This window comes from Miscanthus floridulus, chromosome 5, assembly GCF_019320115.1.
Source record: "Miscanthus floridulus cultivar M001 chromosome 5, ASM1932011v1, whole genome shotgun sequence".
In the NCBI taxonomy this organism is placed as follows: Eukaryota; Viridiplantae; Streptophyta; class Magnoliopsida; order Poales; family Poaceae; genus Miscanthus; species Miscanthus floridulus.
Genome location: NC_089584.1, coordinates 17296869 through 17368957, shown reverse-complemented (window position 1 = coordinate 17368957; position 72089 = coordinate 17296869). Strand labels below are relative to the sequence as shown.

The 72089-nt window shown below is 44.7% G+C and overlaps 4 protein-coding genes and 2 pseudogenes across 4 annotated transcripts; 2 read left to right on the top strand and 4 right to left on the bottom strand.

Annotated features, from left to right (window-relative positions):
* The first annotated feature begins 13027 nt into the window (after positions 1–13027).
* LOC136454337 (uncharacterized) lies at positions 13028–14201 on the top strand (annotated as a pseudogene).
* A 5633-nt stretch (positions 14202–19834) lies between these two features.
* Positions 19835–21833, bottom strand: LOC136451658 (thylakoid lumenal 15 kDa protein 1, chloroplastic-like). The gene is made up of 7 exons (XM_066452346.1): positions 21592–21833; positions 21399–21494; positions 21118–21190; positions 20937–20998; positions 20536–20617; positions 20223–20283; positions 19835–20137 (listed from the first exon to the last, which is right to left on the bottom strand). Exons 1-7 carry the CDS (start codon positions 21766–21768, stop codon positions 20086–20088), a joined length of 603 nt encoding a protein of 200 aa, XP_066308443.1. The 5' UTR covers positions 21769–21833; the 3' UTR covers positions 19835–20085.
* A 13040-nt stretch (positions 21834–34873) lies between these two features.
* Positions 34874–36537, bottom strand: LOC136451657 (lecithin-cholesterol acyltransferase-like 1). The gene has a single exon (XM_066452345.1). The coding sequence runs from the start codon at positions 36405–36407 to the stop codon at positions 35061–35063; it is 1347 nt and encodes a 448-aa protein (XP_066308442.1). The 5' UTR covers positions 36408–36537; the 3' UTR covers positions 34874–35060.
* A 5781-nt stretch (positions 36538–42318) lies between these two features.
* LOC136454336 (thylakoid lumenal 15 kDa protein 1, chloroplastic-like) lies at positions 42319–44324 on the bottom strand (the record flags this gene model as incomplete). Its single annotated transcript, XM_066454789.1, has 6 exons — positions 42319–42842; positions 42928–42988; positions 43241–43322; positions 43642–43688; positions 43808–43880; positions 44076–44324. Coding segments are annotated over 6 exons (564 nt in total), but the record flags the coding sequence as incomplete, so codon positions are not given.
* A 1008-nt stretch (positions 44325–45332) lies between these two features.
* Positions 45333–46847, bottom strand: LOC136451656 (lecithin-cholesterol acyltransferase-like 1). The gene has a single exon (XM_066452344.1). It carries the CDS (start codon positions 46743–46745, stop codon positions 45399–45401), a length of 1347 nt encoding a protein of 448 aa, XP_066308441.1. The 5' UTR covers positions 46746–46847; the 3' UTR covers positions 45333–45398.
* Positions 46848–70778: 23931 nt separating this feature from the next.
* The window catches only part of LOC136451655 (uncharacterized), a 1418-nt pseudogene continuing 107 nt past the window's right edge, over positions 70779–72089 (top strand).

Sequence of the window (72089 nt, the reverse complement as noted above, 5' to 3'; positions counted from 1 at the left end):
TAGCTGACAAGATCCACTCCAAAACCGAAGCATTTCTTATCCAATTTTCATGAAATTTCTACAGCATCTTATACCATAAGTCTAGAGTATGTATACCAATTTTCATGCCAATCCAATAAGTTTTGATCACTCAAACATGGCTAAGATCACAGCTAGCTCAGATTTTGCAATATAGGACAGATTTCAACACTTGAGCTATACTTCATCAAATATGAATCAAACTTAAAGCTAACTTGTTTGAATACTTCCATAAGACATATATCCATTAAAATCACTTACTAAATGTTATCTCATGAATTTATCCAACACAAATCAATCCAAACTTGATTACTAAGCAATTATCCATTCAATCAACTTATAGCAAGCAACTTTGCATATTTATCTAATTCAATCAACTCATATGCACCCAAATGAAATGATCAACAAGAGATATACCTTGGTTAGCTCATGATCATTCAACTAGCAAGTTTCAACTCAATTATTTGTAAGTAATCAAATATATCCAATGAATCACCACTAACTTGAAATTTACACTTGTATATTGTAGCACATTTGGACTTCATTCAATTTGTCATGGCATTGGGATAATGATCATCACTTAGCAATACTTGGCTCAACTACATGATCAACAAGATGAATATGATTTGAACCAAGCCTCCAATGCCGTTGGTACCTACAAACAATCATCCACTTTTTGATGGTACCCAAACAAGTTTGGGTCCTCTCAAGTTAGGAGCAACATACTTAGGCGTAGCCTTAGTATGAATAGCGGGATGTTTTGCAATTGCAACCAATGAGGTACCATTGCCATCCTTTCTAAGCACATTATTATCAACAATTGAAATAGGCTTAGAAATATCACCTAGAGGACATGAATGTGCCATGTGTCCCCTTTCCCGGCATGAGTAGCACTTTCTCTTTGATTGAGCCTTCTCTTCTTTGCTCATGTGGTGCTTCTCGTTGCCTTGCCTCTCATGGATTGCTTGAGCCTTCTTCTCAAGCTTGGTAGGATACTTAGAGGCAAAGTGTCCCACACTTCCACACTTGAAGCACTTGATGTGAGCATGATCTTTCTTCTCATCTTCATTCTTGCTCATCATCTTGGTATCTTGAGTTTGCATTGGATGCCTTGCCTTTCCACCCCTTCTAGTTTTCTTCTTCTTTATCATCAAATCACCACCATCTTCATGGTTGATCTTGATTTGAACTTGGGGTGTCTTCTCTTGCTCAACTTGTGGCTTTGGTTGAGGCTTCACTTGTTGCTTCACCAATTGCTTGGTTGGGCACATTGAGGTAAGATGATCCCAAGTGTGGCACTTGAAGCACTTGACATGTTTTAGCCTCTCTTCTTCTTTTATATTCTTGAGCTTCTCAATGTTTGGGCAACCATTTGCAAGGTGTCCCGCTTCATGACACCGGTAGCACATGGTATGAGAGAGCTTTCTTTGTTGTAGCTTCTTCATCTTCCTTTCTCTCTTTCTTTCGCCCTTTGTCATCTTCTTCTTGAAGCCAAGGCCACACTTGTCACCATAGTTTCTTTGAGTCTTCAATATGTGCTCAAAGGTGACTTTTGAGTTGTAGCACCTCTCTAACTTATTGCTCAATTTCTTCACTTCACTTTTGAGCTCATTGTTCTCCTTCAAAAGGTTAGTCTCATAAGACATTGAAGTAGAACAAACATCTAATTATGAAGAGCATGGCATATCTAATAAATCATCACAAGAGGTGGATACATGCTTCTTTTCTACATCACAAGCATTAGCAACATTTTGCAATTGATCATTTGATCCATGTGATGAGCTCTCATTATTTTTAAGTTTCTTTGTAAACATTTTAATGAGAGAAGCATGTTGTTCTAATAATTCATCATGAGATGCAAGTAGTGTCTCATGATTCAATTTAAGCTCATCAAGTGAAGATTTATAAGCATCAAGTAATTTCTTATGTTCTTCACAAGAGTTCTTTAGAAATGAGTTTTCATTTTCTAAGTTCAATGTTTTAGATTTCTCATTTTCTAAAGACATGGTCATGCTAGCAAGTCTACTAACAAGCTCATCATATGACTCAACATGATCAACCACATTATCAATTGATATCTTGGTGTCACCTTGTGACATGAAGCAATGTGGTGATGTAGTTGGAGAGCTTGTAGTAGCATCTTTATCATGGCTTGAGCATGAACCATCATCACCATCAAGTGTGCATGGGGTAGTATCATCACTTGCAACACTTGTGGCATCATCATCAACCTTGTCAAGTGAACTTGTAGTGGATCGATCATCATCACTTGACCATGAGGTGGAGCAATCTTCCACAATCACCAAATTGTGGTTATGCTCAACACACTCATGTGCCTCCTCTTTGGGCTCATCCTCCTTGAATTTTCCATCATCCCATGTGGAGGAATCACCGAAGGTTTCCTTGATGGACTCCCATATCTCACGAGCGGTTCCCTTGATGTTTTCTTGTTTCATCAAATCAAAGCTTAAAGCATCAATTAGAAAACAACAAGCATGTGCATCAAATTCATAGAGAACTCTTTGAGCTTTGGTGAGATTTCTATGGTCCAATACATGGGTGAGACCACTTGTGACAACCCACCAAAATTTAGGTCCCTTTGCACGAAAATAATCAAGCATGTGATTTTTCCAAAGTGCAAAGTTTGTGCCATCAAAAATGTGTGCCTCACAAACATCTAGCCCACTAGACGCCATCCTCTCGGGTCGGTGAAGACCACAAATGAGAGACCAGGCTCCGATACCAATTGAAGGGTCGAGATGACGGACTAGAGGGGGTAAATAGTCTTTTCTAAAATTAATCGCGTCGGCTAACCGATATAAATGCGGAATTAAAACAATCGGTCTAGCCAAGACTACACCCTTCTATATATGTTCACTAGCACCTAGCAAAGATACTAATTATGCAACTAAGGTGCCAGGCTAGCTAGAGCTCTCCTAAACAATTCTAGGAGCAAGGTCACACAAACCTATGCCACTAGTACTTTAAGCAACAAGGGAGCTCCTACACATGCTAGTAAGCAAAAGCACAAAGCTAACTAAGCTCACTAGCAATGCTCAATAACAAGGCAACCAATGCCTAATTAGAGAGCGCAAATACTTAGCTACACAAACTAAGCAATGTGACTAATAAGGTTACTAAAACCAAATTAGCCACGCAAGGGAGCTACTTCTATGCTACACAAGCAAGAAGGTAATTAGCAAGCTACACAAGCTATCTAATTACAAGAGCAACTACACAAGCTTAATATGTATAAAAGTAATTGCAAGCTTGTGTAATGGGGATGCAAACCAACGGGAAGAACAAGGTTGACACGATGATTTTTCTCCCGAGGTTCATGTGTTTGCCAACACGCTAGTCCTCGATGTGTCGACCGCTCACTTGGTGGTTCGGCGGCTAATTAGCATCACCCGCTAAGCCCGCACGTCAGGCGCCGCAAGAACCTACCCCTTGAGTGAGGGTAGCTCAATGACACGCTTTACTAAAGTTGCTCTTCGCGACTCCCATGGGGCGAGCACAAGTGCCCCTCACAAAGCACTTCTCCAGAGCGCCGCACAAGCTTCTTGCGGGCTTCCACGGAGACCACCACCAAGCCATCTAGGAGGTGGCAACCTCCAAGAGTAACAAGCACCACCAGCTTGCAACTTGATCATCTAGTGCCACTCGATGCAACCTCACGATGCAACCACACTAGAATCGCTCACTCACACAATCGGATGATTACTATTAAGTTTGTGTGAGATGGAGGGCTCCCAAGCACTCTCAATCATGGACACAAAGTCCCCCAAGGTGCTCAGCACTAGCCATGGCTGAAGGCCACTTCTATTTATAGCCCCAAGGGCTAAACTAGCCGTTACCCCTTCACTGGGCAACTGTCGAGTCGACCGGACGCTCTGGTTGTGTTGACCGGACGCTAGACCTCAGCGTCTGGTCGCCCGCAGACGGCCACGTGTCCCGATTCCAACGGTCACTTGACCTAACCGAACGCAGCAACTTCAATTGACTGGACGTTGGATCCTCAACGTCCAGTCATTTACAGTAAGGTACCGACCTTGACCGGACGCGTCTAGTCGCATGTGATCGGATGCAGCCTAGTGTCCGGTCACACTCCAGCTCCTGCGTCACCATGCATCATCCTGACCAGACGCGCCCTGCCAGCATCCGGTCACCTCTAGTGCCAGCATTCGATGCACCCGGTGACTCTGTCTTTTCTGTGTAGGGCGCCAGTGGCACCGTCGGACTATCCGCACTCTACGGGCGGACACTCCGTCGGTGGAGTTTCTTCACCAAGTTGATCCACATCAACTCCAACTCCATCTCCTTTGTAAATGTGCCAACACCACCAAGTGTATGTGTGTTAGCTTTTCACAATCATTTCCCAAAGGATGTTAGCCACTCAACTTGCCACGCCACTCGATCCTAGCGATGATGCAAAGTTAGATCACTCGAGTGGCACTAGATGACCGATAGGCAAACAAGTTTGCTCCTCTTGATAGTACGACCATCTATCCTAAACTCAGTCATAAACTTCTCTACACACCTATGACCGATGAAATGAAATGCCCTAGGTTATACCTTTGCCTTGCGCATTCCATTCCATCTCCTCCAATGTCGATGCAACACATGCACCAACACGATCAACAACGATATGATCCACTTCATATCATCACGTGATCATATTGGTTCATCGATCTTGACTTTACTTGCTCTTCACCGTTGCCATCGTCCATCGGCGCCAAGTCTTGCTCAAGCTTCACCGCCACGCAGTCCATTGCTCCAAAGCCTTAAACTTGCCCTTCACGCTTGCAACCGGTCCATCAAGCCAAGTCTTGTCTTGATCTTCTCCACCTTGATCACATGACTCAATGTCATGTCTCATGTGCAATGAGCTCCTTCATCTTCACATGTGTGAGCTTCACAGCATTTCCAAGCCATTTTCACCTTCATGGCATATGTTGCTCACACACATGTACCTGTGGACTAATCACCTGTGTATCTCACATAAACACAATTAGTCCACCTAGGTTGTCACTCAATTACCAAAACCAAACAAGGACCTTTCACTAACCTTGTCAGAAGTTGCTGGGCTTGAGGGTCTGTGGTATAAGAATTAAGAATTTCCTGTATACAAGCAGGTTGCATTGAAGACACAACTTGTAATGACAAAAGATCTGCTACTCTAGAGAGGGCATCGGCAGCCACATTTTCTTTGCCTTGTCTGTAGACAATTTTGAAATGCAGTCCCATTAGCCTTGTCATTGCTTTCCTCTGCATCTCAGAGTGTAGATTTTGTTCATTGAGATAGGCTAGGGATTTGTGATCTGTCACTATGATAAACTCTTGTCTTTATAAATAAGCTCTCCACCTTTCCACTACCATGATCAAGGCCAAGAACTCCTTTTCATATATGGATAATGCTTTATGTTTCTCTCCCAAACAGTGTTCGCCTAAACGGGTTAAACGACCGTTTAAATGGCCACTAAACGGTAAATGGTATTAAACTATTTTGTTTAGGGGGTAAACAGAAATTAAACAGTTGACCGTTTAAACGGTCAAAAAATAAGAACTAAATGGCCTAAATGGAACGGAGATAAACAGTATTAAACGAGCTAAACAGGTTGTTTAGGCGAACACGAGGTAAATCTAGTTCAGTTTTGTATGGGTAAATTTGTATACTTAAGTTTATTATATTTATAAATGTGTACAGTTGATATGTTACATGCATAAATATCTATATTTGGTTCTTTTCACATGCATAAATATATATACATACTAAAATAATTGATTTTTACTCAGATAAATATGTATAAATGCTAGAATACTTGATTTTTTACATGCACATATATAATTATTTGTATTTTTTTAAGTACAAAACCATTTAGACCATTTAACTTCGTTTAAACACCATGTAAACAGCCTAAATGCTAAACGAATGGCGACCGTGTAAAGACCGTTTACTGTTTAGGAAAACATTGCTCCTAAGGCTTTGCTAAGATAAGTAATGGGTTGACCTTGCTGCATCAACACAACTCCAATGCCATCATGACAAGCATCTGTTTCAATTGTAAAGGGTTCTTGAAAGTTGGGCAAAGCCAGGCCAGGTGTTCTTGTCATTGCCACTTTAACACTGTCAAATGCTGATTGGGCTTCAGGAGGCCAAGTGAACTATTTTAGTCTCAGCAAGTTGGTCAGTGGTTTGGTGAGGACTCCGTAACCTTTTACAAAGCGTCTGTAGTAGCCTGTAAGACCCAGGAATGCCCTCAACTCTGTGAAAGAAGTAGGAGTTGGCTAGTGGAGCATAGCTGAGATCTTGTTTGGATCTGTGGACACTCCTGCTACTGAGATAATGTGTCCAAAATATTCCAAACTTGACTGTGCAAAAGAACATTTGCTCTCTTTGAGGAAAAGTTTGTGTTTCTCAATTCAGCTAAAACCTGCTGCAAATGATGTTTGTGGTCTTCCATAGTGGCACTAAAAATTAGGATGTCATCTAAGGAGACCAATACAAATTTCCTGAGAAATGGCTGCAAAATTTGATTCATGATGCACTGAAAAGTAGCAGGTGCATTTGTGAGTCCAAATGGCATCACCTTGAACTGATAGTGACCGTGATGAGTTTTAAATGCAGTTTTGTACTCATCCTCTGGATGCATTCTCACTTGATGATATCCTGACCTCATATCAAGCTTGGTGAAGAACTTAGCTCCATGTAATTCATCTAAGATTTCTTCAATGACTGGCATAGGAAACCTGTTTTTGATTGTGATGTCATTCAATTTTCTACAGTCTACACAAAATCTCCAGGTGCCATCCTTCTTTTTGACCAAAAGGACTGGTGAAGCAAAAGGACTATGGCTATGAGCTATCAAGCCAGCTTGCAAAAGCTCCTAGACTTGTCTCTCTATCTTAGTTTTGTGTATTGGTGAATAGTGGTAAGGTTTAGAATTGATTGGAATAGATCCAGGCAAAAGTGGGATGGTATGGTCATAGGCTCTTTGGGGTGGTAAGGTTTTGGGATCAGTGAACACACCACTATAGGTTGAAAGAATGGCAAGAATTTTAGATGGTGGGGAAGTGTCACTAGGTGTGGTTGGATTGGTTGCTGGTACATAGTCTAGAAAAACAAAAGCCTAGATGTCATTGCCCTTGGTGGAGTTAAACACCTTAGTGGCTGAGATAGACTGAAGTTGTAGAGGGGGTTCTGTGATTCCTTTTAGCTTGACAGGTTTGCCCTCGACCCATAATTCCAACAGCAGCAGCACTTTCTAAACAACCAATTGCTTTAGAGTTGATTGGATCATTCACATACAAATCCAAGACCTACTTAAGGTATTATCAACTAAGGAAAACTAAAGGCATGGAAGCATAAGGCATATCTGTGAAAACAACTGTGAGTCTGCCTCGTACAGTCGCACCAAATGATCTACACAGACCAACTTTTGCACTCTGCATTTAAGGCCTCTACATTAATATATTTTACATATAACACAAACCTAAATCAGAGGCATTAAAAGGGACAGATTGATAATGTTACAAGGGTACATTATCACGGCCTATATCATCTAAATTGGTTGGGAACTACACATTAAAGATAGCTTGGCGGGGTAGCTGATCTGACATGTACCTTTTCATACTTTTCACTCCTTTCTTAAAGGTGCAGAGATCCTACTTCATTCTCGCATAACAGTTCATCATCAGCCCATCACCGAAGATTAAAATCCTAAGTAACACAAGAATGAAATACTGCCAGGTGAATTGGGATAGAGGTGCAGCAATGTATAGCTGTTTTATTTAGTAGCCCTTGAAGCTCTGTAGGGACAATTTCAAAGACGCAATGTAGAAATACTTGTGCAAAATTGATCTTATAATGACCTGTGTTAGGTTGTAACTGCTCCAACATAAACACTTGCTGCAAGGTGCCCACATCTACCAATTTTCTGCCCTGAAATTGAATTAAATTAGATCATATACTTGCTTGAACATGTTTGCAAATAGTGAGACCAAATATAGACAAGTTAAAGTTAGCAGTCATTTGCCATGTGCATGCATGAAGATATAGACTGGGAAAGCAAAGAATAAGTTTGTCACTTACAATGGACTGCCGTCTGTAGACAGTATGCCAGTTGTCACAAAATTATTTCTCACATAGACTTCTAACCCAAATGGTTCATCTCAGTATCTAAAATTTTCTATATTGAAAGGAAATACCAAATTGCCAAAATTTTCTATATTGATGCACTCGTATTTTCCAAATAGTAGAAAGATCATTTTCTCTTGTGCAAATAAACATGAATGGAACTAATGGACATAAGTAACCAGTAGACAGTAGTAGTAATGGAAACAATAATAGATATGGTCCACGACAAATGTAAAACAGAAGCAATCAGACTCTTTTTTTTTAAAAAAAAATTCCATACACAGCATGTCAATGAAACTAAAGGACAAGTCATGCTTCATTTTTTTTCTCACTAAGTGATTTCTCCTGTGGCCCAGGAAAGTAAATCTACAAGTGACCTAAAAACTAAGCCACACCTCACTAATAGACATGGAGCAACTAAACTAATGTTCAGAGTAAAAACTGCACAGGTTAGTGTGGAATCTACTCTCTTTTTTCCTGCACAAAAGATCGCAGCACAAGAGATTTTTCCTTGATAATATTAGCAGTCATTTTTACTTTTTAACAACAGTCACACAAGAGATCTTTGCTGCATAAAAGGTCAGTTACAACTATGAACCAAATACCACATTTCTATTAAATTTGGACTATGTATACACACAGACAAAAAAAATAGGCAACACGTGTATCAGAAAGATGAGGAAGAACGAACTCGGAAGTGAATAAAGCATCATAGATCAAATCCATAGAAGAAACTCTATCTAGCCTGCCATTTTGTGTCATACCGAAAGATCCAACCTAAAGCCACCCTATCAAAAATCCCCGGAAGTTGAAAGACAATTATTATTGAGTAAAAATCAGTACATGTGAGTGATTACATGAGCAAGGAAGTAATGGGAACTAAACAAAACCTAACAAATCACATGGTCACAAGCACCGGTGCTCCACCACGCCGGATCAACAGTCTGTCGGATCCTGCAGAGGAAGAAGAAAGGCTCCCACTAGAGACAGAGATTCGACATCCTTCTCCAAGGGCGACCGTGGATCTGGCTGACCCTACATGGATTCGACCCTCACTTGTTAGATTCGAGGCAAAGGGGAGGGGAGGAGAGGGAAGGGGCCGGGATGACTGCTGACCTACCGTTGCCGTAGGTGGATCTACCGAGATGCGAACTCGAGGAAGAGCAGGGGGCTGGGTGGCTGCCTCAGCCGCCGGTGTATGCCGCCATGGCTCCAACCGACTTCAGTAAGAATAGGGGCATGTGGTGTTTCCCCGCGGCGGTCGCCCCATCGGGAGGAGATCGGCCATGGCACTGGCGAAGCTCGGCTTGGGACTAGAGGAGCTTGACGATGGGGGCTTCGGTGGAATTTGGGAAGGCATCGATGGGAGGACGGCGGCAGAGTGAGAACTGAGAGAACCGATGGTGGACAAAGTATATGGTTTTTATTTTATTTTTTGTTATTGTTAGGGTTGGCGGATTTGCAACCTGTTCGTTTCGTCGTAAACGATCGTGGGTTATTTACTGCTGGCTGGTTTGGTGTGAGAGAAAAATATTGTTCCAGCTTATAATCCACGATCGTATATGATCGTATAAGCCCAGCCGAACAGGCTATTGGTGTGGCAAGAGCGCAGAGGAAATTTTGGCGCCAAGGGAGGGGAAAACATCAGCAGGAAAAGGGTGGAAAAAAATTTGGCGCCGGTTGAAATACCTGGAGATGGGTATTATAAAAAAATCTGAGTGACAACTTTCAATAGACTTTTGGAACTATAAATATTTTATAACAAAAAAGTCATTGATTACAAAGTTATAGATCTAATTAAGATCTATAACCTTGCTTCTATTTGTTTTTCCATTTGAGGTAATTTAAAAAATTTAAATTTCAAAATATAAGAACTTCGTATATAATTTTAGGACCAAAAATAATTTGAAATTAAAAAGTCATCAACTACAACATTGTTGGTCACATCGAGATCTAGAACATTGGTTTTCTTTTTTTCATCCGAGGTAGTTTGGGCAGTTCAAAATTTTGAATTCAACATATGACACGTGGAGTTGAGCTTAGCAAGTTAAAATTTAAATAATAAGACGATTGTTTGTTGGCATGTCATGAAGAACTGTAGTTCCTCATAACATGGAAATCCTTCTGTTTATGATGACTTCTATAAGATCTTAGCGATGCACATATAATTTTTGTCGTAAAGTCATGAACCCACTGAGAAACGTCATAAAGCAGAATGACTTAGCGACAAATTTAGCTGTTGTCACAAGAAAATCATCGTAGAAGGTCATATCTCTTGTAGTGTCGGTCAAGATCATTAATGACCAATGCATTGGCTTGAGGCTTGTTTCTCTTAGGACACTTCTAGGTGGCCAGGTACAGATTTTTCACAACAATTGAAACAAAGGCCATTTGCCTTCCTAGTCCCTTAATTGCCTATCTTTCCACAGAGAAGTGGGTTGAGGTGCTGGCTTGGTGTCAACTCTTGGTGGCATGTATGGTTTTGGTTGAGTGACATTTCATTGGTATCTAGCCTTGCTTCTGTCATGCACTCCCTGCTGAATCTTAGCAATGGTTGAAGCCTTATGCACCGTTGGTGGCATTTGACTCTCTACTGTCCCTCTGATTTCTTCCTTGAGTCCTCTGATGTAATGAGGTGTGAAAAACATGTCATCATAATTAGGATTGTGCATGGTTACAGTGAATTGCAAGGCTTGGGACTAGGTGGTGTATTCTACCACTGTCCCAGTCTGCTTGAGGTCCAATAAGTCATTCATTGCTGTTCGATAGTCATCGGCTCCAAACTCCTCTTCTACCACAACACAAAAATGATCCCAATCCCTAAAAGTATGGTTTAGTTTGTAAGCTTGGTACCACTTAGCAGCATTACCCTCAAAATGCAAATGAGCAGCTGTAATCCACATGCCCTCTGGCAGCTGGTAAAGCTCAAAGTAGCTCTGACAATTGTCCTTCCATATCTTGGGGTCTATACCATCAAATTTGGGGAACTGCATTTTGGGCATAACTTGGCTGGGCAATGTGTCTCTTTTCCCAATTCTTGGTGCGAGTCTCCTGATCTTGGAAGTTTCTACCTTAACAGTTCCTTTATCCTTAGCAAAGACATTTTGAAATGATGCCTTCTCTTCAAACAACATGGATACCCCATCATCATCATCATATGCAGCCTCATTGTCAAACTGTCTCATCGTCAACTGTGCCACTGCTGCCTATTGGCTTTGACTTGTTGAGCTATCATGTGTTGTTCAACAGAGTAGTTATCCATGGCTGCTCCCCTGATATCCATCTAGGCTTTCATTTGCTGTTGAAGTTCTCCAATATCATTGACTCTGGTGAACAACAGACCGAATTGCTCCATGACCTGGTCCATGAACTGCTTCTCATCGTCAGCACTTCTGGCCATGGTGTCCAATAGAATCTAGGTCTGTTTCGATGGTTTAAGTGGAGCCATGGTGACTGATGGGCAGGATCCGAACCAACTCGGTATAATCGGAGGAAGGGTAGGGTTTGGTGGAAGTGATTGGGGTTGCTGGAGTAGTGGAGATGGGGAGGACCAGGTAGCTAACACCAAAATCGTCACTGACCCAACTCAACCCAAAGGAGGGACCTCTAGGACCTCTCGCCGAACACCACACGGGTGTGACCAAGATCAACCTGCCCACCAGAATTATGAGCTGTAGATCAAAGTGACAGGATCGAGACGGTACCTGAGAGTGAAGAGCAGACTGCGAGCACGAACGGCTGACTGCGGTGATGGTGGAGGTGGGGTGGTGGTAGGGCGTTGGACCACTGGATCCGCCGCTGGATTCGTCGGAGTTGCGGGTAGGAAGCGTTGAGGAAGAGCGTTGCACTCGCCACCCACGCCGAGGATAGATTGTCTCTGATACCACTTATCACACCCTTGGCTGTCGACGATCGCCGTCGACGTGAGCACGCAAGAAGAATTAGTGATGAGGACGTCGGCAGGGTAAACCCCTCTGCCTTGGCTGTGTTTTGATTTCTGATGAATGTCTCCCTCGGTAAAGTAAACGGTGCGGCACTTATGTGCTCTTACAGAGACTGGCAATCAGGGCCCACACGACAGTGTCTCACTGGAAAACGTAAATAGACTTTTACGCTAATGGCTTCCTTGCTCACTGTATGTCGCCCGGTACGACAGGGCTCCGCCTCCTCAAGCGCCGCCTCTGGACGCATCACCGGTGTCGGCGACGAGCCTCGGCCTCGGGGTTTCCTCTACGAGACCGACAACCACGTTAGCTCTGTGCTCGTCTTCCACCTCCCGCGGTCGCCGACGTCTCCATCCCGCCCACTCTAACCTACCGGCCTCTCTTGCACCCGCCGCCATACCCGCCCACCACCCTCCCCGGCGCCGCCACTGCCGTTCCATCTGGACCATCAAAGATCTGTGATTCGGGACGCGGCTGATGGGTCGCGGATCCTGCTCGGGATCACGACCTTATTACCTTACATTGTTTATTACAATGCTAGCATGATCGAATCGTTGGGTCACGATTCTACATCTTCTCTGTTTAGCATTTGATAATCGCTTATTGTAAGTAGTGATCTATACGAATTATTCATTGGACAAAGTTGCAGCGTATATTACTCGCAAAAAAAAAGTTGCAGCTTATATTGATCATCGATTGAGAGCTCCTAGCAGCTAGCACAGTAGCAGCAGCAGCTACAGCACAGCACAGACAACTGCCAATTAGTAGTGTTCAGATTTTGCTGAACACTGGCCGGGCACAACATCAGGGCTCCATCTTGACATGCCTTATTTCTTTCTTACTCTTATGTATTCCTTGACTTTACAGATAAGCTTGGTTCTTCGGTGGAGTGGGGAGCTTCTCTTACTAATCAGAGATCATCCCAGATATGTTGGAAGAACAGGAGGGCACGTTGAACCAGCTCCCAGAAGATGTGCTTGCCAATATGCTCCGACGTCTTGCGCCACGCTTCCTTGCCACATCCCGCTGTGTTTGCAAGCCCTGGTGCACAATCATTGACACCCGCCGGTTACTGCGTACAGACCTTCTCCCTCTCTCGATGGCTGGCATCTTCATCAACTTCCCTGACCTAGTTTTGTCAGAATTCTTCTCGCGTTCCTCAACAGGCCCAACAATATCTGACTGTTTGCCGCCCAGAGATATCTTTAGCACTTTTAGTGACCACTGCAATGGGCTTCTCTTGCTTGACGACTATGTGGTTAACCCAGTGACATATCAGTGGGTGCAATTGCCCCCATTCCCAAGCCCACATTTGTGTACAGAAAACTTTTTTTCACAAGGAGTACCTTGTCTTCGACCCTGCAGTGTCACCACACTATGAGGTTTTTCTGATCCCATTTGCTTGTGCCAGATCTGGCCGGATCAAATTAAATCCTACAGCAGAGGAATTAGAGTGGCCACTGTCGCCATGCATACTTCATGTGTTCTCATCAAGGACTAAGAAATGGGAGGAGAGGTCTTTTGTTCGAGAAGGGGAGGCTGCAGGGACTGTGGCTGGCATGCGATTGGGTGGTTTATATGGTAATCATTATCACAACGCTGTCTATTGGCGGGGAACACTTTATGTCCATTGCCAAACCAACTTTGTTATGAGGTAGCTGCCCACCCCACTTAAATACTTGAACGTCTCCTTTCATGAAATGTTGTTTAATGCTACTATCGTTGATTCAGATTTCTCAGTTATATTTGATTCTTGCAGAATATCACTGTTAGATGGTAAGTACCAGGTAATTAAACCACCTCTAGTAGATACTGAGCTCATACCAGATCCAAATCTTTATCTTGGAAAATCACAGAAGGGAGTGTAATGTGCGTTGGATCATTATGTTTATATTCTGGATGAATCATATGGCAAGATGGAGTGGGTTTTGAAGACTGGTATTGGCTTGAGATATAGGCAAACTGATAGACCTAAACCTTGGACCTTACAAGATATTAAATATATTGGATCACGCAATGAGTATCAGGATGGTAATGATGAAGTGATAATGGAGGAAAATTTTGAATTTGGCTGTGACAACAAAAATGTTGTTGAAAGTTGAAACCAAAGAATGGGACTCGGACGATGATAATGTTATTCACACTGAAGGTTGGGGCAATAGGGACTTTGGTGGCTATATTATTACTGTCCTCGGATTTCACCCTTGCAAGGAGGTTGTCTTCTTGAGTGAAGGATTGAGCCGAGGACTGGCCTATCACTTAAATACCTCAAAGGTTCAAGAATTAGGCAACCTCTCCCCAACACATTATGAAACATTTATGGGTATCCAACCATTCATAGAAGGGTTTTTTCCATACACACCTTGGATGGGAGAGTTTCCAGAGGAAAATTAATTTGGAAGTTCATCTTTACAATATAATAATGTTCTATAAGGCATTGTTATTTAGGACAAGGCATGATGTACCTTTCCAGAGCCCACAACGGCAAGCACTTGACTTGCAGAACTATTGTTTATTTGGCATGAGAATTCTGAGGGCTGGAATTTACCTACAAAATGACCAGGGGATCACAGATAGGAAATTCAGACAACCCATGGGCTATTTAAGCCCCTATATGCCACAACAAATATTTCAACCATATTTTGCGATCGAACAAGATGCCTGATGAGTGGAGAAGTATATTGGTACCGATCTACAAGAATAAAGGGGATATTCAAAGTTGTACTAATTACCGGGGAATTAAGTTGATGAGCCATACTATGAAGCTATGGGAGAGAGTTATCGAGCATCGCTTGAGAGCAATAACGCGGGTCTCTATGAACCAATTTGGTTTCATGCCCGGAAGGTCAACCATGGAAGCCATTTTCTTAATAAGACAAGTTATGGAGCGGTATAGAGAGAAGAAGAAGGACCTACACATGGTTTTTATTGACTTGGAGAAGGTTTATGATAAAATGCCAAGGAATGTTATGTGTTGGGCTTTGGACAAACATAAAGCCCCAACGAAGTACGTCGGGCTCATTAAGGACATGTACAACAATGTTGTGACTAGAGTTCGAACAAGTGATGGAGACACGGATGACTTCCCGATTAGGATAGGACTACATCAAGAGTCGGCTTTGAGCCCTTATTTGTTTGCCTTAGTGATGGATGCGGTCACAAGGGACATACAAGGGGACATCCCTTGGTGTATGCTTTTCGCGGACGATGTAGTGCTAGTTGATGAAAGTCGGACAGGAGTGAATCAGAATCTGGAGTTATGGCGGGAGACTTTGGAGTCCAAAGGTTTTAGACTCAGTAGAACTAAAGTTGAGTATATGAGATGTGACTTCGGCACTACTACTCGGGAGGAGGAAGATATTAGTTTGGAAGGTCAAGTAGTGCTTAAGAAGGATACCTTTCGATATTTATGATCAATGCTACAGAGAGATGGGGATATTAATGAAGATGTTAGCCATAGAATCAAAGCAGGGTGGATGAAGTGGCGGCAGGCATCTGGTGTCCTATGTGACAAAAGGGTACCACAGAAGCTAAAAGGCAAGTTTTATAGGACGACGATTAGACCTGCTATGTTGTATGGTGTAGAATGTTGGCCTACGAAAAGGCGACATGTTCAACAGATAAGTGTCGTGGAAATGCGTATGTTGCGTTGGATTTGCGGTCATACAAGAAGGGATCGAGTTCGGAACGATGATATACGTGATAGATTAGGGGTAGCACCAATTGAAGAAAGGCTTGTCCAACACTGATTGAGATGGTTTGGACATGTCCAACGGAGACCTCCAGAGACACCGGTGCGTAGTGGAATCCTAAGTCAGGATAGTAACGTGAAGAGAGGTAGAGGAAGACCGAAGTTGACTTGGGTAGAGACAATAAAAGGAGACTTGAAAGGATGGAATATACCCAAAGACTTAGCCTTAGATAGGAGTGCTTGGAAGACAGCTATTCACATGCCTGAACCTTGATTGTTTCTCCTGGGTTTCAACTCTAGCCTACCCCAACATGTTTAGGACTTACAGGCTTTGTTGTTGTTGTTGTTGTTGTTGTTGTTGTTGTTGTTGTTGTTGTTGTTGTTGTTGTTGTTGCCATAGCACATTCGTGCGTGACCAATGGAGGGCCGGTCCATTGGTGACCATGCTTAATTATTCAACCATACCATAAATCATCCAACCTATTGGATCGGTTCCATCGCGCTGAACAGCCTGTCCCATCAAAATCGGATCAAATCCACACTGTCTCCCTCTGCCTCAATTGCAATTCGACACTCATGTCTGTGTAATGAAAATCTAATGAAATTCACAATGCTTATCCTTACTGAAAGGATCAAGATGCCCAAGTGGGGAGGTGAATTAGACTAATTCTAAATTTTCTTGCAATAATCAAATCCTACGGTTAGCCCAATTAACCCCTTGTGCCTAGAAAAGTGTTTCTATTAATCTAACGCACAACGGACTTGCAACCTATGTTCCAAACTTACTCTAGCATGGCAATTCTATGAATGTAAAGGCAAGTATTGAATTGCTCAAAGTAAATAGAGAGAGAGGAATGCGGCGATGTTTTGCCGAGGTATCAGAGAGTCGCCACTCCCCACTAGTCCTCGTTGGAGCACCCGCGCAAGGGTGTAGCTCCCCCTTGATCCGTGCAAGTATCAAGTGCTCTCTACGGGTTGATTCTTCGACACTCCGTCGCGGCGAATCACCCAAAACCACTCACAACTTGAGTTGTGTCACCCACAAGCTCCGTCGGGTGATCACCAAGCTCCCAGTCACCACCAAGCCGTCTAGGTGATGACGATCACCAAGAGTAACAAGCACGAACTCTCACTTGACCACGCGAAGCCTAATGAGAAGATGGATGCACACTTGGCTACTCTTGATTCACTAATGAGGCTACTCTCTTGGATTCTCAAATCTCAATCACCTCACTAGGACCTTGCTCTTCTTGGCACTCACAAACGTGTTTCTCAGCTGTTGGAATGAGCAAAAGTAACTCCACACACGAGTGAAGCTTCTATTTATAAGGCAGCCTGAAAAACGAACCGTTATGAGCTTCTGCGAGGTGACCGGACGCTCCGGTCAGTTCATCCCGCATTCCAGTGATAAAGTGTTGACCGGACGCTGTCAGGGTCCGATCACCACTGACCGGACGCATCCGGTCGCATTAAACCCTCACTAGAACCTTACTGTACTCGACCGGACGCTGAACCCTCAGGGTCCGGTCAGCACTGACCGGACGCGTCCGGTCATAGATTCCCTTCTCTGGAACCTTACTGGAGTCGACCGGACGCTGCCTTTCAGCGTCCGGTCACTTGACCACTCCAGCGTCCGGTCGCACCGAACGCAGTTTCCCTGATCAAATGAACTGACCGGACCCTGCGGCCAGCGTCCGATCGCACCGGAGCCAGCGTCCGGTCAGCATTTGACCCTCCATTCACTTTCAACTCTCGATCATATGTGAATGAAGTTTGCTCCAATGGATCTTAGGCATATTGAGGAGCTACCTAGTGCTAGTTTTAACACGTGTGCACTACACCTAACTCACTAGACTCACCTAGGTCAAGCTACCCGTCCATACCTCCCTTAATAGTACGGCCAAAGGAAAAACAAAGTCCTAAACTACTCTAAGTGTCTCTCCAACTCCAATCGACACTTAGGACTAGTCATCCTTAACCTTGTCGTCCATCCTTTGAAAACCGAAACGATTTCCATCGTAGGGGCATGACCACCTTGATTGCCCAATTGATCTTCATTACCATGACCTAACTTAATTGCCTCTGCAAGACGTTAGTCATAGTAATCTTGTATTGTCATTAATCACCGAAACCCAACTAGGGGCCTAGATGCTTTCACTTACAACATTGCATTTTCATATTCTGAGCTCATGGCCTTGTCCCTAGCCAACATGCTTTCATCTCACCATCTCTGCATTGACAAAATGGCATGATGATCCAGGTTTCATCTTTCATCAGGCACTAAACACTTCATGAGATACTTCAGGCCCCATATCACTTCCATCACAGCATCATTAAACAGGTAGTATACTCCCTAAAAGTATACACAACAGAACTGGTGCTGAAATTCTTCACAGGCGTAAGCAAGTTAGCAAACAGGGGAAGTAACACTGACCAATCTTGCTTAAAGGATTGCTTTATGTTCAGCCTTTCCAGCAGCCAGTGTTGCAATCCAGAAAAGGTTCATGTGCAGCAAATCTATTTTATTTTATTTTATTTGGTAGTGTTGGTAGTAGTACCATGTCAGGCCTCAATCATGGTAGGTACAGGTTGCTATTAGTGTGGCACAATGCAATACCATCACAGGTTTAAACCCATTCATGCCAATTGATTCTTTAGAAACCTTTGCATCGTTGGTGTGCATTTTAGGAGAAAAGTTTTTGGGTGTGCATGCATGATTGTAATAGCATCACACTACATGGTTTTCCAAGCAACCTAAACCCAGGAGGCCTGGTTTTGAGTTTTGATTCCCCATGGGAGTGGATTTTGGGGACAGGGCTAAAGAAAAACCGTTGCCTCTATGTGGTGAAATACGCAGCTGCAGGCATCCTGGCAGTCAGATCTGATCTGGATTGGGTTATTTCCATTACATCTTCGACACAAATACATAGAGCCAAGCAGGCACGGAGCCAGCGGTGGGGCTAGGGGGGCTCTAGCCCCCCCTACCGCTCGCGAGCAAGCAAAGCCCCGTAGAGCTGCTGTCTGAAATTTCAGCTGTAGATGTACAGGTAGGAGGGGCTGAGATTTGCTAAACCTCTTTTTTTGCTAATTGTCGTTGTTTAGCCCCTCCTAAATTTTTTCCTAGCTTCGTCCCTGGAGCCGAGGGGAGAAGATATCACAATACTGGCTTTTTGTGTGTGTGTGGGTAGGCAATGTTAATCCTGAAAATGGATAGCATTTTGGTTACATGTTGAATTCAAATGTAATATAGATATATAAGTATCGTGTTTTAACTTGGATATAATATTTGACCCAGTTCTTTTTTGGAACATGAGCTCATGTTTCAGCTAGCTTTAGGTTGAGCTCACCTGGTTCGTTTCTACATGCTAAGTTCAAGTATGATAGTTATTTATACATCCTTATTACCAAGCATCAATATTATCGTTTCATCATACTATAATGTGCCGACTCATCAAGGAACTGACTAACGAACTCATTTTTCAGGATACCAGTTAGGAAGCTCAGTGTCCTACACTACTAGGCAAGCTGCTGAAACTCACTACATTATAATGTAATTGACCTATCTTTGTTTACGATGAATGATTGCATGCTTTGGCCAGCTCTGTGCTTCGGCATCACTACATACCTGTGTGTACAGGCAGCATTGGTTTGCTGCCTGCCGTCAAAAGGCTTTTAATTTGGTTTTTGTTGCTTGGACTGCACAATTCAGTATGTTTTACACCAATGCTGACAGCACAGGACATCCAGCGCCTTCAATTGCGGGCGTTCCATCCTAGTTTATGTCACCTTTTTTTTAAAAAAAATGTACATCTCTTTTTAGTTTTTGCACACAAGAGAGCGCAGTGCATTGACGGACAGCGCGACAGTGTGCCCGCGAGCAGCAGGTAGTCGAAGTTGAGCAGTCAACATTCTGGACGGGTACGAATGCAGGATAGGGTTGGGCCGAAACCCGCCTGGGCCAGACCACCAGGCACCAATGTGGTATATTTTACTTAAAAAAGAAAGGAAAAGAAACACAGCTGTCAGTGTACCAATGTGGCAATGTTTGAAACTTGAGAGTCCTCCGTTAATCCATATGTATGACCAAGTAAAAAGTCACTTGCACATAAAGAGCAACGCGCACTAACATTTTTCGTTGATTTACACGTAATTACCAGTACCCTTATTATTTCTGGGCATCCTCCTCCTCCTCTATAACTCAATTTACATTTCTCGCATCCTTACAGCTGCAGATACAGGTTTATTAAGGTGTTGAATAAGTTACAAGTCTCACAAGTCACGGGGTCTTCCATCGATCAGCTGCAGAACAGAGTCTCCTTGGTGGGGTTCCCAGTGGTGGAATTCACTCTGTTCGATAAACGATGAGATCAACAGACAGATCACTAGACTTAATGGCCATCAATCCGTCCATGTCAATGCGTTGTGTTCTTACCCGTCAGCAATTTTGCAGAGGTATTCCCGTTGATCGTCTCGCAGCGGGACATCGGTAAAATCTGCAGGTTGAAGAAAATGGTGCATGGTGACACTACTGCTTATGTGATCATGTCAAGACTCAAGAGACAAGAACAAGCTCATTTATCCAGTTTGAGCTTTGCCTACTTTTGCTCATTTTGATTTTGCAAAGGGGAATAATGGAAATTTGTTTGTGCCCCCTCTACTGATGACAACCTTTTGAGCGGAGAAAGGTACAGTTGCTGAGTTGCAGCAAGAGATGGCTATCAGAGTGATATGCAGAAATCACTTGCCTGCCCCAGTTATGTTGGCACCTTTGAAAGAAGTGTTTCCTGTGACAAGTGCCCCTTCCAAGTTGGCATTTGATAAGTTTGTCTGCAAATGAAGTGAGGCAAAACCAATCATGAGCGTGTTGAAAAACAAATCACCATGCTGATATCTATGGACAGATAGTTCAATCAGACAGGGAAAACATAAAGGGATTTGTTTCATAGAAAATAAACAAAGAGAGGAGCATGAACGAAATGGGCCCAAATATAAACGTCTGATTTAACTATGGCTGAACGTTTTGGATGAGGATGAGATACTTGTCAGGCATTTTGAACAAAATAGAATACAGCCGCGTGCACAAGCGTGCTTGAATTGAATCCTGATGAAACAGAACCAAAGTAATGTGCGATCCTGAACATTTTACCTTTGTTAAATTCGCCAGCGAGAAATCGGCGCCTCGAAGATCAGCATCAGAGAGGTCAGCGCCTGAATCCGTCGGCAAACATATCCAGTAAGCCACACAGCGAAAACCAAGTCACAAACTTTCCAATGACAAGGAACAAGAACTGGAACCATCGAAGATGGAGTAGCAAGCAATTCAGTACTTGTGAGGTCTGCATCGAAGAAGCTCGCGCCGAGCAGGTTCGCGCCTTTGAAGTTCGCCTGCCTCAGTATAGACTGCATCATCAAGAACATCAAGAATCAACAAGCATAAGCAAAACCCTGACAAATGACATGCTTTTTTCTGCATATTTACACAGAACTTCGAAGATTTGACGCGTTTCTAGGCTTCTTCACATCGAGAAGCATGGGATAGAAGCATGGGATAGCAATTGTAAGAAAATTGCCCAAGGCAAGGTGAGATGTGCATGCAATCGCAGTATACCGTCTTGAAGTCCTGCTTGACGAGCGTCAGGCCGCTGAAGTCCTTGCCGGTGAGGTCCTGCCCCCGCGTCACCTGCTTCCCGTACGGGCCTCCTCCCTGCAGCCACGCCGCGCGCGCGCCGTCAACACCCCGATTTCGCAAGAACTTGGGAGGACAGCAGAAACAAGGCAGGGTAAGTAAACGGCGGGCGGACAATGAAAGCCACGGCGGGGTCGGCGACGAGGAGCGATGCGGCGACGAGAGCGGCGGCGCCGGCATTGGCGAGGTGGAAGTGCACCGAAGAGCGCGCGGGCGTAGACGTCGCCGGTGGCGCGGCGCCGGCGAGGGCGGGTGGAGACGGGGCGAGCTTGAGGGCGCCCAGGATGGCCATGCCCGTGAGCTTCAGTTTCAGAGCTGCTTGTTTCTGTTTCCGTCTAGGCTACATAAGTGGCTGTGTGTTATCTGTTTTGTGGTGCTGCTTGGGATTGGCCAGTCAGCCGAATCCACGATGCCTTCTTCCAGTCCTTATTTCCTTCTGTTTTGTTGGACAGAAAAGCAAGATCAAAATCCCCTCACTTTAGTTTGAATCCAAACAAATCCAAAAATCAATTCTGACCAAACCAAAGTTAAACGAAGATAAGTTCACCTAGTTCATCTTAGGGGAAAAAACATACATGCTCCCTTGGAATGGAGATTTTTTCCTGTCTCATGCCTTTTCCTATAAAAATGACTGATTTTCGTGAATTTTTTAAATGATTCTTATAAAATTTATGTGTTCTAAACATGCATACCGTGGAGAATGGCAGAAATGAATGGATGACTCTGTTAGTCCATAGGATCACCGGCTCAGCCGAGTTGACCACTCACCAGTTTTGTCGAACACCCACTAGCTGAGCCGATCACGAACAAGCGTTGTCCGTCCCACACACTACGAGTAGAGGTTGAAGAAGAGGGAGAACAGAGCATACACACAGTACAAGACACCAGCGTTGGCCGAAGCCCTGTATGGGAGATGACAAATCTGAACTCTCTTTACTGAGTTGTCATGGCAGTCTATTTATACAACTCTATCCATCTAGTCCTAATACAGCGCACATGCTGCAACAATAACTAGATAACACAGCAAGACTGACTTCTGCGCCTGTCTCTGCATGTGGCTACAGTGCGGCAGGTGAGCCATTCGGCGCCTGCCCATACAGCGGTTACAGTACCACAGCGGGGGGCCTTTTCGACGCCGTCTTCTCTTGCTGTGTGTTCACATAAGGAAGCAGTAGATTATTTTAACAATTCTTCCCATAATCTTACTGCTATCCCTTGTACCCCCTCCATGCCGATCATCTCCTTCAGCTCCGTGAGTTGAAGACGTCCGAGCGGCTTGGTGAGGATGTCCGCGAGTTGTCGACCAGTTTCGACGAACTCAATGACGATCTGTCCTCCATCGACACAGTCCTTGAGGAAGTGGAACTTCACGTCGATGTGTTTGCTCCGGTCGTGCAGAACTGAATTCTTCGCGAGGACGATGGCCGGTTGTCCACCATCACTGCTGGTGGGTGAGCTTCCACGCCGGTCAGCTCACCCAGCAGCTGGCATAGCCACACAACTTGGCACGCCGCTGTGGCCGCCGCTACGTACTCTGCCTCGCACGTAAATAGCGCCACCACCTTCTGTTTCAACGACAGCCATGAAATTGGGGCCGACCCGAGGAAGACGAGCACGCCAGAGGTGCTCCGTCGTCCGTCGATGTCCCCCGCCATGTCTGCATCGCTGAACACAGTGAGCTGCAGTCTACTCCCGCTGGTCTTTGGGAAAATGATCCCATGATTTACCGTCCTCTTGACGTAGCGCAGTAGCCGCTTCACCGCAGTCCAGTTATCCTCTCTGAGATCCTCCATGAAGCGACTAACGTAGCCCACGGTGAATGCAGTGTCCGGCCTCATGTGGACAAGGTAGCACAGACCGCCGACGATGCTCCGATAAAGTGTTGCATCTACCTTGAAGGGACCGTGACGCCTAAGAGGGGGGTGAAATAGGCGACTTAAAAAATCTAACTCTAAACTATGGCCTCTTTTTCTAAACTTAGCAAAACATATACAAAAGATAAACTATCTAAATGTGCAACTACGGTTTTGCTAGTGTGTTGCTATCTCTACCGCAAACGTAGTAAAGTAATCAATGTAAATGCGGAAGCTAAAGAGCAAAGTAGAGATATGCAAACTCCCGTCGACGACTCCGGTATTTTTATCGAGGTATCGAGAAGCGCGCAAGCTTCCTCCTAGTCCTCGTTGGAGCCCCTCGCAAGGAATCCCTCGTAAGGGCCAAGCTCCCAGTCGGGTAACTCCGTGGATAGCCTCGGGCCTTCCGGCAAGCCTCTCCCAGATGCTCTCCGCCATCTTCACTATCAAGCTTCCGGCCGAAACGCCGCGGGCCTTGTTCCCTCCAATACACGGTGGCGACCACACCACAAACGCGGTTGGTGTGATCTCGCAAGACTTCAAGCCCCTCCGATGTACAACAATGGTGCTCGCAAACACCAGGTGGTAAGAGGTATGCAAACCTCACTAAACACTAGGCCTAAACCTAGAGCAAGCGCATAAGCAGTGGTCTAATCAACCTAAGCCCTTCGCAAAGCACCTACGCTAATCACCTGATGAAACACTAAGCACTATGCAAGTGGAGATCACTAGAATGGTGTATCAACACCCTTGGTATGTTTTCTCAGCTCCACACTCCTCAAATGGCCGGTTGGGGGTTTATTTATAAGCCCCACTGAGAAAGTAGCCGTTGGGGACGAAATCCCGCTTTTCTGCTACTGACCGGACTCTGACCAGCGTCCGGTCATGAAAACGGCTCTCTGGAACCTTACTGATGTTGACCGGACTCTGGCACTCAGCGTCCTGTGCAGCGTCCGGTGCAGCGTCCTGTGCATCGAAGCGTCCGGTGCAGCATCCTGTGCAGCGTCCGGTCGCTGCTGTTGACTCTGCTGTTGCTTGATCGGAGCGTCTGGTGCAGCGTCCTGTGCAGCATCCGGTGCAACGTCCTGTGCATCGGAGCGTCCTGTGCAGCGTCGTATGCAGCATTTCTTCACGATCTTGCGTCCGGCTTGGTTCCTATCTTCGTGCTTGGATTTTACTTGATATCTTGTGTCTTTTCTTATGCTCCTAAGGTCTTGCTTATGGTGTTGATCATCGGATCATCACGTCGCCTTCGTCCAAGTCATGTCTTGCACCCTATTGAACTACAAAACAAACACTTGCAAATTCATTAGTCCAATTTGGTTGTGTTAGTCATCAAACACCAAAATCCAAAGTAAATGGGCTTAGGGTCCATTTTCCTTACAATCTTCCCCTTTTTGGTGATTGATGACAACACGACCAAAGCAAGCAAATAATAAAATTTTTGAAATTGAAAAACTATCTACTTGCTAGGATGCAATGCAAGGGACAAGATTATGTGATGCTAAAAGATACTATATATAAGATACTATATGCAAACTTATCTTGCCCTTGCAAATGTCCCCATGTGGCATTATGGATTTAAGCCTTGTTTCCTACAAGTTCTCCCCATTACTTAGACTAATCCATAATCCACTATCCTCCCTTTCTCGAACCATTACCACTTGTAGACCAATAGGTCCAATAAATAATGCTTGCTTTTGGTTCTCTAAATTCTCCTCCTTTGGAATCAAACACCGAAAAGGAAGACATTAGTAGCACAAGGGAGAGTCAAACTTCATGATCCTTTGTATGTAGAGTGGAATAGATCACAAAGTTTGACTCTCATATTATATAGATTAAGCTCCCCCTAAATATATGCATACATATGATAGAAAGCAAAGTATATGTATAATTAGCACATTATTGCACAAGGAAATTTAATCTATGGAGAAAGCATATAAAAATCAAAATGAAATCAACATGATTATATTGGTCTAGAAATACCACATGTGGAAACTAAATTGATTTCTACCGCTTGCAATAGGTGGTGGATATTTGAAGTATGATGCTTAGCTCCGGAGACTCCATTTTCCTTGCAATGAAACTACTACACACATGATAAGCTTGAAAAGGTATTAGTCTCAAGGCATCCAACTTGTAGAGTAATCCTCCCCCTAAATTTGTGCACACAAGTGTAGAATACTTTGTAGGAATCATGCACACTGATTTTAGAATCAAAATACCACTTGAAAGATGACATCTCATGAATGTGAGAATCATTTTCAAAAATGATATTCGGGAGAGATTATCTTCAATTTGAACTTTGGCACATATTAGATGAACAATTGTAAGACAAGCTATGTGCCGTGCTCCTAGACAATTTTAAACCATGTAGGTTTGCTCTAAGGGTTAAAAATGAGACCGAGCAAGCCTACCATAAGATATACCTAATTTATGCATGACAAAAATATAAACATGCAAATGCAAACATAGGTATGAATAGTAACTAGTATGCTTAAGATATCAAATTATAAGAAATACCAATTGAAAGATGTACCAATTAAAGAGTAATAACATCTAGTTACCTAACATGGGAAGAGGAATTTGGGTCCATAGTATTCACTAACTCACTTGGCAATAATTTTTTCCATCATGATGCACCCCATGAAATACACCCATACTTTGCCAAGTCTCCAAATTCCCCATAGTCCGACGGACTTCTCACTTTCCTTTCGGGATCCAAACCTTCTTGGTGCTCTTCATATTTGAAATGATTTCCTTTGGCACCCAAAAGAGTTTGACCCCATTGTTGGCTTGCTTGTTCACCTTGATGGCCACCACCTTGTCATTTTTCTTCTTTTTCAAGAGATAAGGTGTGGAGGCCTTCTTGTCCACCTTGTTGGTGTAGGTGTTGGAAAGCTTGCTTGTTTGCTTTTTCTCCTTCTTCTTTGCTCCTCCCCCATTCTTCACCTTACACTCATAGGACTTGTGACCTTCCTTGTAGCACACGTAACAAACCACGGTTTGTCCTTCATCAAGCTTCTTCACTCCCTTGACGGTGTTATCTTGATGAAGTTGGGTTTGCTTCGCCTTGCCTTTCACTTGAGTCAAGTCCTTGGTGAGGTGAGCTACTTCTTGCTTGAGTAGCTCATTCTCCTTTGAAACCTCTTGTGTGCATGTATCTACAACAACTTTCTCAACACAAACTTGGTTGCACAAAGGTGAGTCTAAATATAAATCATTACAAGAAGTAGAGACATCCTTTTTAGATAAGTTAAAGATAGAACTTTTCTTTTTAGATGCCTTGGTGGGGGGTGTGCTAATGGCTTCAAGATTGGCAACTTTATTAGTTAGCTCATCATAATGTTTGCATATGGTTTCTATTTTAGCAAGCAAACTATTAATGCTTCTTGTGAGCTAGATAACTTTTCTTTTAATTTTTCATTTTTCTTTACAAGTTGCTCATCATTGATTGTGCATGTATTTGTTGTTGCACTAGCCTCAAGTTTCTCAATTTTAGTAGATAGTTCAACATTGAGATTAGTAAAGTTCTCATATTATTCAAGCAAGGTTTTATATGCTTTTTGTGAACTATCTATCTTTTCTTTTAAACTTTTGAGCTTCTTTTGTTGACTAATGTAAGCTTTAGCATAATTAAGATTTTCTTGGACAATTTCATGATAAGAAGGCATATCTTCATCACTATCACTCTCACTAGAGGAAGAGCTCTTGTTACCTCGTGCCATAAGGCACACACGAGAATAGCTTGATGATGAGTGCTTGTGGCCTCGCCTCTTGTGATGGGGTTCTTCTTCACTTGAAGAATCATCCCATGACCTTATTGAAGTGAGAGCTTGATTCTTGCACGCCTTCTTCTTTGTCTTGGGTATGGGCTTGTTTGGACAAACTTCCACAAAGTGCCTCAACTCGCCGCATCCATAGCATCCTCTCTTTCTTTGCTCATTTCTTTAATTTGTGAAAATGAAATCTTGGATTTGGATGGGCACACCCTTGACATTTAGCCTTTGAATCATCTTCTCCACCTTGTTGATAAGTTTGATTGATTCTTCATCAAGGTTGGAGGTGGAGGAGGAAGATTGATCATCATCACTTGAATCATCATCATCATCATCATCGTCATCTTCTTCTTCATCTTCACTTGAGGAGCTTGAGCTTGAGCTTGTCTCAACTTACTTGCCATTCATCTTGTTTTTCTCGCTACATGCGAGAGCCTTGCCTTTGCTTGATGAAGAGGCTTCTTCTTGACCCATCTTACGTGACATTTCAAATGCCACTAACTTGCCAATGACTATGCCCGGGGTCATGTTGCTTAAGTCCTCCATGTTGTGAAGGATGGTGATGATGCTTGCATATTTCTTTTTTGGTAGTATGGAGATGATCTTCCTCACGATGTCCGCATCATCTAGCTTTAATAATCCTATAGAATGGAGCTCATTGATAATTAGATTCAAACGAGAATACATATCACGAACAAGCTCATCATCATTCATAGTAAAGGAATCATAGTTTTGCTTTGCTAGACAATGTTTTTGCTCACGGATATTGCTTGTGCCATCATGGAGCTCTTGGAGTTTTAACCAAATTTCATGTGCTTTATTTAAAGTGAATACTTGGTTAAAAACATCCATACTAAGTGATTCAAACAAGCAATTTTTAGCTCTAGCATTGAAGTGCATTTCTTTTTTATCACTCTTTGTGGATTTTTTGGGATTCTTGATGGGTTTCATCCCGTCACGAGTGACTCTCCATACACCCAAATCAACCGCCTCAAGGTGGCAAACCATTCTAGCTTTATAGTAAGGAAAGTTAGTGCTGTCAAAGTTTGGAGGCCTAGCGGTATCCATCCCAACCACTCTAAATAGCGTCGGCTCAACGGCGGTTAAGCCAAAGGTCCAAATTGAGCCAACCGGCTCTGATACCAATTGAAGAGACCATGACGCCTAAGAGGGGGGGGGGTGAATTAGGCGACTTAAAAAATCTAACTCTAAACTATGGCCTCTTTTTCTAAACTTACCAAAACCTATGCAAAAGATAAACTATCTAAATATGCAACTACGGTTTTGCTAGTGTGTTGCTATATCTACCGTAAACGTAGTAAAGTAATCAATGTAAATGCGGAAGCTAAAGAGCAAGGTAGAGATATGTAAACTCCTGTCGATGACTCTGGTATTTTTACCGAGGTATCGAGAAGCGCGCAAGCTTCCTCCTAGTCCTCATTGGAGCCCCTCGCAAGGAATCCCTCGCAAGGGCCAAGCTCCCGGTCGGGTAACTCCGTGGATAGCCTCGGGCCTTCCCCACGCGCAAGTGGGTCTCCGATGTGCCTTCTGGCAAGCCTCTCCCGGATGGTCCCCGCCGTCTTCACTATCAAGCTTCTGGCCGAAACGCCGCGGGTCTTATTCCCTCCAATACACGGTGGCGGCCACACCACAAACGCGGTTGGTGTGATCTCGCAAGACTTCAAGCCCCTCTGATGTACAACAATGGTGCTCGCAAGCACCGGGTGGTAAGAGGTATGCAAACCTCACTAAACACTAGGCCTAAACCTAGAGCAAGCGCATAAGTGGTGGTCTAATCAACCTAAGCCCTTCGCAAAGCACCTACGCTAATCACCTGATGAAACACTAAGCACTATGCAAGTGGAGATCACTAAAATGGTGTATCAACACTCTTGGTATGTTTTCTCAGCTCCACACTCCTCAAATGGCCGGTTGGGGGGGTCTATTTATAAGCCCCACTGAGAAAGTAGCCGTTGGGGACGAAATTCCGCTTTTCTGCTACTGGCCGGACTCTGACCAGCGTCCGATCAGCACTGACCGGACGTGTCCAGTCATGAAAACGGCTCTCTGGAACCTTACTGATGTTGACCGGACTCTGGCACTCAGTGTCCGGTGCAGCGTGCTATACATCGGAGCGTCCGATGCAGCGTCCTATGCAGCGTCCGGTCGCTGCTATTGACTCTACTGTTGCTTGATCAGAGCATCTGGTGCAACGTCTTGTGCAGCGTCCTATGCATCAGAGCGTCCTGTGCAGCGTTTCTTCGTGATCTTACGTTCGGCTTGATTCATATCTTCGTGCTTGGACTTTGCTTGATATCTTGTGTCTTTTCTTATGCTCCTAAGGTCTTGCTTATGGTGTTGATCATCGGATCATCACGTCGCCTTCGTCCAAGTCACGTCTTGCAACCTATTGAACTACAAAACAAATACTTGCAAATTTATTAGTCCAATTTGGTTGTGTTAGTCATCAAACACCAAAATCCAAAGTAAATGGGCCTAGGGTCTATTTTCCTTACACACCTTCGCCGCGGTGCTGGCCTTCATCAGCTTCAACCGCTCCTCCATCGGAGTTACGCATGGCTTGCACTCAGCCATGCCGCTCCGCTCCAACAGCTTGGAGGCATACACGCTCTGACCGAGCGTGAGTTCCTCATTCCCCTGTCTCACCTCGATCCTGAGGTAGTAGGAGAGTGCGCCGAGATCGCTCATTCGAAAACGAGCTGCCATCTCACGCTTGAAGCTGTTGATGTCCTCCGTGCATGCGCCGGTGATGATCAAGTCATCCACATACACACCGACGACGAGCTCCTCCTTCCCTCGTCGCCCCATGTAGAGCGTGTGCTCAGTTGCGCACCGCTGGAACCCAAGCTCGTCCAGCATGGCATCAAGCTTAGCATTCCACGCTCGTCGGGCCTAACGCAGCCCATAGAGCCTCTCCCTTGATGGCAAAACCTAGAGGTTGCCTAACGAAGACTGTCTCCGCCAGCTCATCGTTGAGGAAGGCCGATTTAATGTCCAGGTGATGGACGCACCAGTCCTTTGCTACTGCCAAGGCTAGTAGCAAATGGATAGACTCCATGCACACTACTGGTGCAAAGACCTCCTCAAAGTCTATGCCCTCACACTGAACAAAGCCTCAGCGACGAGGCATGCCTTATGCTTGACAATGGCGCCGTGCTTGTCCTGTTTGACTTTGTACATCCACTTCAGGCTGATCGGACGGCATCCTGGAGGTGGATCGACAAGCTGCCATGTCTCATTTTCCTTGATCGCCTTCATCTCCTCTAGCATCACCCATCGCCAGTTTCCATCCCGCTCACCCAGCGCGAACATGGGTGGTTCCTCTGTGCTGACGAGCAGCAGCTTGGAGTCATTGAGCAGCCTACCCGCCAAGCCTGAGGGCCCTGTACCACCGACGATGTCGTCTAGTCTGTGGAACCGCACCTCCTCACCTTCGTGGAAGGCATTCACGAACTCAGTGATATCACTTGGAGGTGAGGCGAACTCAATCAGTGTTGATGGAGTTCCCTATTCCGCCGGAGTGCTCGGCACAGCAACTGGAGTGCTCGGCACCCTGGTTGCAGTGCTCGGCACTACTTCTGGACAGCTCGTCACTACTCCTGCAGTGCTCGACACCACTGTAGGAGTGCTCAGCCTCAGTCTTAAGGTGGTCGGCACCACTGCAAGACCTCTACGCTCCGCTACGGGAGTGCTCAGCACCCATCCTGGAGCAGTCGCCACCACTACAGAACCTCCCGGCACCACTCCTGGCGTGCTCGGCATCCCTCCAGGAGTGCTCGGCACTCCTCCCTAAGTGCTCGGCATCCCTCCCAAAGTGCTCGGCACTGCCCCAGGAGTGCTCGGCACTCCTTCCAGAGTGCTCGGCACCTCTTCCCCAGCATCTCCACCACCGTGGATGACCAGGTGCTCGACGATGAAGGTGTTGGTGAAGCCGCCAGCTTCCCTCGTGCTCGGACTGTTCTAGTCCTAAGCCACCTTCTCGTCGAACACGACATCATGGGAGACAAGCACCTTGTCTCCGCATGGGTTGTAGAGCCGGTACGCCTTGGTACCCTCCGCGTAGCCCAGGAACACCATTGGTGTGCTCCTGGCCTCTAGCTTGGTGAGGTTCGGCTTCGTCTTCCTGACATGGCTGATGCAGCCGAATATCCAGAGGAAGGACACACTCGGCTTGCGCCCATACCAAGCTTCAAACGGCATCTTGCCCATCAGGGCCTTGGTCGGAGTGCGGTTGAGGATGAACACTGCCGTGGTCACCGCCTCCCCCTAGAATCTTATCAGCATGCCTTTGGCCTTCATCATGGATCGGGCCATGCAGACCACCGTCTGGTTAAGTCGCTCCACCACGCCATTCTATTGTGGTGAGTACGGCGCGGTGTGGTGTCGCACCACCCCCTGATCCACACAGTATGCAGCGAACTCCATCGAAGTGAATTCACAGTCGCAATTAGTCCTCAGCATGCGAAGCTTCTTGTCGCTCTTGGCCTCCGCGTGCATCTTGAACTTCTTGATCACCGCCGCCGCTTCATCCTTGCTCATTAGGAGTTGCAGCCACATGTAGCGACTGCAATCACCCACGAGCAGGAGGAAGTACCGCCGACCATCATTTGTAGCTGGTGTAATCGGCCCGTAGAGGTCACCGTGGACGAGCTCGAGAGCGTTCTTCGCACGATACTTGGCCGCCTTTGAGAATGGTAGCCTCCTTTGCTTCTCGGCCAGGCAGCTGTCACACAGCTCGCCTCCGTGCTTGATGTGGGGTAGCCCTCAGACCATCTTCTCCAGCCGACCAAGCATGTTAAAGCTGAGATGTCTGAACCAGGCGTGCCACAGCCACGGCTATTCGGTGTGCCTTGCCGCCAGGCACACCAACTGCTCTACCTTTAGGTCGAGCAGGTACAACCAGTTCAGGGATCTCTTCACCTTGGCAAGAAGTCGCTGCTCCCGGTCCCTGATCCAAAGGACTCCGTCCTTGATCAGTACCTCGCTACCATGCTCATCTAACTGACCAATGCTAATGATGCTAGAACACAGCTGTGGGATATAATATACATCTGTTAGCGCACGGTACTCCCCGTTCTGGCACCTGAAGATGATGGTGCCACGCCCTTGGATAGCCACCCTTGAGCTGTCACTAAACTTCACCGTACCGGTAACATCGTCGTTGAGCTCGGAGAAGGATGCTTTGGAGCCCATCATGTGGTTGCTGGCACCAGAGTCCAGATACCACCGCTGCTCCTGGTCAGCACCCACACGTCCGAGGTGGACTTGGGCATGTGGTTCATCGAGGTTGACAATCTTGAGTGCCTTCCTAGGTCCTTCCACCATCATCGCCTCTTCACTCTCCTCGGCCTCGATGTCGTGCAGTGCACAGAATATCGCCATTAGGATAGTGGCCTCATCCTCATCAACAGCTTGCACCAGATGAGCCTGAGCCTTCTTCTCCTGCTTATGATTTGGGCACTCCCGTGTCCAATGGCCCATCTTCCCACAGCGTCGGCAGGCGTTGGGGTCGACCTGCTTCTTCTTCTCCGAAGAAGCCTTGCCGCGGCGCTTGCCATCGCCACCGTAGCTAGAGGAGGCTGCCTTCCTAGAGTTCCTCCGAGCAGCCTACTCCTCCTCTATCAGCAGCAGTTTGCCGCTGTCCTTTGTTGCTATCGCCTATTCTAGGCGCTCGTCCACCGCCCTCAAACAGGCTATCACATCCTCAATGGTAAGGGTGGACAAGTCCAGCATCGTCTCTATGGAGAGAGCGATCTGGATATACTTTGCCGGCACGGAGTGGAGGTACTTGGAGACCGCCTCCTCTTCGTCGATGGTGACGCCGTGGGCTCTTCAGCTTGCTGATGAGCGTCTATAGACGGAGGGAGAAGTCCACCATTTCACCATCCTTGAACTTGAGGTTGGCGTACTCCTGCTTCAGAAGCTGGGCCGTCACCTTCTTTGCGCGGTTAGAACCGACGCGCATCGCCGCAATAGACTCCCATGCATCCTTAGCAGAGCTCTTCGCCCCCAACGGCTCCCTATACTCCGCCGGTACAGCAACGAGGATAGCTTCCAACGCTGATATGTCATCTTCTTCATTTTTGGTGCCCTTGTCAATAGCATTCTAGAGCCGTCGGGCTCTGAGCTTGACCTTCATGGTCACCGACCACTCTCTATAGTTGGTGCGAGTCAGCATCGACCAACTAGTGTCGCTGACCTCCCGCACCGTGCGAACAACGACCTCCGGTCTTGGTTGGGTAGCCACAGCAGTGCCACTGCTGTCTTCTATTTCTGAACCGTTCGTAATCGTCAGCGGTTAGACCGGCGACGACGCTTGTACGGCTCTGATACCACTTGTTAGCCCACAGGATCACCGGCTCAGGCGAGTTGACCACTCACCAGTCTTGCCAAGCACCCGCTAATGTTGCCGAGCACCCACTAGCTAAGCCGACCACAAACAAGCGTTGTCCGTCCCACACACTACGAGTAGAGGTTGAAGAAGAGGGAGAACAGAGCATACACACACAGTACAAGACACCAGCGTTGGTTGAAGTCCTGTATGGGAGTTGGCAAATATGAACTCTCTTTACTGAGTTGCCATGGCAGTCTATTTATACAACACTCTATCCATCTAGTCCTAGTACAGCACGCATGCTGCAACAGTAACTAGATAACACAGCAGGACTGACTTCTGCGCCTGTCCCTGCATGTAGGGCTGGATATCAAGCCAACTACAGTTTTTTTCGAGCTTTTTTAGAAATTGGCATAATGTTATTTATCATAGTCTCCTGAATTGTTTGAGACCCAACTTCAACTTCATGCTGAGCTTAACGAGCCGAGCCGAGGTCGAAAGTCATTCTCAATCAACTCATTTTCATTTTAAAAGAAAAACGAGTCCAATCAGAGCACTTTTGTACCGAGCCAGCTCAACGAGTTTTTTGTCCAGCCCTACCTGCATGTGACTATAGTGCGGCAGGTGAGCCATTCGGCGCCTGCCCATACAGCGGCTACAGTACCACAGCAGGGGGCCGTTTCGGCGCCGCCTTCCCTTGCTGTATGTTCACACAAGAAATCAGTAGATTATTCTGATAGACTCCGTCTCCTTCCGTGACGATTACTTTACCTTGGGGACGGGGTGGACTCAGGGCTAGACGGAGAGTCTAGGTCCAAGCGTGGCCCAGATATAAAATAATTAGCAAAAAATACTTACCTTAATTGACTGCTTTAAAATCCGTGGAAATCTTTGAGGGAGGAGTATAATTATGTGCCCATATATGCAATTATTTATCACATTAATCCTACCAGCTTACTATTTCCTGCCCTGTGAATTTCTGTCATTCATCAAACGTGCATCGGATCATGGCATGTGTAAAAACTTGGTTGAGATCACCGTTGGAGAATTGGAGTTCTTTGTCAGATGTGTACATGACTGATTTCAGATTTTTGGTCTGGGTAATACGGGATCGCAATGATTCTTAGGATTTCTAGGAGATATTCACAAGAATTTTATCTCTGAACATCAGGATAGCTACGCAAAATTCATATGGTCACATCCATACCAATGGAATCCGAAGGTTCTCATGTAATCATTATTCAGCTTTGTGCAAATTTATTTAACAACCTCCAACTGGCAGTGATCAACTTCTGACCGGCTAGGTGAGTTTCCAATAGCTTTTACCTGTTTCTTCAATTATTCACTCATGGAATCATTATTCAGTTTCGTAAAAAAATAAACAACCTCCATCTGATAGTGAGCTGAGATTCCAAAAGTTCTAACATCTTTCTTCAATTATTCAAATTTCCCTTTTCAGTTCAGTTTACCATATAGCAAGTGATTAAACTATTGTGCATCATGGTATTACTTTTTTGTTTTCGCTCACTATCAGTGTTGAACAGTAAATAATTGACAAGTTGTCTCCTTCACATACGATAATAAATAAGTAAATTAATCAAATACGATTGGCTTCGAGGATTTCTTGCATGACCCGCTTGAGCGCCCAGTCCTCTGTCACAATAGTACCGTGCTCAGCCCCATGAAGTTTGATGGACTTGTACAGCTTGTTCTGCTCCGGCTGCCGACGCATCTTCTCGTCGAACGCCAACATGCTGATCAAATTGATGGTATTGTCTCCGTCGCCATACACTATCTCGGGTTCCACGTCGAAGTCGCCGTCCCAGTAAACCAGCTGCTCCGGCGTGTCGTTATTGCCCACTCCGTTGATGCACGTCGTCGGCACCATGGGGGCCTGGAAGGAGCTCATCTTCGGGACCGCTCGTCTCGTGAAAGGCTCGACGCCAGCGCCGAAGCCGATGTCGGCCAGGAGGTCCTCCACGTCGTAGGCGGAGTAGTTCCTCCGCGCGGTGACCATGAGCGGCCAGTCCCCGAACACCGCCGGGGAAGGGAAGCTGACGATGGAGGACTCGAAGCTCCTCCACATGGGCCTCAGAGTCAGCGCGAGCTGGGTGACCGTGGGGATGTACATCAGGTCGGACCCGGAGACGAAGTACTGCAGCGTCTGCACGAGCCCTTCCGCCAGCACCGGAGCGACGAGGATGAGGTGCTTGATATACCTGTCTCGCCACGACATGGGCGTGCTCCGCACGAACTCCAGCGCCACCATCCCCCCGAAGCTGTGCCCGAACAGGATCACCTTCTTGTTCTCGTTCTTCTCGCTCGCGTCCTCGATGAGCCTCGTCAGCCGCCGGAAGTAGTGCGAGAAGACCTCCGATGACTGGCCGGGCACCGGCGGGGCGTAGCGGAGGTCGTACTGGGCGGCGAACAGGGTGTCGCCGTCGCGGTACCCGGCCTTTTCGAGCTCGTGTCTAAGGACCTCAAAGCACCAGGTCGTGTGCTCCGGGTTCCTCTGGAAGCCTCGGGAGGAGCCGAAGCCGCGCACGCGCGTCTCGACGCCGGGGAGGTTCCGGTAGTCGTTGGCGGCGGGGTCGTAGACGAGGGTCATCTGCTCGATGAAGCACTGCACGTAGTGGTGCGCGGGCAGGTCGGAGCAGTTGGCCCAGAGCCCGAACCAGCCCTTCCCCTTCATCGCGCCGCACCGCGGCACGGAGGGGCGGTAGGCGTCCGTGAGCCGCGCCTCCAGCTCGTTGCAGGTCAGCCCGGGAACCAGCACCAGCGGGTGGAGGAGGACCTCGCCGCCGCCGGTCGTTGTTCCGCCGCCGTTGGCAGCACCCTCCGACGGCTGGTGGTCGATCGTCGTCGTGGGCGAGAGGAGCTCCCGGAGGCCAGTGGGGAGCAGGAGGAGGAGGAGCGGCGCCACAACCTGGAGAATCCTCGCCATGATGTTGCCGGCCGGCTGTGTGACTGTCTGTGGCCTGTGGGTAACGTAACCACGTTGGCACTCCTCAGTGCAGTGCACTCCAGTCGGTCACGTTCGTACGTACGCCTCTTATTTATTTGGCTCCACGACGACGACGTTTCCGAATCGGCTACCTTTCCTAGTGCAGGGAGATGGATGTGGAGAATAAGAAAAAAGGACGGTAACGTGAAGCACGCCGTCTCCTTCTGTTTCCATCCCTTTCGTGAAAAATTTCAACACTGTTGATTGACTTCTACTGGTCTCCTCCGATCCATATCCTTTTTGTTCTTATACTGTATACGTACGTCTCTCGTTCTCTAGCGATATCTCCTCAGTTACGTACGGTGGCTGCGTGCTTGGCCACGACTAGAGCCCACACCGAAAAGACACGGTCGTCGTCGATCCAAGCAGCATGCGGATGTACCGTGAAGCCCGCTGATGCAAGCAGCAACAAGCCATAGGGAAAAAAGCCTACAAATGTGCAGCTCTCGTAGCTAGCAGTAGCAAAAAGGCCAGGAGCCGAGGAATCGACGGGGCAATTACGCACGAGCATCGGCGACGGCGAGGTCTCGGCGGGACGGCTCAGATTGGGGATACAGGCACCACACGCTCACAAGCTAGACGTCGAGTTTGCCGAGGCGAAACATCAACCAAATGTCCTTGAAGTCAACCATAACCTTGCTAGGGCACCCATAAAAAAAGTTAGTGGTGGTACAACTGCGCAGAAAGCATTGATCCCAACCGAAGATGCTCTCATAAACCAGCCATGCAACCTCTTCATCGCACGTGAAACACAACGGAGTTTGCACCACTGGAGTAGAGGCCTGCCTGACACATATTTATCGGTCGGGATATTATCGTAATCCTCTCTCGTTGGCTTTCGTATGGTGATCTTGTTGGAGGCGGACTTGCTGGCACCTTTTTCAGTAATGGAACGTGTGTTTGGTCTCCTTGCAAATCTGTCCATCCACTTCTTCATGAGCCTCGGTGATGTCTCGTTACCGAAGGGCGTAACCATTTTTGGCACAGACTTATGGTTTCCTTTAGCTACATGGCCTTTAGATTTCGACGAGGCATCCTTCTTGCTCGGGGATGATGTTGGATTCATGGCTGTCGATGGTGGTAGGCTAGGTAGAGGCTCTGAGATGGTGTGGAGGCTAAATGGTGGTGGTGGGTCAGGTTCTGGTGATGGTGGTGCGTTACGAGATGGTGGGTTTAGAGATGTTGGGTTAGGTTCAGGCTCAAAAGGGGTATGACATGGCGAGGCTGTATGTGAGAACCCTCCTTCATCGTCCACTCCGAAAAATGGCATCGATGTAATAGGATCATTCAACCTAATGTCCCGCCGAGGCCATAAGATGAACTCGTTGATAGCTTGACCGAGTTTCTCGACACCGTCAGGAGTGGGGATGTCTAGGAAGTCATCCTTATGTCCTTCCATGACTGTCAACACTTCTACCCTGTAGTACTCCTCTGGATTTTTATTGTTGTGATAGTCACGGCCTAGGATCACCATACCGGTGGCCACTTCTATCGTATGGACATTGGTGATACCATACGATATAACTAGGGAGCAAGCTGTCGGTGCAATGATGTCATCAACTGCATAGTGCTCCCTATTTGCCGTAGATCCGATACTGCTTTGAACTATTGGAGAATCCGAGGGTTGCATGATGACCATCTGCATCTATGGCGTCTGTGTGATCATCTGTGGTGGCTGCATTGTGGGCACTTGTTGACTTGACATTACACTAGTCAATTGTTGCCTTATCTCAGAATCAGGATTGGCCATGATTTCAACCAACATCTATTTCATTTCTTGCTTAGCCTCCTCCTTAAAAGTATCTCTCATAGCTTCCGTGTACCGGTCACGTTTTCTGTACATCTCGGCATGCTTAGGAAATCCTTGCTTCCAGCCCAACCTGGACGAGACGCCTCGCACATGACCGGGGTGCTCTGGGTTACCTAGACCAACACTAACGGTGTCCCTCTCTCTTGATGGCTTGAATGATCCTTCCTTCTACTTAGCGGCCACGACCAAAATATTCTTGGCTGCTTCATCGGTCATTGGATCTGGCCACGACAAACCAGACTCACTTTCTTGTGGTTTTTGCACATGAAGCTAGTTTCCTGCCCTTTCGAGTACCTCCTCAAACATCACCGGTAACCCTGCCGCCTTCCTCGCAGCTTCTTCTGCCTTTCATTTGGGAATCGCACGCTTGTAACCATCAGTGCCAAGGCGGTGGTGGTATATGTTCTTCTTTGTAAGTTCACTATTGGCTTGACCCTTATATAAGAACTCTTCTGACGTCTTCTGCTCAACAAAGGTCTTCCACTTAACTACTGTAATTTTCGGGTACTTCGTTGCGTCCAACCCTTTCTTCACGACCTTGGTATTCAATTCAGGCCTCTAGTTACGAAAGCTGATTGCACATTGTCTCATTGCATACTCCTTCGGGACAGCTCGTGTCTAAGAAATTCGTTCTGTCCAATTAATGCTTTTTTTAAAAAAAAACGTAGGTAGGTTTGAGGAAAACTCGTATCTTTCACTTGGAACAAGAGGATGGCATAATCACCGGTGATGCATAATTTTAAAAAGTTATATCACCAAATACTATAAAAACTTGTTTAGTTCTCCGAGCCCTCATTTTGTGACAATGGATGAGGATGGTGCGGAACAGGATGGATCACCACGGTGTGGCTTCCATGTACGGACCGGGAGCTACGTACTGGCCTGGCCATGCACATGCTACGCGTTCCTTATAAAGGAAAGGACACGCTGGTCGAGTCCGATCCGTAAAAGGCACGCTGGTGCATGATAACTACTGGTAACTGCCAGCAGATCCACGATAATAAATAGAGGATGAGGCCGATCCAGGCGATGATATGATGGCAACGACTGCCAACAGTACGTGAACGGCGACGGGCAAACAGAACCGGGAGGGTGTATGGTGATGCGTCAGGCCGCGTGACTGACGGAGAAACAGAACTGCATATCCGCGACGACGACGAAACTGACGTATGCGCTGCAAGGACAGATGATGTTGCCGGCTGGCTGTGTGCCTGTGGGTAACGTAACCACGTTTGGCACTCCTCAGTGAAGTGCACTCCAGTCGGTCACGTTCGTACGTACTCCACGACGACGACGTTTCCGAATCGGCTACCTTTCCTAGTGCAGGGAGATGGATGTAGAGAATAAGAAAAAAGGACGGTAACGTGAAGCACGCCGTCTTCTGTTTTCATTTTCATCCCTTTCGTGAAAAAATTCAACACTGTTGATTGACTTCTACTGGTAGTTCACGAGGCGTTTTTCCTATCTCCTCCGATCCGTATCTTTTTTTTTTCTTATACTGTACTAGGTAGCGTGCTCATGCGTTGCTATGGGATAACTAAATCTTTTATACTAAAAATACACAGATCGCACGATAAGATAACAATACTGTTAAATTAAATACCGACGTCAAAAGTGCCATTTAATTCAAAAAGCAAAGTTCGTGAAATTAACACAGTCAAGGAGAGCGCGACGTCGCAGACTCACAAACTCTATTGTATAGACTTTTTCGTGATACGACTAAGATAATATTTTATATCGGCAGAAAGAATTCTACGTTATCCATTTCTTTCATGCGCCAATAAATCCATGAATAAGTTTCACTGCATCTCTATATAATCATGTACACACAGGTTCGAGTATATATATAAATAGGTTCGTGCCCGTGCGTTGCTACGGGGTAGCTAAACTTTTTGTACTAAAAACACACGGATCGCACGATAAGATAACAATACTGTAAAAGTATATGACCGACATTAAAGTGACATTTAATCCAAAAAGCTAAGTTCGTGAAATTTACAGTCACAGAGAGTATAGCGTCGCAGGCTCACAATCTCTACTGTGTAGATCTTTCCGTCATGCGGCTAAGATCATTTTTTATACCGGCAGGAAGAGTTTTCCGATATCCATTTCTTTCATACGCCAATAAATCCATGAATAAGTTCTACCATATCTCCATACCATCTTGTACACGGCGCTGGCAAGCGAATTAGCCACAACTTATGTAATTAGTTTTATAATTAGCTCATGTTTAGTCCTCCTAATTGATATCTAAAAATTTATTGTGACAGGGACTGAAGTTTAGTCCTGGGATCCAAACACCCCCTAACTCTCGACTCCTGCTGGCTGCTCACTTGCGCCATCATGCCTATGTGTCTGCATATATATACTCTAATGCTAAAACGTCTAAGATGGTCTTTATTGTCCACCCTTTGATAATATCATAACTTCAAGGTTGTCATTTGTGTATGCTGTAGAATTGGGATGTTTTGCACTGATCCATGAGGATGTCCAAGAGAGTCAAATTTTTTGATGCCATTATGATGTCTAAGCTTACCAATCAGACAGAGACGAACTTGATTGTTAAAATATTTTCAACACTGCTTTCATATACTCCCTCTGTCCCAAAATAGAATTCATTCTCGCTTCCTGAGAAGTCAACTTTTTTTTTAACTTCGATCAATTATATATAAAAGAATATTAATATTTATAATACATAATTAGTATCATTACATAGACCATTGAATATATTTTTCATAATAAACTTATTTAGAGATATAAATGTTGCACGTATTTTTTACAAACCTAGTCAAAGTTGAGAAAGTTTGACCTGCACACATCCCATAACGACTTATATTTTGGGGCAAAGGAAGTATATGCTAATGGGAGTAGTTAACTGGAAGTCGTGATAAACACAATAATACTTTTATATTATATGCTAATTGGTGCACGAAGAAACGTATGTGAATGGACCTATATACGAATGGTGGGAATATTCGTTTAGGAAATTGCAGAAGGTTCACCAGTCTCGCCATGTATAACCTGCACATCTTTTATTTGGCACCACTAATGTTATCAAGGAGCAACCACTTTTTAATTTCAGGTCTGCATGCTGAAAACACTAAAATTAAGGGCCAACCTCATTAAGTCATCTTGCTTGATCTTTGCTAATAGTTTTCTTCCATGCATGATTATTGTTTCCTTCCATGTATGTGGCCTCAGGTGATTGATTTGTTTTCTTCAAAGTGGGCGGGGATCTTAGGGATGACAGTTTCTTTTTCTATCGCGCGGGGTATCGCATGGCCAGAAGGGAGGAGTCTTGCTTGATCTTTGCCAATTATTTTCTTCCATGCATGATTATTGTTTCCTTATATGCATGTGACCTCAGGTGATTGATTTGTTTCCTTCAAAGCAGGTGGAGATCACAGGGATGACAATTTCTTTTTTCTATCGCGCGGGGTATCGTATGACCAGAAGGGAGGAGCGGAAAAAAAAAGTCACATAAAAAATAGTATTACTTTTAGTCTTTTTAGTGAGATACGTACGTCTCTCGTTCTCTAGCGATATCTCCTCAGTTACGTACGGTGGCTGCGTGCTTGGCCACGACTACGACGGCGACGGTGAGGTCTCGGCGACGGCTCAGACTGGGGATACAGTTCCGGCCAGCGACTAGTTGCTTGTGGCCGGAGTCCCAGCGTTGCCGCCTGCTGAGAATGGCGTTCCAAAATTTTAAATCGTATATAGATTTCATAGGAACCAGTTTTTATTTTCACCGAAAAAAGAAAAAACCCAGCAAAAAGAAAAAAAAGAATCATCGAATTCCAAAAGGGAATATTTAGATATAGCCTAAAAAATCCACAACCATATAAAACAGATTCTCCACAATATAATTAGAATTGTGAGCTTAGGGTTTGTTTGGATAGATAAAATTTCACAAAAACAACACCACGACACCAGCTCCACCATAGATCAACTTCGCCGTGGATCGAGGCAACGATAAAACTATTTGGGACAACTTCACCATGGATATGGATTCATATGCAATTATAAAAAAAAAAATCATTCAGGGACCAAATTTAAGAAGACATGATTATCTCGTCGTCCTCCACGGAAGGAGGCAGCAGAGGGTAGGAGCAGAGCCACGGCACGGCACAGCCATGCGGGGCCGTGGTGGGGACGGGCATGGCCGTGCCAACCATGGAGGGACCGTGCACGGCCACGGCTTGGTTGCAGGCATGCACAAAGGCATAGGGTTGGGGCAAAGCATGGCCATGGCTGAGTCGCCGGAGGAAACACAGGCGCAAGCTCGAGCATAGCAGGGCCATGGCGGAGCTGCCGGCAAGAACACAGGTGCAGGCTCGGGGTAGAGCACGACCATGGCGGGATCAGGGGCAAGAGCGCAGCCATGGCTGGGTTAGGGCATAGCACGGCCATGCCAGGGTTGGGGACGAGCACGGCGCTGGCGCCGCGAACGGCCTCTGACTCTTCATAGTCATAAGTTACAAGTCTCACAAGTCACGGGGTCTTCCATCGATCAGCTGCAGAACAGAGTCTCCTTGGTGGGGTTCCCAGTGGTTGAATTCACTCTGTTCGATAAACGATGAGATCAACAGACAAATAACTAGACTTAATGGCCATCAATCCGTCCATGTCAATGCGTTGTGTTCTTACCCGTCAGCAATTTTGCAGAGGTATTCCCGTTGATCGTCTCGCAGCGGGACATCGGTAAAATCTGCAGGTTGAAGAAAATGGTGCATGGTGACACTACTGCTTATGTGATCATGTCAAGATTCAAGAGACAAGAACAAGCTCATTTATCCAGTTTGAGCTTTGCCTACTTTTGCTCATTTTGATTTTGCAAAGGGGAATAATGGAAATTTGTTTGTGCCCCCTCTACTGATGACAACCTTTTGAGTGGAGAAAGGTACAGTTGCTGAGTTGCAGCAAGAGATGGCTATCAGAGTGATATGCAGAAATCACTTGCCTGCCCCAGTTATGTTGGCACCTTTGAAAGAAGTGTTTCCTGTGACAAGTGCCCCTTCCAAGTTGGCATTTGATAAGTTTGTCTGCAAATGAAGTGAGGCAAAACCAATCATGAGCGTGTTGAAAAACAAATCACCATGCTGATATCTATGGACAGATAGCTCAATCAGACAGGGAAAACATGAAGGGATTTGTTTCATAGAAAATAAACAAAGAGAGGAGCATGAACGAAATGGGCCCAAATATAAACGTCTGATTTAAGATGGCTGAACGTTTTGGATGAGGATGAGATACTTGTCAGGCATTTTTGAACAAAATAGAATACAGCCGCGTGCACAAGCGTGCTTGAATTGAATCCTGATGAAACAGAACCAAAGTAATGTGCGATCCTGAACATTTTACCTTTGTTAAATCGGCGCCTCGAAGATCAACATCAGAGAGGTCAGCGCCTGAATCCGTCGGCAAACATATCCAGTAAGCCACACAGCGAAAACCAAGTCACAAACTTTCCAATGACAAGGAACAAGAACTGGAACCATCGAAGATGGAGTAGCAAGCAATTCAGTACTTGTGAGGTCTGCATCGAAGAAGCTCGCGCCGAGCAGGTTCGCGCCTTTGAAGTTCGCCTGCCTCAGTATAGACTGCATCATCAAGAACATCAAGAATCAACAAGCATAAGCAAAACCCTGACAAATGACATGCTTTTTTCTGCATATTTACACAGAACTTCGAAGATTTGACGCGTTTCTAGGCTTATTCACATCGAGAAGCATGGGATAGAAATTGTAAGAAAATTGCCCAAGGCAAGGTGAGATGTGCATGCAATCGCAGTATACCGTCTTGAAGTCCTGCTTGACGAGCGTCAGGCCGCTGAAGTCCTTGCCGGTGAGGTCCTGCCCCCGCGTCACCTGCTTCCCGTACGGGCCTCCTCCCTGCAGCCACGCCGCGCGCGCGCCGTCAACACCCCGATTTCGCAAGAACTTGGGAGTACAGCAGAAACAAGGCAGGGTAAGTAAACGGCGGGCGGACAATGAAAGCCACGGCGGGGTCGGCGACGAGGAGCGATGCGGCGACGAGCAATCAGGGAATCATGCTGGTGCCGGCAGGCCGGGCCATCAACCAATGGATGCACGTGCTGTCTCTAACTTTCCCTGTTGTCAAACACAGCTTTCCTATTGCTGCTGCAGGTGGTGCAGGGTCGACGATGAAGGATTATTGAAGGACGTACGGGTGCGTTTGCTGCAGTCAAACTCATACCTCAACCGACTGGACTGCCCAACCTCCTACCCGTCCCTGCATCTTCAATGATGATGAAGATTGAAGACGAGGAACACGAACCACGACAATAAGACAAACTTGCCAGACGATCATTGCAGAAGGCAACGGTGATGATCATTGAAGACGGCTAGGTGCGTTTGCTGCGGTCAAACTCATACCTCAACCGACTGGACTGCCCAACCTCCTACCCGTCCCTGCATCTTCAATGATGATGAAGATTGAAGACGAGGCCATGTTCGCTTCTCTTATAATCCGTACTTTTCAGCTTGTTTTTTCAACCGAAATAATGTTTTTTCTCTCATAACAAATCAGCCGGAACAGTGTTTCGGCTTATTTTTCAGCGAAGCGAATGAGGCCTCTAAGTCTGGGTGCTGATCTGAGCCGCAAAATTAGTCACCATGTAGTTGAAAGTTTGGATGGGTGCCCTCTCTAGGCTTGTCTAAGCGTCGCGGACGCCACAGCTGCTATGCTGCTCGCGTAGCGGCTTGGTGCATATTGTAACGTTTTACACTCCTCTTAATGAAAAACGCGTAAACGGACTGTTCAAAATAAAAAGACGATGAGGACACAAAGACTATTTTTTATACCAATGCAATTATAGAAAGACTGGCTCATGTATATGAAAGACTTGTTTTCCTTACTTTTTTTTATCATAAATTCAGTTTGTTCCCACGAAGATTCAAATTAACATGTGTGCAGATTGTGCTTTTGCTATTTCTCAATCCATGAACCATGCTTCTTAATAGCGTTATAAAATTACCGCAGCAATGCACACAGTATCATCTGATATACTTAAATGTTCCTACAAGTCGACATTATTTAGGAACAAATGCATTTAAAAAATCGCTTGAGTCTTATACTATAATAAATAAGTAAATTAATCAAATACGATTGGCTTCGAGGATTTCTTGCATGACCCGCTTGAGCGCCCAGTCCTCTGTCACAATAGTACTGTGCTCAGCCCCATGAAGTTTGATGGACTTGTACAGCTTGTTCTGCTCCGGCTGCCGACGCATCTTCTCGTCGAACGCCAACATGCTGATCAAATTCATGGTATTGTCTCCGTCGCCATACACTATCTCGGGTTCCGCGTCGAAGTCGCCGTCCCAGTAAACCAGCTGCTCCGGCGTGTCGTTATTGCCCACTCCATTGATGCACGTCGTCGGCACCATGGGGGCCTGGAAGGAGCTCATCTTCGGGACCGCTGGTCTCGTGAAAGGCTCCACGCCGGCGCCGAAGCCGATGTCGGCCAGGAGGTCCTCCACGTCGTAGGCGGAGTAGTTCCTCCGCGCGGTGACCACGAGCGGCCTGTCCCCGAACACCGCCGGGGAAGGGAAGCTGACGATGGAGGACTCGAAGCTCCTCCACATGGGCCTCAGAGTCAGCGCGAGCTGGGTGACCGTGGGGATGTACATCAGGTCGGACCCGGAGACGAAGTACTGCAGAGTTACGACGAGCCCTTCCGCCAGCACCGGAGCGACGAGGATGAGGTGCTTGATGTACCTGTCTCGCCACGACATGGGCGTGCTCCGCACGAACTCCAGCGCCACCATCCCCCCGAAGCTGTGCCCGAAGAGGATCACCTTCTTGTTCTCGTTCTTCTCGCTCGCGTCCTCGATGAGCCTCGTCAGCCGCCGGAAGTAGCGCGAGAAGACCTCCGATGACTGGCCGGGCACCGGCGGGGCGTAGCGGAGGTCGTACTGGGCGGCGAACAGGGTGTCGCCGTCGCGGTACCCGGCCTTTTCGAGCTCGTGTCTAAGGACCTCAAAGCACCAGGTCGTGTGCTCCGGGTTCCTCTGGAAGCCTCGGGAGGAGCCGAAGCCGCGCACGCGCGTCTCGACACCGGGGAGGTTCCGGTAGTCGTTGGCGGCGGGGTCGTAGACGAGGGTCATCTGCTCGATGAAGCACTGCACGTAGTGGTGCGCGGGCAGGTCGGAGCAGTTGGCCCAGAGCCCGAACCAGCCCTTCCCCTTCATCGCGCCGCACCGCGGCACGGAGGGGCGGTAGGCGTCCGTGAGCCGCGCCTCCAGCTCGCTGCAGAGCAGCCCGGGAACCAGCACCAGCGGGTGGAGGAGGACCTCGCCGCCGCCGGTCGTTGTTCCGCCGCCGTTGGCAGCACCCTCCGACGGCTGGTGGTCGATCGTCGTCGTGGGCGAGAGGAGCTCCCGGAGGCCAGTGGGGAGGAGGAGGAGGCGGAGCGGCGCCACAACCTGGAGAATCCTCGCCATGATGTTGCCGGCCGGCTGTGTGCCTGTGTCTGTGGCCTGTGGGTAACGTAACCACGTTGGCACTCCTCAGTGCAGTGCACTCCAGTCGGTCACATTGATACGTTCCTAGTCGACGAAACTGACGTATGCGCTGCAAGGACAGATGATGTTGCCGGCCGGCTGTGTGCCTGTGGGGCCATGTTTAGTTCCACCGAAATCCAAACTTTGATACTATGCAAAAAAAAAAAAAAAAGATTTTTCGTCACATCAAACTTACGGTATATGCATGCATGGAGTACTAAATGTTGACGAAATCAAAAACTAATTGCACAGTTTGGTTGTACTTTGCGAGACGAATATTTTGAGCCTAATTAATCAATGATTGAACAATTATTACCAAATACAAACGAAATGCTATAGTGCGTTACAGTGCTACAGTATTCCCGGCGCGCGCCGATTCCTCATGCAACTAAACGCGGCCTGGGTGACGTAACCACGTTGGCACTCCTCAGTGCAGTGCACTCCAGTCGGTCACGTTCGTACGTACGCCTCTTATTTATTTGGCTCCACGACGACCATGTTTCCGAATCGGTTACCTTTCCTAGTGCAGGGAGATGGATGTGGAGAATAAGAAAAAAGGACGGTAACGTGAAGCACGCCGTCTCCTTCTGTTTCCATCCCTTTCGTGATGGATGTGGAGAATAAGAAAAAAGGACGGTAACATGAAGCACGCCGTCTCCTGTTTCCATCCCTTTCGTGAAAAAATTCAACACTGTTGATTGACTTCTACTGGTCTCCTCCGATCCATATCTTTTTTGTTCTTATACTGTATACGTACGTCTCTCGTTCTCTAGCGATATCTCCTCAGTTACGTACGGTGGCTGCGTGCTTGGCCACGACTAAGCCCACACCGAAAAGCCACGGTCGTCGTCGATCCAAGCAGCATGCGGATGTACCGTGAAGCCCGCTGATGCAAGCAGCAACAAGCCATAGGGAAAAAAGCCTACAAATGTGCAGCTTTCGTAGCTAGCAGTAGCAAAAAGGCCAGGAGCCGAGGAATCGACGGGCCAATTACGCACGAGCATCGGCGACGGCTTGTCCGAAACGATTCTAAATTTCCAACCGGAACAGTATTTTTCTTTCACACAAACCATCCAGTAGTACTTTTTTACGAACCAGCAACGATACGAACCAACCAACCGAACATGCCGGAGGTCTCAGCGGGACGGCTCAGACTGGGGATACAGTTCCGGCCGGCGAGTAGTTGCTTGTGGCCGGAGTCCCAGCGTTCCCACCTGCTGAGAATGGCGTTCCAAAATTTTAAATCGTATATAGATTTCATAGGAACCAGTTTTTATTTTCACAGAAAAAAGAAAAAAAAACCAGCAAAGAGAAAAAAAAGAATCCTCGGATTCCAAAAGGGAATATTTAGATATAGCCTTAGAAATCCACAACCATATAAAACAGATTCTCCACAATAAAATCAGAATTGTGATCTGTTTGTGATAGATCCAATTTCACAAAAACAACTCCACAATACCAGCTCCACCATAGATCAATTTCGCCGTGGATCTAGGCAACGATAAAACTATTTGGGACAACTTCACCATGGATATGGATTCATATACAATTATAAAAAAAATCATTCAGGGACCAAATTTAAAAAGACATGATTATCTCGTCGTCCTCCACGAAAGGAGGCAGCAGAGGGTAGGGGCAGAGCCACGGCACGGCACAGCCATGCGGGGCCGTGGTGGGGACGGGCATGGCCGTGCCAACCATGGAGGGACCGTGCACGGCCACGGCTTGGTTGCAGGCATGCACAAAGGCATAGGGTTGGGGCAAAGCATGGCCATGGCTGAGTCGCCGGAGGAAACACAGGCGCAAGCTCGAGCATAGCAGGGCCATGGCGGAGCTGCCGGCAAGAACACAGGTGCAGGCTCGGGGTAGAGCACGACAATGGCGGGGTCAGGGGCAAGAGCGCGGCCATGGCTGGGTTAGGGCATAGCACGGCCATGCCAGGGTTGGGGACGAGCACGGCGCTGGCGCCGTGAACGGCCTCTGACTCCTCATAGTCATATGTCTACGCCGATTTCGAGTCGGAATCCATGAGCAAACCCAAGTCCTTGGCCAACGGACACGTGCGCGGTGGCGGTCGGGAGCGGCAACACCAGGCACGGTGGTCACGAGCTAGACGTGACAGGCTAGGTGAGGTAGAAGAAGGCCAGACATGGTGGATGGAGGAGACAGGGCCAAGCGGTGGCACCGATGGAGACCACATCTAATCTCACGAGGAATAAAAAGAATGAAGCGAAATGGTATCTTGGATTGGGTAATCGGTGGCATGGTTGGTAATTTCTCGCAAGTGCTCCATGGACCTCATGAATTTGGAAGACATCCATGTTTTGTTGGATCTTTAGCCGGTGAAGCTGAAGGTGTTTGACAAAAAAAATCTAAAAGTGAAACTGTTTTTTAGATCTTGAGCTGTTGGGAGCTACCCCAAACACTCCCATAATCAAAATTGACTCCAGAGGTACTAACTGTAGAGCTGGCCGGAATGGAGACTCCCAGCTTCTGCTTATTTTATTTAGGACTTAGGGCATCTCCAGTAGTTCAAAGAAAAACAATTGGAAAATTCATGGGTTTTTCAAGTGGCTATAAAATATTGGAAGTATATTTTAGAAACTCTTGGAGATGCTCAAGAGACAACGACGCTTCACTTCACTAGAGCGGTTTGGCGAGGAAGTCGCTGAAGCCGTTTCTGTACCTAATGGGTGGAACCATGAAAATATGACTTTTTCTCATAAATTTTAGTATAACAAAATTGTCACTAAGCTGGTTTTAGCAAACATTTTTCTTCGACAGATTCAACTCTAGTGGAAACGCTGTTCTACAAAAGAAATCAACGTCGGAGCCCCCCTACTCTAGTGTCGGTGTCGGGACCGTAGCGTACACAACGGCGCTCAAGTCCTTTCTTTTCTTGTGCAATCACTTTAAAGCAAGTACAGCAACGGGCTATAAGTAAGGCTATATGCTGAGACGAAGGAGAAGCGAATTATAAGTTTACATACAGTATGTGTGCAAGAACTCAGAAACTTTGTGGGAGAAATAAATGGTCATAGATGAACCAACTACTATATGGATAGGCTAAAATATCAGTCGTTGCAGCTCATACTGTATTATTTGTCTTCTCTTAGACATAATAGAGCATTTATGTGGCCGCTCGTGCTTGGGGTCCAGGAAGCCCGTGCAGGGCCTGTTCGTTTCGCTGAAATTTGATCTATGCTAATGTTTATGCTGATTTGTTGTAAGAAAAAAACACTCATTCACTTAAAATATTGTCTATAGTTTGTATCACCCTGGATAGATTCCTGGGCCAGGGTTGGGACTTGGGAGCATGTTGCCTGGGATAACTAAGCTAGATAGCACATCTGAACTGTGATCTCTAGCCTTTGTTTTCTGTTCGTTTTTTTTTCTTGTTCTTCAATAAATTCAGTAGGGGCGCAACCCCTCCTGTTCGTTAAAAAAAAATAAGGTCATGTTTGATACCCATTAAATTATAATAATTAGATTTTGATCCAAACAAGGTTAGATTACACGATAGAATATTACAATCAAAACTCTTGATTACCATATCCAGGTGAAACTAGGTTATAGGGCACTATGGATGCTGAAAATCCAACTTGTCCCGGCCAATTGTCCAATTTGCCAAACTATAAAAGATGCGATAGTAATTTCTCACTTTAATCAACCATGATCACTCACCATAATCCAAAGATCCAAACATTCTGATTGTCATTATCTGTCTATGTATATAACCTATACCTAATAATAAAGAGACAAAATTTCTACCATTGTTAAATTTTCGTCCAACCTAATCATCCATGTTGTATCCGCGTTACAAGCACTCTATCCATATTTCCATATTTTTTCCGTTTCGATCTTGGCCTTTTTTTCCCTCCTCCCGCTCGCACATACATGTTCCGGATCGTCCATCGCGATTTTTTTTTAATTTTAACACTTTTTTTAAACTAATTCTAAATCTAACACTAGCTGTTTTTTATTTTTAAAACTAATACTTTTGGCCGCGCCTATTGCCATGCATGGTGGCGCGACAGCGGGCTGACGTGGCGACGACCAGAATCGCTGACCGGTGACGTGGCAAGGCTTGCCGCGCCACCGATCTTGGCGCCGCACGCCGTGATCGCCTGGCCCTGGCCTGCCCGCGCGAGGCTCCATGCGCTGCTCCTTGGAAACCGGGACGCCTTTTGGCGAAATGGTACTATAGCACTTTCGTTGTCATTTGATAATTAGTGTTCAATCATAGTCTAATTAGGCTTAAAAGATTCGTCTCGTGAATTTCGTCTAAACTGTGTAATTAGTTTTATTTTTTATTTATATTTAATGTTTCATGTATGCGTCCAAAAATTCGATGTGACGGGAAAAATTTGGGAACTAAACACTACCCAAACCCAAATTCCCAAAAAATGCTACAGTAGCCATCACATCGAATCTTGCGATACGTGCATGTAGCATTAAATGTAGACGAAAAAAAACTAATTGCACAGTTTGGTTGGAAATCGCGAGACGAACGTTTTGAGCCTAATTGGTCCATGATTAAACACTAATTGTCAAATAAAAACGAAAGTACTACGGTATCCAAAATTTCAAAATTCGGCCAAATAAACACGGGCACAGTGGTGTAACCCCGGAGAGAATTCCTTCGTTGTCATACAAAATTAGTATTTGCTTCGTTGCCATAAAAATTTCCAAAATTCTCTCAATGCCATCAAATAAATTGTGTGGCCATCTCTCTCAAACAGCACGCAGCAGTGAATCGATCGATGTCGTAGTAGTACTTGGAGACAGTTTCCCCAGGCTTTGCGTCTTGGCCACACTGACCGACCCGTCACCCTCCAGAGTTCATCGCAACCGGACAAGGGCTACGCAACGAACTGATGTATGAGTAGATGGTGAGAGAAAGACGGTTTCAGAAGGGCAGGACGACGCATGCGAGGCCCTCAGTTTCCTTGCCCATCATTGGATGCCAAACTGCCACAGGCGTCCTTTACCTATACTCGGCCTGTTGGTTGAATGGTTTCTCAACTGGTTTGGGCTAGTTGGTGCTGGTTTATTGTGAGAGAAAAATACTGTTGACTGGTTGATTTAAGCTAGCTAAAACCAACAAGCGAACAGGCTGACTATGTTTAATTTTGGTGTTTCATCCAATTCAGATCAACTGATTTGTTTTTGGAGTTATACTCCGGTCTTAGCAATTGAGTCTGAAACAGCTGAATTTCTCTTATATACTAATACTTTCCAGGGGCAGCTAATCTGGAGTTCTGGACACGGATGATGCCATGGTGGCAAACAGATGTGCCATAGTTAGGCCCAGTTTAGTTCCAAAAATTTTGGCAAAATGAGCACCGTAGCATTTTCGTTGTTATTTGGCAAATAGTGTTCAATCATAGTCTAATTAGGCCTTAAAAATTCGTCTCGTGAATTTCGTCTAAACTGTGTAATTAGTTTTATTTTTTATTTATATTTAATACTTCATACATGCGTCTAAAGATTCGATGTGACGAAGAATCTTGAAAAATTTTGCAAAAAACTGGCCCTTGGTCAACTACACAATCCAGTTCTGAACTTTTGGATTGACAGATCATTGAGCAGCAAATCTCTGTCAATCTGTTGCTGTCATGTGGAATGGCATATTGGCATGGCTGCCCTTGCCCTAGTGAGGAGTACAGTACAATAGTGGGCCTCCACCTCCAGTGAGATGGTTGTAGCTCTCTGTAGCTAGTACGGTCTGGATCGGACATGCACAGCCCAAGCAAGCATGCATGCTCTAGCTGAGCTGAGGAAAGCATGAGCATGTACGACGTGCTCCCTTGTTTAGTTCTCGTAAATTTTTCCCAAAAAGTACTACAGGAGTCATTACATCGAATCTTGCGATACATGTACATGTATAAAACATTAAATATAGATAAAAAAAACTAATTGTACAGTTAGGTTGAAAATTGAAAGACGAATATTTTGAGTCTAATTAGTCCATGATTGAACATTAATTACCAACTAAAAACGAACGTTAACTGACAAACTGACGATGACAGCAACAGTGGTCGCAACGTGACCGAACCGACAGAGCCCATAGCCCTGTCACCTACTCCTACATGACCGAACAGTGACCTAGACTGGACATGCACAGCACAAGCATGAAGCATGGATGGCTATCCTATCACCTACTCATACATGATGACTGATGAGCAAAGGAAGGAATGGCATGCAGAGAACACCAGTGAACTGAAATGCCCTTGCCATCTCATCAATCTCACACATGGCCCGAATGGTGCAGTACAGCCTTTCTTCGTCAAGGCCTCTCCTCTCCTCCTCCTACTACTCCTTTTCCTTCTCCTTCTCCTGCTGTGTTTAATTCGCAAAATTTAGGAATTTAGCTACCGTAGTATTTTCATTTTTATTTAGCAATTAATGTTCAATTATGGACTAATTAGGCTCAAAACGTTCATCTCGTGATTTCCAACCAAACTGTGCAATTAGTTTTTTTTCGTCTTCATTTAATGCTCCATGCACGTATCGCAAGATTCGATGTGATGGCTACTGGAGCACTTTTTGAGAAAGTTTTGGAAAAGTTTGGCTACTGTAGCAACGTTATGCAGCAACAGAGGGATTCTCATCCATGGCTCATCAATGTGGTTTGGTGGCAGAGGAATGGGGGGGGGGGGGGGGGGGGGGGGGGGGGGGCTCTGCTGCAGCCTTTTTTCATCAGTGTGTACTATACCTTCTTTGACCCTCCCCCGTCCTCTGCTGCTTCCTTTTTATCAAGGCCTCGGACAGCACACACCAGATACAGAGTTCAGTATTCCGAAAAATGCAGCGCACCATAAATGAATTCTACAGGATTTTGAAATGAATTCTGCGGGATTTTGAAATGAACCTCCTTGTGTATTCTAACAAGTTGTGAGCTTTCTTGGTGTTTCTTTAGATGGCCATCAGACTCATCACACTGTGAACCAGATACTGTTTCAGTGAACCTTTTAAGGGATGCGTTAATTCTGAATTCTAGAACTGCAAGTTTACAGCAGCAGCTTCACCATGACAATTCGTAGAGAGAAAATCAGATTTTTTTTTGTGCATAAGGAATCAACAAGTTACAGAAGCATATATATATATATATATATATATATATATATATATATGGAATTACTATCCTGTAGCTGGCTGTAGAATAACTTATTCTGTAGCCACTTTGAGTTACGATAATTACTATGTTAATTTACGAGATTATAGTAACTCCTCACTAAGTTGTTTAATATAACGTTATGGTAAATATCTCCATGTGTTATAGTAACCCAACTATCGTAAACATGTATTGACATTATGGTAAATTAGTATATAAAATTATAGTAAATAGAGGTGGCTATAGAATAACTTATTTTGTAGCCGGCTACTGAATAGCCTTATATATATATATATATATATATATATATATAGAACAACTACTTTATAGCTGGCTACAAAATAACCTATTCTATAGCCACCTTGAGTTACTATAATTACTATGTTAATTTATGAGATTATAGTAACTCCTTACTAAGTGGTTTATTATAACGTTATGGTAAATATCCCTATGTGTTATAGTAACCCAACTATAGTAAATATATATTGACATTATCGTAAATTAGTATATAAAATTATGGTAAATGGAGGTGGCTACAGAATAACTTATTCTATAGCTGGCTACTGAATAGCTATATATATATATATATATATATATATATATATATATATATATATATATATATAAACTAACTGCAAGATGCAGGCTGCAGCGTTGCACACAGCTGAACTCACTCCCAGTATCTTCCTTCGTCGTCTATAACTGAATCTGGGGTGTCCTAAAATTTATGTCACATCAAATATTTAGAGGCTAATAAGGTGCATTAAATATAAATTAATTACAAAATTAATTATATAGATGGAGGCTAATTTTTGAGACGAATTTTTTAAGTCTAATTAATCTATCATTAGCATATTTTACTGTAGCATCACGTTGTCCAATCATGACCTAATTAGGCTTAAAAGATTCGTCTCACAAATTAGTCGTAAGTTGTGCAATTAGTTTCGTAATTAGTTTATATTTAATATTCTATATATATGTCTAAATATTTGATGTGACCAGAATTTTAGAAGGCGGGGAAGCAACCAAACGGGCCCAGCTCCTCACTTCTGGCCTTCTCCAGTTCTCCTGCTTCGACGCCACACTTGGCAGCACTCAGCAGCAGCTGCTACTCTGCAACGCAGTCTGCACACATATGTACTTTTATCACGGCAGCGGGCTCGATGTACTAGCACACATATGTACTTTTATCACGGCAGCGGGCGGGTACGCAGCCTCAGCGCCCGTGCCCTGCGCGGCACAGGGACGGGACAAGGGGAGCGGCGGTGTCAGAGCCAGACCCAGACGTTAAGGGCTGGAACGCAGGATTTTTTTTTATTCTTACGGTTTGTAAAATTAAACTAATTTTTGTGAAATTCCTATGTGATTTCTGTGAAATTTCTGTGTTTCAAACAGACCCTAAGTTGCGGACACGTCTCTCGCCTGTCTTTGGCGTCGCGGTTTCCGAGGAGCAGCGCATCGAACCTCGCACGGGTAGGCTAGGGCCAGGCGATCATAGCGCGTCGCTGCCGCGCCAAGGAGGAGGGCGCGGCAGTGCCGCGCCAAGATCGGTGGCACGGTAAGTCCTGCCATGTCACCGGTCAACGATTTCGGTCGTCGCCACGTCAGCCCGTTGTTGCGCCACCATGTATGGCGCGGTATAAGCATTTGGCCGCGCCATGGCAATAGGCGCGGCCAAAAGTGTTATTTTAAAAAATAAAAAATAAAAAACAGTCAGTGTTAGATTTAGAATTAATTTTCAAAAAATGTTAAAATAAATAAAAAATCTCCGTCGCGGTCTCAGGGATGTGCTGTCCCGTTCGTGCACGGTGATGTCCGTGACTTTTCTATTCCAAAAATGATGTCCTTTCCATGTTTATTTTATTTTGTTTTTCTTTTCTAACGAAGGAAATATGCTTTTCATATATATATAAAGATAAAGATAAAGAATAAATACGATATTATGTTTGAAACGTTCAGCCTTAATAAATAAATATTTCTATTACTAAGTTGTTAGTTTTAATTAGAAATAAATTATTACTGTAACCAATGTTTTCCTAAACGGTAAACGGTCTTTACACGGTCGCCCTTCGTTTAGCGTTTAGGCTGTTTACACGGTGTTTAAACGAAGTTAAACGGTCTAAACGGTTTTGTACTTTATATATATATATATATATATATATATATATATATATATATATATATATATATATAGAACTACTATTCTGTAGCTGGCCATAGAATAACTTATTCTGTAGCCACTTTGAGTTACGATAATTACTATGTTAATTTACGAGATTTACAGTAACTCCTTACTAAGTGGTTTACTATAACATTATGGTAAATATTCCCATGTGTTATAGTAACCCAACTATCGTAAATATGTATTGACATTATGGTAAATTAGTATATAAAATTATGGTAAATAGAGGTGGCTACAGAATAACTTATTTTGTAGCCGGCTGCTGAATAGTCTCTCCCTATATATATATATATATATATATATATATATATATATATATATATATATATATATATATATGTGTGTGTGTGTGTGCATGTAAAAAATCAAGTATTCTAGCATTTATACAAATTTATCCGAGTAAAAATCAATTATTTTGGTATGTATATATATTTATGCATGTGAAAAGAAAAAATATAGATATTTATGCATGTAACATATCAAGTGTACACATTTATAAATATAATAAACTTAAGTATACAAATTTATCCATACAAAACAGAACTAGATTTACCTCGTGTTCGCCTAAACGGCCGTTTAAACAGCTGTTTAGCCCGTTTAATGCTGTTTATCTCCGTTTCGTTTAGGCCGTTTTCCCGTTTTTTTGACAGTTTAATTTCCGTTTACCCCTAAACAAAACAGTTTACCACCGTTTACCGTTTACTGGCCGTTTAATCCGTTTAGGCAAACACTGACTGTAACATGAATCAGCCAATAGCCTAAGTAATCAAATCGTAAACTTAAATCTTAAGCAGATTGTCAACCAATCTAATCAAAATAAATGTTTCTCCATACTATTTGCATACTAGTGCAAATCTTTAAGTTGTCCGCATATACCAGTGCAACTCTCAACAGGTGTTACACGTGGAAACCGAGACACGACGATGATGATTACCCCTTTCCAACTTTAATAAGATATTAAAATTACATATTTTTATAGATCCTCAAAAATATTGGATTAATAGAATATTATTATATTATTGTTAATATTAACTTATATTATGGATACGATGATCATCATAGAATAAAATGTAGTTTTTAAGTTTTATAGAAATATAATAAAAATAAAAATCTAACATTGTCATCCTTGCTTCCATTAACAGGCCTGCAGCAACCACAAAGTTTTAAAATTAAATTTTGGGACACTAAATGACTTTAAACAAAAACTTTTCAACTACAAAGTTGTAGATTCTATTGAGAACTATAACTTTTATATAGACCATATTAATATCCAAGATTGTTTGATAATTTTAAATTTTAAATTTCAAAATCTATAAATATACAATAATATTTTAGGACCCTAAACAGTTTTAATTCAAAAACTTTTCAACTACAAAGTCGTAGATCACGTCGAGGGCTACAATTTTGATATAAAGTTTGTCTTCATTCAAGTTCATATTAAAAAGTTATGAATTATTTTTTAATATAAAGTTGTTAGATCACCCTGTTTTGACCCAGATGAGATTCAAAACCAAGTTTAGGGACTGGGATGACACAACTTAATAAGTTTGAGGACCTAAACGTGTGATTTGCAAGTTTAGGGACTAGGATGACACAACCGAACAAGTTTAGGGACCGAGATGACACAGATAAACAAGTTTGAGGACCTAAACGGTCGATTTGCGAGTTTAGAGACCAGGATGACACAGCTGTACAAATTTAGAGACCGCTGGTGTACTTTACTCTTTCGTAATCCAACATTAATCAGGAAAATTGAGTGAGCGAGTCTAACCGAGAATCTTTAACCAACCTGAGCCGCTGTTGAAGTAGGCGATGAGAAGGATGACACCCTGCAAACATGAGCACATAACACCATCAGCATCCGGAAATTACAACTAACAGCAAGTAGCAGTCGGGGGTAACAGACAGAGAGATAGAATTACCAGGATGACGAGGGCAAAGGTGAGCACGGGAGGAGAGCGTGACTTGGGGTGGAACAGGCCGCCGACGGACGGCAGACTCCCGTCCGACACCCGCCGGCTCAGGTTCACCGACCTTCTGGACATCCTCCCCTCCCTCTCTCCCTAATCCGACCACCCAAGCTCTATCTCTCTCCCCCTCGATCACCTGGTCACATGAACACAGCGCCGCTCAGATTATTGGCCACAAAAAATCGAAATAAAATGGGAAATCTCCCACAATGCAGCGGCACGGGATGCATCCGCAGCCCGCAAGGCCCCGCGTCGGCCGTAGATCGGAATCCCTTCTAGCGCGAGGCAGTAGCTCCTCTGGCAATGGAGGCGGCGGTCAGAGACGAGGAGGAGGAACCCGGCGCTAGGGTTGCCGGATTGGGGGTGGATCTGAGGCGCGGAGGTGGGGGCGGAGTGGGGTGGGGGTGGAGGGGCAGCCAGCGGGTGGCGATCCGGCGTGATAGGGACGGGACGGCACGGCACGGGCACGGGAATGGGATTAACTTCGCTGAAGCTCACGCACAGGGGAATAAAGCGCGTCCTGCACTCCTGCTATATGCGACGGTGGCAGATCAGCACGCCATTAGCGACCGAGATGAAGGGATTAGTGGAGCGCGGCCCGAATTCCGAGGGTGGGGAGGAGGAGATTTTGTTCGGGGATGTCGGTCGTCGACGCGTCCTGGCCTACGGGGACACTGACTGGTGGGCCCCCCGGTCTTTTCTATTTCCCTTTTGTGTGTTGGTTGCCGGCCCGGGTGGGTTTGGGCCCAACCCCATCGTGCTCGTCCAGAATGTTCACTAGTCAACGCACAAATGGCCATTCGTAACCCTGCTATGGCATCATTGATCAGGTTTCAGTGTACCTAACACATACATAGTTGCGGATTGATAAATTAAATAAAAACACAGTTGCACGCTAAAAAAAGAAGAAGTGAAAAGAAACACAGCTGAGTCAACATACCAATGTGCCAATGTAGAAGTCTCAGTGCCCTGCGTTTGCATAAACTAAAATCACTTGTTAGGATCATCTGAGCCTATATCCCAACCTAGAATAGTTGTTTGGTTTGCATCATGAGTTGGAGCGATCTATCATCAACCCATCCTTCATAATCTTCTCCGGTAGCTTAATTTGACGGACTGGTTGATTCCTCAAAAAAGGCTACATGACGTGGCTCCGTTCCATGATGATGAACAAATTATGGATAGAGCGATGCCGCAATCCAAACAGATTGTAATAGATTGCAATTTAAGATGCTCAAATGTATCACCAAAGAAACATGGTAAGCTTTCAAAGCGTTGGTTTGTTTGGTGATGTCAAAAGACTACTGGAGTACACGTCGGTGTAAGTATAGATTTGCAAAATCCATATAAAAAATATAAATTTGAAAAGAAACAGAAAATATAAATAAAAAAATTCGAGACGTAGCACCGTTAAAACCAACTGCCTACTTGTGATAAACTAAGACCGAGAGCAGTGCATGTACAACAGCCGAACCCAACCATGATCGCGTGACATCACGTGAGGAGACGGAAGCAATGTGCGCACCAGAGCGAATCGTGCGGCCCAGCCCACTACGGTTTCCACTTCAACAAGAACGGCTCGATCCGTGCGTTCAAAAAATAATGTGCGTTCAAAGATCGGCTCGATCCCCAATCTGATCCATCGTCCCAACTGATGGGGCTTGTCACACCCTCGGCCGCCGGCAATCGCCGTCGACGTGAGCACGCAAGAAGAACTAGTGACGAGGACACCGGCAGGGTAAACCCCTCTGTTTTGGTTGTGTTTTGATTTCTGATGAATATCTCCCTCGGTACAGTAAATGGTGCGGCACTTATGTGCTCTTACAGAGACTGGCCATCAGGGCCCACACGACAGTGTCTCACTGGAAAACGTAAATAGACTTTTACGCTAACTGTTTACATGACACGGCTTCCCTGCTCACTATATGTCACCTGACACGACATCTCCCCCCCCGTGAGCTGCCGCTTGTCTCCAAGCCAACGCATCTGGGAATCTCTTCTTGAGCACATTGTAATCTTCCCAAGTCGTAGCTGATGATGGTAGACCGGTCCAGGTGACCTTGACTTGAGGAATCGCCGTGTTGCCTTTCCTGACCAACCGATGCTCCAAAATTTCTTCAGGCTTTGCCGCTACAGATTCCAAGTTAGTAGTGACTGGAAGTGTATCATACACATGAGTATAGTCTGCAATGAAAGGCTTTAGCTGAGAAATGTGAAAAACATGATGAATTAAAGATCCTTCTGGCAATTCAAGCCGATAGGCCACATTTCCAATGCGCTCCTGTACTGTATATGGTCCAAAGTACTTGTAAGCGAGCTTTGGAAAAGGTCTGTTAGCCACTGAGGATTGTGTGTATGGCTAGAGTTTCAGCAACACTTGATCGCCAACCAAGAAATGATAATCCTGCCTCTTCTGATCTGCCAGCAACTTCATACGGTCTGTGCTTTGGCTAGATTTGTCTTTAGGGCCTGTAAGTGCAATTCCCCTGTTTTCAATGATCTCAGCGACAATATTTGATGTTGCAGCTAGGACATTAGGAATTGTCCCCACATTGGGCTCGTAGCCATACAGAGCCTTAAAAGGTGAGCATCCCAATGCACTGTGATAGGATGAATTGTACCACAGTTCCGCTAATGACAGCCACTGAGTCCAAGCTTTTGGGGAGTCTTGCACAGAGCACCGGAGATACATTTCCAAACATTGGTTGACTCTTTCGGTCTGTCCATCTGTTTAGGGATGGTAGGCAGTGCTTAGTTGGAGATTGACTTTATACAACTTAAACGGCTCTTTCCAAAAGTGATTGAGAAAGACAGTGTCCCAGTCAGTGACTATTGTACTTGGTAATCCATGTAGTTTGACTACATTGTCCATGAAAAGCTATGCAATATTTGCTGCAGTGTATGGATGTTTGACTGGCAGAAAATGAGCAAATTTAGTGAGCCCGTCGACCACCACCAAGATTTCATTGAAGCCCTGGGATTTGGGTAATCCTTCTATAAAGTCCATGTACAAATCCCTCCATACACCTTCTAGAATTGGCAGGGGCTGGAGTAAGCCTAATGGATGATTGTTGGAGTGTTTCGACTGTTGACAGACAAAGCATTGTTTGATAAATGATTCCACATCCTGTTTCATACCTTTCCAAGCAAAGTGCCTTTTAAGTCTGTGGTAGGTAGCAACAATACCTGAGTGTCCTCCAAGAGCACTAGAATGACAGGCAACAATAATTTTGGTTTGAAGTGCTGCATTTTGAGCAATCCAGACTTTGCCATGGTGCCTTATCAATCCTCTGTCCAAACTGTAACCCTGGGCATCTAGACTGGAGATGGCTAACCTTGTCAGTAGTTGCTGGGCTTGAGGGTCTTGTGGTATAAGAATTAAGAACTCACTGTATCCAAGCAGGTTGCACTGAAGACACAACTTGTAATGACATAAGATGAGCTACTCTAGAGAGGGCATCAACAGCCACTATTTTCTTTGCCTTGTTTGTAGACAATTTTGAAATGCAGTCCCATTAGCCTTGTCATTGCTTTCCTCTGCATCTCAGAGTGTAGATTTTGTTCATTGAGATAGGCTAGGGATTGGTGATCTATTACTATGATAAACTCTTGTCTATGTAAATAAGCTCTTCACTACCTTTCCACTGCCATGATCAAGGCCAAAAACTCCTTTTCATATATGGATAATGCTTTTATGTTTCTCTCCCAAGCAGTGTTCGTCTAAACGGGTTTAAACGACTGTTTAAATGGCCACTAAACGGTAAACGGTGTTAAACTATTTTCTTTAGGGGGGTAAACAAAATTAACGGTTGACCGTTTAAACGGTCAAAAATGAGAAAAACGGTATAAACGGCCTAAACGGAATGGAGATAAACAGTTTTAAACGAGCTAAACAGATTGTTTAGGCGAACACGAGGTAAATTTAGTTTAGTTTTGTATGGATAAATTTGTATACTTAACTTTATTATATTTTATAAATGTGTACATTTGATATGTTACATGCATAAATATCTATATTTGGTTCTTTTCACATGCATAAATATATATACATACAAAAATAATTGATTTTTACTCAGTATAAATATGTATAAATGCTAGAATACTTGATTTTTTACATGCACATATATAATTATATGTATTTTTTAAAGTACAAAACCGTTTAGACTATTTAACTTCGTTTAAACACCGTATAAATAACCTAAACGCTAAACGAATGGCGACATGTAAAGATCGTTTTACCATTTAGAAAAGCATTGCTCTCAAGGCTTTGCTAAGATAAGCAATGGGTTGACCTTGCTGGATCAACACAGCTCCAATGCCATCATGACAAGCATCTGTTTCAATTGTAAAGGGTTCTTGAAAGTTGGGCAAAGCCAGGACAGGTGTTCTTGTCATTGTCACTTTAACACTGTCAAATGCTGATTGGGCTTCAGGAGGCCAAGTGAACTGCTTCAGTCTCAGCAAGTTAGTCAGTGGTTTGGTGAGGACTCCATAATCTTTTACAAAGCGTCTGTAGTAGCCTGTAAGACCCAAAGAATGCCCTCAACTCTGTGAAAGAAATAGGAGCTGGCTAGTGGAGCATAGCCGAGATCTTGTTTGGATCTGTGGACACTCCTGCTGCTGAGATAATGTGTCCTAATATTCCAAACTTGACTGTGGCAAAAGAACATTTGCTCTCTTTGAGGAAAAGTTTGTGTTTTCTCAATTCAGCTAAAACCTGCTGCAAATGATGTTTGTGGTCTTCCATAGTGGCACTGAAAAATTAGGATGTCATCTAAGGAGACCAATACAAATTTCCTGAGAAATGGCTGCAAAATTTGATTCATGATGCACTAAAAAAGTAGCAGGTGCATTTGTGAGTCCAAATGGCATCATCTTGAACTGATAGTGATCGTGATAAGTTTTAAATGCAGTTTTGTACTCATCCTCTGGATGCATTCTCACTTGATGATATCCTGACCTCATATCAAGCTTGGTGAAGAACTTAGCTCCATGTAATTCATCTAAGATTTTTTCAATGACTAGCATAGGAAACCTGTTTTTGATTGTGGTGTCATTCAATTTTTATAGTCTACACAAAATCTCTAGGTGCCATCCTTCTCTTTTTGACCAAAAGGACTGGTGAAGCAAAAGAACTATGGCTATGAAGCTATCAAGCCAGCTTGCAAAAGCTCCTGGACTTGTCTCTCTATCCCTCAGTTTTGTGTAATGGTGAATAGTGGTAAGGTTTAGAAATTGATTGGAATAGATCCAGGCAAAAGTGGGATGGTATGGTCATAGGCTCTTTGGGGTGGTAAGGTTTGTGGATCCAGTGAACACACCACTATAGGTTGAAAGAATGGCAAGAATTTCAGATGGTGGGGAAGTGTCACTAGGTGTGGTTGGATTGGTTGCTGCTACATAGTATAGAGGAACAAAAGCCCTAGATGTCATTCCCTTGGTGGAGTTAAACACCTTAGTGGTTGAGATATTGTAAGGGAGTTCTATGATTCCTTTCAGCTTGATAGGTTGCCCTCGACCCAAAATTCTAGAGTTTTGTGCTGCCAGTCACCATTACATGGGAACTATTGGATTGAAGCCAATCAAACCAAGGATGGCATCATATGGATGCATATCCAAGACCACCATATCAGTAGACAGTGTAGGCCCATCTGGCAATACCAGGACAAGCCTTATACCTTTCTGTTGGTGATCATCCATTCACATTTGCTAGCTTCATTTTTTTTATCTTGAGTGGACACTTAGGTAACTTGGCAAAGCAACAAACTGAGAGCTAATGAAGCTATGTGAGCTACCACCTGTCAACAAGGATGAGCATCACCTTATCCTGGACTCTGGCTTTTAGATTGATACAGTTTGTGTTGTCCACACTGGAAATAGCATGCAGTCACAACTAGCAAAATTTCTCATAAAGTATGTCTTCAGCTGCTAGTTGATTGAGGACACCATCAGATAGTTCTCGCACTACAAGAGATAGGACCTTCTACGACGTTACATTAATGTCGTAGAAACTATAAATTTTGTCATGTTTCATAGTTTACGACGCACGTGCGACGAAAATGCATTCGTCACCTATTCCCTGTAGCTAAACGTGTTATGTGACAAAACTAACATTATCATCGTAACTTTGCGACGATCATACTTGCGTAGTTGATTTACCACTCTCAATTATCATCGTTATTAAGCAAAAAAATGTCATGAACCATTGACCATGGATGTCTATGCAGGCACCACGTAGGATAATAAAATGTCATAAAATATTAGTCATATAAACATGGTAATTCAATATATTGTAGCCGACTATATATATTGTAGCAAACAAAATCTGTTTATAGCCAACAAGCAAATTGAAATGGCCACATTCATTACACCACTTGGCAAAATCAAATCCATTAATACTTGCATGTCCAAGTAATTCTCATGTCAAACTCAACCAAAAATACATGAACCTCACATATCAGTCAATAACTAAGTACTAGGTCCAACAAATAGCAAAATAATGGCCATGAAATTTATCTAAGTGCTGCACCAACTCTTGTACACATGTTGCTGCAGCAGTAGTGTTCTCTTAGAGGTCATTGACTTGAGGCCAATATTTCGAAGAAATTTATTTGATGGCAAAACATGAGCAACGACTTCTACCAGAGTCTTTGGTTATTCCCCATTTGGTCAAACTGAGCCATGATAGCTTTCATTTGAGCCTAACATGACAAAAAAATAGTTTGGGTGAGTAGCTAAAATGGGTTGCACAAGGGTAGCTAAGTAGTAGTAATAGTAAAGAGCATATTCATCTCAGGTTAGGACAACAGCTTGAGTTTGCATTATCATAAAAATTCAGTCTGCAATAATATTCAGATTCTTTTTTAAACGAATAGCTAGCTGGAAGTGCCATCCATGGTGTAAAAATATTCAGATTCCAAAAAGCAATAGTTCAGTGGTGTCTATTAGAAAATTTTTTTGAATATAAATGCACAAAATCTAGAACCCTAACAAAAATATATCCCATAATTCCAACAGCACGCAGCACTTTCTAAACAACCATTGCTTAGAGTTTGACTGGATCTTCACATACAATCCAAGACCTACTTAAGGGTATTATCAACTAAGGAAAACTAAAGGCATGGAAGCATAAGGCATATCTGTGAAAATAACTGTGAGTCTGCCTCGTACTATCGCACCAAATGATCTACACAGACAACTTTTGCACTCTGCATTTAAAGGCCTCTACATTAATATATTTTACATATAACACAAACCTAAATCAGAGGCATTAAAAGGGACAGATTGATAATGTTACAAGGGTACATTATCACGGCCTGTATCATCTAAATTGGTTGGGAACTACACATTAAAGATAGCTTGGCGGGGTAGCTGATCTGACATGTGCCTTTTCATACTTTTCACTCCTTTCTTGAAGGTGCAGAGATCCTACTTCATTCTCACATAACAGTTAATCGTCAGCCCATCACCGAAGATTAAATCCTAAGTAACACAAGAATAAAATACTGCCAGGTGAATTACAACTATGTGGGATAGAGGTGCAGCAATGTATAGCTGTTTTATTTAGTAGCCCTTGAAGCTCTATAGGGAAAATTTCAAAGACGGCAATGTAGAAATACTTGTGCAAAATTGATCCTATAATGACCTGTGTTAGGTTGTAACTGCCCCAACATAAACACTTGCTGCAAGGTGCCCACAGCTAACCAATTTTCTGCCCTGAAATTGAATTAAATTAGATCATATACTTGCTTGAACATGTTTGCAAATAGTGAGACCAAATATAGACAAGTTAAAGTTAGCAGTCATTTGCCATGTGCATGCATGAAGATAGACTGGGAAAGCAAAGAATAAGTTTGTCACTTACAATGGACTGCCGTCTGTAGACAATATGCCAGTTGTCACAAAATTATTTACTCACATAGACTTTTCTAACCCCAAAATGATTCATCTCAGTATCTAAACATTTTCTAATATTGAAAGAAAATACCAAATTGCCAAAATTTTCTATATTGATGCACTCGTAATTTTCCAAATAGTAGAAAATATCATTTTCTCTTGTGGCAAATAAACATGAATGGAACTAATGGACATAAGTAACCAGTAGACCAGTAGCAGTAATGGAAACAATAATAGATATGGTCCACGACAAATATAAATAGAAGCAATCAGACTCTTTTTTTTAAAAAAAATTCCATACACAGCATGTCAATGCAACTAATGGACAAGTTATGCTTCATTTTTTTCTCACTAAGTGATTTCTCCTGTGGCCCAGGAAAGTAAATCTACAAGTGACCTAAAAACTAAGCCACACCTCACTAATAGACATGGAGCAAACTAAACTATGTTCAGAGTAAAAACTGCACAGGTTAGTGTGGAATCTACTCTATTTTTTCCTGCACAAAAGATCGCAGCACAAGAGATTTTTCCTTGATAATATTAGCAGTCATTTCTACTTTTTAACAACAGTCACACAAGAGATCTTTGCTGCATAAAAGGTCAGTTACAACTATGAACCAAATACCATATTTCTATTAAATCTGGACTATGTATACACACAGACAAAAAAAAAATAGGCAACACGTGTATCAGAAAGATGAGGAAGAACTAACTCGAAAGTGAATAAAGCATCATAGATCAAATCCATAGAAGAAACTCTATCTAGCCTGCCATTTTGTGTCATACCGAAAGATCCAACCTAAAGCCACCCTATAAAAAATCCCCGGAAGTTGAAAGACGATTATTATCGAGTAAAAATCAGTACAGGTGAGTGATTACATGAGCAAGGAAGTAATGGGAACTAAACAAAACCTAACAAATCACATGGTCACAGCACCAGTGCTCTACCATGCCGGATCAACAGTCTGTCGGATCCTGCAGAGGAAGAAGAAAGGCTCCACTAGAGGACAGAGATTCGACATCCTTCTCCAAGGGCGACCGTGATCTGGCTGACCCTACATGGATTCGACCCTCACTTGTTAGATTCGAGGCAACGGGAGGGGAGGAGAGGGAAGGGGCCGGGATGACTGCTGACCTGCCGTTGCCGTAGGTGGATCTACCGAGACGCGAACTCAAGGAAGAGTAGGGGGCTGGGTGGCTGCCTTAGGCCCGCCGGTGTATGCCCGCCATGGCTCCAACCGACTTCAGTAAGAATAGGGGCGTGTGGTGTTTTCCTCCCGTGGCGGTGGCACTGGCGAAGCTCAGCTTGGGACTAGAGGAGCTCGTCGATGGGGGCTTCGGTGGAATTTGGGGAGGCGTCGATGGGAGGACGGCGGCAGAGTGAGAACTGATGGTGGTAGAAAGTAATGTGGTTTTTTAATTTATTTTTGTTATTGTTAGGGTTGGTGGATTTGCAGCCTGTTCGTTTCGTCGTAAACGATCGTAGGATTATTTACTGCTAGCTGGTTTGGCTGGTTTGGTGTGAGAGAAAAATATTGTTCCAACTTATAATCACGATCGTATACGATCGTATAAGCCCAGCCGAATAGGCTGTTGGTGTGGCGAGAGCGCGCAGAGGAAATTTTGGCGCCATTGGGAGGGGAAACATCAGCGGGAAAAGGGTGGAAAAAATTTGGCGCCGGTTTGAAATACCTGGAGATGGGTATTATAAAAAAATTTGAGTGACAACTTTCAATAGGACTTTTGGAACTATAAAATATTTTATAACAAAAAAGTCATGGATTACAAAGTTATAGATCTAATTAAGATCTATAACCTTGCTTCTATTTGTTTTTCCATTTGATGGTAATTTAAAAAATTTAAATTTCAAAATATAAGAACTTCATATATAATTTTAGGACCAAAAATAATTTGAAATTAAAAAGTAATCAACTACAACATTGTTGGTCACATCGAGATCTAGAACATTGGTTTTCTTTTTTTCGTCCGAGGTAGTTTGGGCAGTTCAAAATTTTGAATTCAACATATGATACGTGGAGTTGAGCTTAGCAAGTTAAAATTTAAATAATAAGACGATTGTTTGTTGGCATGTCATGAAGAACTATAGTTCCTCATAACATGGAAATCCTTCTGTTTACGATGACTTCTACAAGATCTTAGCGACGCACATATAATTTTTGTCGTAAAGTCATGAACCCAGTGAAAAACATCGTAAAGCAGAATGACTTAGCGACAAATTTAGCTGTTGTCACGAGAAAATCGTCGTAGAAGGTCAATATCTCTTGTAGTGTCGGTCAAGGTCATTAATGACCAATGCATTGGCTTGAGGCTTGTTTCTCTTAGGACACACTTCTAGGTGGCCAGGTACAAATTTGTCACCACAATTGAAACAAAGGCCATTTGCCTTCCTATAGTCCCTTAATTGCCTATCTTTCCACAGAGAAGTGGGTTGAGGTGCTGGCTTGGTGTCAACTCTTGGTGACATGTATGGTTTTGGTTGAGTGACATTTCGTTGGTATCTAGCCTTGCTTCTGTCATGCACTCCCTGCTGAATCTTAGCAATGGTTGAAGCCTTATGCACCGTTGGTGGCATTGACTCTCTATTGTCCTTCTGATTTCTTCCTTGAGTCCTCTGATGTAATGAGGTGTGAAAAACATGTCATCATAATTAGGATTGTGCATGGTTACAATGAATTGCAAGGCTTGGGACTAGGTGGTGTATTCTGCCACTGTCCCAGTCTACTTGAGGTCCAATAAGTCATCGGCTCCAAACTCCTCTTCTACCACAGCACAAAAATGATCCCAATCCCTGAAAGTATGGTTTAGTTTGTAAGCTTGGCACCACTTAGCAGCATTACCCTCAAAATGCAAATGAGCAGCTGTAATCCACATGCCCTCTGACAGCTGGTAAAGCTCAAAGTAGCTCTAACAATTGTCCCTCCATATCTTGGGGTCTATACCATCAAATTTGGGGAACTGCATTTTGGGCATAGCTTGGCTGGGCAATGTGTCTCTTTTCCCAATTCTTGGTGGGGGTCTTCTGATCTTGGAAGTTTCTGCCTTAACAATTCCTTTATCCTTGGCAAAGACATTTTGAAATGACGCCTTCTCCTCAAACAACATGGATACCCCATCATCATCATCATATGCAGCCTCTTTGTCAAACTGTCTCATCGTCAACTATGCCACTGCTGCCCCATTGGCTTTGACTTGTTGAGCTATCATGTGTTGTTTAGCAGAGTAGTTATCCATGGCTACTCCCCTGATATCCATCTAGGCTTTCATCTGCTGTTGAAGTTCCCCAATATCATTGACTCTGGTGAACAACAGATCGAATTGCTTCATGACCTGGTCCATGAACTGCTTCTCGTCATCAACACTTCTGGCCATGGTGTCCAATAGAATCTGGGTTTGTTTCGATGGTTTAAGTGGAGCCGTGGTGACTAATGGGCAGGATCCGAACCAACTCGGTGTAATCGAAGGAAGGGTAGGGTTTGGTGGAAGTGATTGGGGCTGCTGGAGTAGTGGAGATGGGGAGGACCAGGTAGCCGACACCAAAACCGTCACTGACCCAACTCAACCCAAAGGAGGGACCTATGGGACCTCTCATCGAACACCACACTGGGTGTGACTAAGATCAACCTGTCCATCGGAATTACGAGCTGTAGATCGAAGTGACGGGATCGAGACAGTACCTGAGAGTGAAGAGTAGACTGCGAGCACGAACGGCCGACTGCGGTGATGATGGAGGTGCTGGAAAACGTAAATATACTTTTACGCTAACTGTTTAGATGACATGGCTTCCCTGCTCATTGTATGTCGCCCGGTACGACAGGGCTCCGCCTCCTCACGCGCCGCCTCCGGACGCATCACCGATGTCGGCGACGAGCCTCGGCCTCGGGGTTTCCTCTACGAGACCGGCAACCACGTTAGCTCCGTGCTCGTCTTCCACCTCCCGCGGTCGCCGGCGTCTCCATCCCGCCCACTCTAACCTGCCGGCCTCTCTTGCACCCACCGCCATACCCGCCCACCACCCTTCCCGGCGCCGCCACTGCCGTTCCATCTAGACCATCAGAGATCTGTGATTCGGGACGCGGCTGATGGGTCGCGGATCCTGCTCGGGGTCACAGACTTATTACCTTACATTGTTTATTACAATGCTAGCATGATCAAATCGTTGGGTCACGATTCTACATCTTCTCTGTTTAGCATTCGATAATCGCTTATTGTAAGTAGTGATCTATACGAATTATTCATTGGACAAAGTTGCAGCTTATATTACTCGCAAAAAAAAAGAAAGTTGCAGCTTATATTGATCATCGATTGAGAGCTCCTAGCAGCTAGCACAGTAGCAGCAGCAGCTACAGCACAGCACAGACAACTGCCAATTAGTAGTGTTCAGATTTTGCTGAACACTGGCCGGGCACAACATCAGGGCTCCATCTTGACATGCCTTACTTCTTTCTTACTCTTATGTATTCCTTGACTTTGCAGATAAGCTTGGTTCTTCGGTGGAGTGGGGAGCTTCTCTTACTAATCAGAGATCATCTCAGATTTGTTGGAAGAACAGGAGGGCACGTTGAACCAGCTCCCAGAAGATGTGCTTGCCAATATGCTCCGCACAGCACAGACAACTGCCAATTAGTAGTGTTCAGATTTTGCTGAACACTGGTCGGGCACAACATCAGGGCTCCATCTTGACATGCCTTATTTCTTTCTTACTCTTATGTATTCCTTGACTTTGCAGATAAGCTTGGTTCTTCGGTGGAGTGGGGAGCTTCTCTTACTAATCAGAGATCATCTCAGATATGTTGGAAGAACAGGAGGGTACGTTGAACCAGCTCCCAGAAGATGTGCTTGCCAATATGCTCCGACGTCTTGCGCCACGCTTCCTTGCCACATCCCGCTGTGTTTGCAAGCCCTGGTGCACAATCATTGACACCCGCCGGTTACTGCATACAGACCTTCTCCCTCTCTCGTTGGATGGCATCTTCAAGTTCCCTGACCTAGTTTTGTCAGAATTCTTCTCGCGTTCCTCAACAGGCCCAACAATATCTGACTGTTTGCCGCCCAGAGATATCTTTAGCACTTTTAACCCAGCGACATATCAGTGGGTGCAATTGCCCCCATTCCCAAGCCCACATTTGTGTACAGAAAACTTTTTTCACAAGGAGTACCTTGTCTTCGACCCTGCAGTGTCACCACGCTATGAGGTTTTTCTGATCCCATTTGCTTGTGCCAGATCTGGCCGGATCAAATTAAATCCTGCAGCAGAGGAATTAGAGTGGCCACTGTCGCCATGCATACTTCATGTGTTCTCATCAAGGACTAAGAAATGGGAGGAGAGGTCGTTTGTTCGAGAAGGGGAGGCTGCAGGGACTGTGGCTGGCATGCGATTGGGTGGTTTATATGGTAATCATTATCACAACGCTGTCTATTGGCGGGGAAACACTTTATGTCCATTGCCAAACCAACTTTGTTATGAGGTAGCTGCCCACCCCACTTAAATACTTGAACGTCTCCTTTCATGAAATGTTGTATAATGCTACTATCGTTGATTCAGATTTCTCAGTTATATTTGATTCTTGCAGAATATCACTGTTAGATGGTAAGTACCAGGTAATTAAACCACCTCTAGTAGATACTGAGCTCATACCAGATCCAAATCTTTATCTGGGAAAATCACAGAAGGGAGTGTAATGTGCGTTGGATCATTATGTTTATATTCTGGATGAATCATATGGCAAGATGGAGTGGGTTTTGAAGACTAGTATTGGCTTGAGATATAGGCAAACTGATAGACCTAAACCTTGGACCTTACAAGATATTAAATATATTGGATCACGCAATGAGTATCAGGATGGTAATGATAAAGTGATAATGGAGGAAAATTTTGAATTTGGCTGTGACAACAAAAATGTTGTTGAAAGTTGAAACCAAAGAATGGGACTCGGACGATGATAATGTTATTCACACTGAAGGTTGGGGCAATAGGGACTTTGGTGGCTATATTATTACTGTCCTCGGATTTCACCCTTACAAGGAGGTTGTCTTCTTGAGTGAAGGATTGAGCCGAGGACTGGCCTATCACTTAAATACCTCAAAGGTTCAAGAATTAG

Coding starts and splice junctions, on each gene's coding strand:
- LOC136451658 (XM_066452346.1), bottom strand. CDS start 21,768: ATGGCCATCCTGGGCGCCCTCAAGCTCGCCCCGTCTCCACCCGCCCTC. Junction 21,191..21,398: donor TCAAGCAGGACTTCAAGACG/GTATACTGCGAT, acceptor TTGATGATGCAG/TCTATACTGAGGCAGGCGAA. Junction 20,138..20,222: donor CTCTGCAAAATTGCTGACGG/GTAAGAACACAA, acceptor TTTATCGAACAG/AGTGAATTCCACCACTGGGA.
- LOC136451657 (XM_066452345.1), bottom strand. CDS start 36,407: ATGGCGAGGATTCTCCAGGTTGTGGCGCCGCTCCTCCTCCTCCTGCTC.
- LOC136451656 (XM_066452344.1), bottom strand. CDS start 46,745: ATGGCGAGGATTCTCCAGGTTGTGGCGCCGCTCCGCCTCCTCCTCCTC.